At 38.5% G+C, this 72,089-nt stretch overlaps 1 long non-coding RNA gene across 1 annotated transcript; it reads left to right on the top strand.

The window, feature by feature from the left end:
• The first annotated feature begins 17,634 nt into the window (after positions 1-17,634).
• Positions 17,635-57,925, top strand: LOC135790382 (uncharacterized). The gene is made up of 3 exons (XR_010547741.1): positions 17,635-17,962; positions 41,446-41,550; positions 54,714-57,925. It is a non-coding gene; the product is annotated as an uncharacterized lncRNA (long non-coding RNA).
• Positions 57,926-72,089: the final 14,164 nt, after the last annotated feature.

Genomic DNA, 72,089 nt, shown 5'->3' with positions numbered 1-72,089 from the left:
GCGTTTCATGACTACATGCCTCAAATGACGCTCGTGAATGCTAAATGCCCGCGAGAGATGAATTAAAATTTAATTTTTCTGGCGGCCATTTTACTCTTCAAAATAAGCAGCAAGTATGTACTGAAAAGCATTAATAGAAACGGGCAGACAGGAGGAAATAGAGCAGACATGAATTGAAGCAAAACGTCCAAATTACCAGCAATTTTTCTTTGATTCCTTTGGTGTTAATTAAAAAAGTTACTCGTTGAGGATTTTTCTTGCATTCGAATAGCGAATCACGCTGTATGTTGGGTTATTTCTTCCTAATTGGGCTCTCCTGTGGTCCGCCTGGAGTCCAACGACAATTTGGCACCATCTGACCCAAATCGAGCCTTCAAGGACACGCGGCGCACGAATTATCCACTGCTTCCGCTTTTTACCTCACGACTCTCTAACCTACAAGGTGTTTTCTATCCAGTCCACTGGAGTTCGGCGAGTTCAAAAAGATTTTGCTCCCAAATACTTTCACACTTTATTTTTTACAAGTTGATGGTTTGCAGTTTTTTCCCAATAACGGAAAAACATTTTCCAATAAGTGGGGTGTGACAGTTACCGACTAATGATCGCCTGCCGAGAGCCAACGGAAAAGTTTTTCCACCAGAGAACTGCTTCAACTTACTCGCTCGAGATTCCACTTTTTCGTGGGGCTGGCAATATCGACCATAAAAACTATCGCCGTGACAAATTGCCTAAACTCATCTGTCTGTCGCTGCACTCGAAATTAGACTCGCGCAACAAATTGCCATCGTTGCAAGCGCGCGCGAGCTTGTAAAATCCAAGCGAGTACTAATTTTAAACATCGCCTCAACAGCGGCTCAGCTTTCCGCCGAAAACATGTTCTGACGACAAAACGAACGAGCGTAGCTTGTTCTACGACGCCGACGACGACGTTTAAAAGGATGTATCTGTCAAAGATTGTGTCGCAGAATTTTTCAAGAAATGCCGATGTCAATTTTTTACCAAAAGCCCACACAATCATAACCACACCAATACAACTACCGCTGAATGCATTCATTAAGTTCTGTATGGTGTGTGAATATATTAGAGAATTACCGAGTAAAAGTAACATGATGCCTTATGCTAATTGGCGCTACTGGCGTGACCGAATCGAGTGAATGTGTTTTAGATTAAATTTCATTTCCATGATGCGGAGAGCAACGAGACGCTCTTGGAGTGTCACGGAATTGACGATAAGACGCTCCAGAATGAGGAAAACGGAAAAGGAGAAAGACGATCGCATGGCGTAAATTGCGCCAGCACATTATAAATCTGTGCGTACTTAGCGCAAAGCGAGCGCAACTCGAGATCAAAGCCTCGAATAATGAAAAAAAGAGTGCGCTTCCAAGCTGCGAAATTGGCAAAAAGTCAAACGCAGAGGGAGAACGATTCCACGACAGGAGCGTTCGCAAAAGTCGGGTCACAAAGTTTTTATTATTACGCCGACGACGGAGTCAAGCTCGAAAAGTTAGCAAAATGCAAAAATGAATGAAGAAATAAAAGGTTAAGCAAAGGAGTTTAACGGTGGCATTCAGAAGTGCAATTTTGATGAGGTTTTAATAAGTCCCCGAGGCATTCAGAATCTGTATACAGTGTGTTTATGAAATTTGCAAAAAAACTTCAAACTGTGTGTGACATAAAAAGCATTTGAAAGAAATTTTAAGACCGTGAAATCATCAAGTCCAAAGTGTTCTGTGATTATGGTGACAACACAGTGAGGGTGAATGAGCAACATTGAAAGAGTTTTCTTTTAATCTCTTTCCTCCTTTGTAGAGGCAGCCGGGTCGCAAAGTGTCGTTAAATAATCTAATCTTTATCAAAAGGCTTTTCTAACAACTTTTAACGCGACAAGTAATTTCCTCTCGCCGAGGCGGTGAACACACAGATTCACACTTTTCTTCCGCGTCGCGTATCTCCAAGCGTCAGGATACATCGCGTTGAAGCGCTGCGAGCTCTGGGAGCTTGGATAGTTAATTAAACAGCCGTTTTGTTTCAGTAATGATCCACTGTGTGCGCGCACTCAAAGGCGGTTATTAACTTCGCGCGGCGTTATATTAATAGCCGCTCGTCACTCTTCGCGCTTCTTCATTTCTTATCCTTTATTCTCCTAGCTTTACTGTTTTTTTGCAGTTTTCCGGCCAAATCTCATCTATTGCGCTGAAATAACCGCTCTTCCAGCAAGTTTTATTTTAATTTAGTAGATTTTCGTACAAATTGAGGTGCTACGCGACAAATCACATTTCGTTTCAACTCTTGGCACTCTCCTGGTAAAGTTGCGTGCATAATTTTTCCAACAAACGGCTTCAACACGTCTGTAGAAAAATGCCACACACGGCGGCGCGCCACGCCATTCTCAGCAGTCGACTTCGGTAAACGTTTAACAAACGCAGCGCGCTGTAGCCGTCCACATGTGCGTCATTAGCGGATGATTAATCGGTTCAGAAAGACTTTTGCAACACAACATCTCAGAATAACCCGCACCAGATTATCACAATCCAACCATACAAATGGTTTGTATTGACACCTTGGATATTACCAATGAGGTTAAGCTCTAGAACGTCCTAGGACAATACTAAATCAGCTTCACTCTTCAGGAACTTTCCGCAGCAAAAAAAAATCAGGATAAAAGAACAGTGTTGTTTTTGTTTTTTGCTCTAATACTCTTGACTTTCCTGTTTCTTCGTTTAGGTTCGGCGCAATGTGAAAGCTCAGGATAAACGCGATTCTCCGACGCGTAGCCTTCCGAAAGTCAGTCGAGCAGTGGACTCAAGAGTATCGTGAACAACATATTGAAACAAATGTGTTTGTAGTAAAGTTCGATATTAATCCGAGCGGAGCCGGGTCCGACGCGGCGCACACACCCCTTCGCAGCCGCCCCACGCGACGTCCTTAATATATTGCTTTGCGATCCAATTTCCTTCAACCCCATAACACCAGACTCAAACTCTAAGCCTAAAGAAGAAGGAAAAAAACAATAAGCTTCACGCAGGCACGAATATACCATGTGTTTAGACATTTTAAAAACAATACACGTCACACTCTGGAATGGTACCTCAAAATTAACACACAAACCAAATTGTCCCAATTAATACTCGCACCGTACACGTCGAATTATTCCGCTCCACAGGGCGGCAGTCGAATAAATCGCACGCGAATCTAAAAAGCCCAACCGCAACTGTCCATTATTCGGGCATCAACGTCGACGTGTGCGTAATGCCGCAAACATTGTCATCAAAGCGAGACGGTGGTGGCGCGAGCGCACAATTACCATGGTCCCTGTACAAAATTGGCCGAATTGGTCATTTTGTGTGCGGAAGAGCAAAATTTCGATTTCGTTCGCGCGCATTCGTGTCGCATAAATTGATTAAAACCTCTACAAACAATTCGAACAAATTCAAATTGGCATATAATGCCATAGCGCAGTCGAATGCGCATTCATCTAATTTCGACGTTGATATAGTGACCAGTGAGTTAGTACACCTGAAAGTAATTACAAAATTTTTGTGGCTGAAAAACCATTTCCGTAATAGTATTCATCAAAAATAGTCATAAAATTTAAAATAAAGCAGGTAGTAGGTATATAATAACTGTCAATAAGTACACATAAAATTTTCAGTCTTCATAAAACGGATAAATACGCAAGAGTGCTTCGAATAACCATTGCGGTTGATATAATTTTGTAAATTTTTTGCGATTTTGGCTCGAACTGCTCACTAATGTGGGTAATACGCACATCGCACCACAGCCGTTGGGCTCCTGACTATCCGTGCCAAAATATTAATGACTGTTATAAATGGTCGTAAAAGCGCTTCTGCTCATAAAAACCTTCCCGTTCGCAGGTTTCTGCACAATTTCGCGTTTCTTTTTTGTTCTCGCACGTGCACATTCGCAATGCAACAGTTTGGGCATCTTAGTCATCCATATTGTTTCAACCTTGCAGACATTTAGCGAAGACGCATAAATTTTTATATTTACAACGCCGCCGAACACAAAACACCACAAATAACCACCTTTCAGCTCTTGTACACGGTGCAAAATATTTAGTTACAGCCATAGCAAATATACCTGCATGATTTACATTAGCAACACCGTACTAAATACTTTTACCAAGTGGGTATTGCTTTTTACGAAAACTTGTAGCGATATTTCTTATTCTGTAACATACATGCAATCAGCAGCCGGTTACATCTCTGATCTTGGCCGTGGTTTAACTTTCGGCACAGAATTAACTATCTTTGAATATTGTTTCGGACGTGCTGTGTTGTTGCCTGGTCAGAGTCCGCAGACCCTCTTCATTCTGGTTTTTGGTAGTTGCCTCGTCGGATGCAACATAAACTGATGTCGGGGTGCGAGGACAAGTCGACGTTGTTTTTTCGCCATCCTTGGCAACCGGACTGTAAATAATCGAAGTAACACTGCCCAGTCGTATTACATTACAGCCGACTCTGACTCTACATCATACAAGCTGTCCAACCGTCATGTCCATCACTACAAGTGTAGAAAGTTTAAATTGTTTCAACAATTTTAATTGATTGAAACATTTGGGATTTTAGAATTTCGACAATGCGTGAATAGCAACAAGTGGAATCTGTTGAACTATACGTGTCATTGAATTGCAAATTTGCTCGTGGTTTTGGTGGAAGTTAAAGTACGTATGCAAGAAACGCAATTCCGCAAATTGTTTCGGCTTGTTTCGTGTCCGACTAACGTAGTTATCGATTAGTTTTACCACTAGTACAAAATTTCACGAATACACTCTCCAAACAAATGTTAAGCGTAAAATCTTTAACTTTAAGACGTTTTTTTTTTAATTAAATATGAGTGTTGGGTTCAAAGTGGTAAAACCTTTGTATGATGTTTGTTAATGCAGTGTAAACTTTTCGCCATTCCATCAGTCACATCGAATTCATTTGGTAGAATGACTCCGCTAGCGAATTTAATATGAATCTTCATGTATTGCTGAAGCAATACAATGTAAGCGAAGTAAGTAGATAGGATTATAATGTGCATTGACGACGCCACCAGATGACAGCAACACACAGCATGAGCCTCGAAGACACAGAACGCAACCGGAGTAACGAAAATAATAAACACCACTACTTAACTGCCTACTACAAGGCGTATAAATAATACGAACGGGTAACGAGTAACAACTAAAAGTGGTAACAATGTTAACAAATCGAACGATTTTATGACGCCTTTAGTTGATTCTGAAGTTTTAATAAAATCTCTCCGCATGTGACCGCATTGAAGGACTTGTCTTACATGTGAAAATAGTAATTTAACTGACTTTGCGTCACTTATATTTAATAACTGGAGAAACACATTGTATGCACAGTTGTCATCCGAGATGAAACACGTTGAGGTGCGGGTAGATGGTGGCTGGTGTTGTTGGCGTTGCTGCTTCGACGCGTTTTACACAATATCGAATTTCGTCTCTTCGTTGGGACTTGCGACTTTGTCTTCGGGCATCATGGGAGCTTGGGAGCCTTGCACACCACGCAAACCCGAAAACATCTGCTAATTTAGTCACGTTGTGCGGCAGGAAATTATTCAAGCTGTGCCATAATTCAAGGCTGAACACTCGCCACTCTTTCGTCGTTGGCCGCGCACACACGCTGTATAAATTTCCCCACATTTTCGTTTTCGGCTTTGGTGGAGCAAGAGAAGACGAAGACGGCGTTGAAGCGCTCTGCATGCGCTCTTATTACTTGCGCCAGCTCAGACCGCGAGCGAGTGGTTGGCGCGCCACATATTTTGAATTACAACCGGCGTTGTAATAACTCCAGCGCGTAATAAAATTATTAAACGCGTACTGTGCGTGCGATTGCTTTCGGCGTTATCTCGCGCGCGCGAAGCACCGCAGTTTCCATGATTCCGAGCGCGTCGGGAACAAGCAGTGTGAGTGGCGAACGTAATTGTGATTTTAATTTTATTTTGTAATTTTGAAATTACAATTACGACCACAATTACGATTTAGTTACGTTCGGGCGCAACAATCATCGCACTTATTGTATTTTTAACGCCGCGAACGTATTACACATAAAATTGTGCTTGTTATTACCACCAGCAGGGCCCGGACGAGCATAAAACGGAAAACGTTATTTTTCAATCAAATTCCTGTTAAATAATTTCCATCAGAATAATTGCATCGCACCATTTGGTTCATTTTAAATTTAAATTACACTTGTGGCTCTCACAAATAAAATTAAAGTGTTTTGCATTAGTTTTATTACGCCGAGTCTATTTTTATGTGTTTAATATTGTGTCGTGGTTAATAACTCAATACATGAGCAGGTCTAATTTGTATTGGGATGTTTTGTGTGACTTGTGTGTTTCCGGTGTTAAAAAATAACGCAAACACAAACAAAGCGCCTCAAAACGTCAACGGCAATTTGTTTAGGTCGAAACGAGCACCAAAGGGACAGACCGAAAAGAGCCATTTGCCGACCCGCGGAAATTATCATGTACGGGTGGAATGCACCGAGGGTTGGCGGCGGATGCTTCCAAACGAAAACAAAAGCGGCGCGGCGAAGTAGAAATAAAAATTGAATTAAAACGTATCACAAGTGAATATTCGTTCCCGCGCTTGAAGTCCTTTTGCTCCTAATACGTTCGAGTAATCTGTGCTAATTGCGAGTTTAATTTTCCATTTCAACGAAAATATTATAGAATTGTATGTGAACGCAATCGCGTTCTGAAACTGAAAATTAAAAACTTAGCGTTGAATTCCGCGAACGATATTGCTTTCGACGTTCCCATTTCTTATTCTCGGTGCTGGCGAAAAACGGAAGCCAACGGATGCCGGGAATGAACTTTGCGCACATTTTATCTGCGTCAAACATCCGGCGGTTATTGCCGCGTGCAGTTGCCGTAATTACATATTTAGCTTGCTACTAATTGAGTCTTTTTGCAAGGGCTTTTTACAGCGTTGCTAGACTTTCGAGTGTTTTATGTTTGACGTTGATGACTAGACCAAGCGTTTAGTTTTATTGCAACATTTTTGATGCAATTCACAATACCCATAAATAAACAAATAATAAAATTCCAGGTAATCTAATCAAAGTTCTTTGTTGCAGGTATGCACATGTGCACCATTTGTTACGTAACTATGTAAGTAGTTAAACTATAGTTAAACTATAGTTAAATTCAATTTGTCAATAAGAAATTGCTGCTAAAATCATCCATTTGGAACGGTGAAGTTGTACAGCTATCTAACGGTTAGAAAATAAACTTTAACGTGCAAATATTTTTGCTTTAATTTAATCGAACCGCATTTAATACGTTACAGTTTACCGATTCAATTTCAATAAAAAAACTAAATTAAATTGCCAGCGCTTAGCAAAACATCGAATTAAAATTTATTTTAAATATCCAATTCCAATGTAAGGATACGTTATACATAGTACCTACCTATATTATATTGCGATCTATGTACCTAGGTTGTAAGACACCGGAAGTGGAAATTTGCAGGACTAAATGCAGCCGCGCAATTTCACGTAAACGCACCCAGGAGTCGCATAAAATAAACCATAAATTCACTTACGGACTAAGTCCTGTGTCCTGCACGTCCCGCCGGAAGTCCACACGGTCGCCCAACATTCTGCGAAAACGTAGTACTTTTGATGGCGGTACAAGTACTTTGAACAGTTCGTTTCGTGTTCAGAGCGCTTACTTTGTTTCCATCGCCCGTCTTCAAACGGAAATCCAGACGATGCAGTCACGATGAATTTTCTTTAAAATCGTCTGCGAGCGTTAGCAAACATTTTATTTTCTTGACAGCCATGTAGACATTTTTATTTACCAGGGGCGACTGCTGTGAGCTGTTGTTTCTTTGCAGTTGTGGCGAATTTTGGAAGCTTTGCAAGTAAATCTTTGAAGCGCGGAGATCCAAGAAACGAGAAGACTTTTATTGAATTAATTATCCATTAGGGCGGTGCACATTCGGGGGACAATAGGAACGAGCAATAAAACACACTCATTTGGATACGGCCTAAAAAGTAGGATGCGAATTGAAGGAAGAAATTGCTAATAAAATTTTCAGAGAATTAAACGAGAAAACATAGGAAATAAACGAAAAAAGGCAATAAACACACAAACACAGATTTAGATTGAAATTAAGCGTTAAATGAATATTTAACACGATGAGACAACAATTGTATACAGAAACGACGACAACAACAACAATTTAATTTGAATAAATTCAGTTAAATAAAATGTTTTGAAATGTTTTCTTTTCTGTAGTCAAACGAGCGTTAAATTGCACTGATTCAATATTTAAGTCTTTTTTCGATTGGTGCATTGAATGTTTACCTCTCGAACTATTCAGAAAATATATTTCTCAACCGAATGCAAGTCATTCATGTTGTCAGGTTCACATCATTTTCATTTAAAGGAAATCAAATTATTACACTTTCTAACAAACTTGTACTTGGCGTAAATATTTCTATTCATTAATTATTAACGTGAGCAGAAGCTTTGTATCTGTTAAAAATGTTTTGAAAAACATGCGTTTTCTTGTTTCTGGCGACTAGTGATTTGCAAATAATGTTCGAAACACTCCACACAAGTGTACACCTGAACTAGCTACATTCACGTGCATTCAGCCTGCATACATTATTAGTTTTAATGAAGAAGTTTTTGCCTCATTGCGCGATTGCAGCGGTGCGTGCGATGCGCGATGTTTCTTTCGTTCTTGAGCTTGCGAGCGCACGCCATTACTGTTGTCTAGCGTCATTACGAGCGGCTATTACGAAACGCGGAATGACGGAATTAAGTAGTTTAATGAGATGCATGTAATATGTGTAGTATGTGCGCGATACAGTTAGATTGCCACATACATGCTGCTCGGAGCAGCGTCACAACCAAATCTTCCAACTGACCAGATACACAAACATGGTCCAATATCTAATGAAGAAAGCTCAATAGTAATAGTAAACGGTTGAAATTTTTTTTAATAATTGAATGGAACACAATGTATCTAAGTGATAGATTTTTATTGATGACGCTGTCTCTTTGGACCGGTCATAATTCAAGAAATTCACGTGTGCATTCTAGTGGCAGACCAATAATCTGCAGAATGTCGAAGCGATCAAGGCAATCTCATGAATGTCTCAACCGTCAAGTATGAAGTGCATTGGATTCTGATGGCTGAGTCCATTCCATTCCAGCTAAATTTTCTCTAAATCTGACCTCCACGATGACATTTCATGTTAAATTGGGCGCAATTCATCTTCGGATTCTTTTTTTCCTGCTAATATCAAAATAATTAGCTAGGTTATGTGTTTCTGTGCTAATTGTAACCATCATTTACAGCGGTACGTTTAATTAACGCACGTTAGAAAGTTTCCAACCGTCTCCAGGTGAGATGGACGTGCCATGGGCTGGTGCTCATGCTGCCTATGCGGTTCTCCACTCAAAATGGTAATTTAGCATAACGCATCCCATAGCGAGCGCAATAACTCGCGAATCTCGGAAATCTTACGATCGCACGAAAGTATGATATAATTGCGGAAGTGCGTTTACGTTGGGTACACACGTCGTTGACTTATCGCGCACCGCAAAGCATGGCGAATTAAGCCCAAAGTCGACAGTGTTAAAGGTATGCGTCCACCGGCCAGCATCGAAGGAATACTAAGCAACCACAACGTGCATAATATCGAACTGTATTCATGGATAGAAGCAAGATGATACAGGTACAAGGAAGAAATGCGAATGTACTCGATGGGCAATGAAAACTGGCGATTAATAAACGTCCAAGACTCATGTCGGCGCGAGCCTAAAGACTCTAATGTAGCGACACTTAATAATCTTGTGTGTGTCTGCCAAGAGAGTCACCATCTTGAGAAATTGCTTATGCGGATGACAAAATGACGAAAAAAAAAAGCATCGCAAAAACTCAAAAAAGCATTTAGTCGTTTTATTCAAGTTTAAACATTCCGCCATTAAAACCGTACTGCTCACCAATGTGATTTACAATGCGTGTTCACAACTGAAAGAGGAATTCCTAGAAATCAAGCTTGGATAAAGTTTGGTTTGTGCGATTTTAACCGACGGTCTTTACGCGTCTCAACACCGACCATCTTCTCGTTTGGTCGCGGAGCTGCACCGCAAAAGGCCAGGACATTAAAAACCGCCGCTCATAGGTTCGTACTTTATGCGATCGCAAAACAGACCTGTTGACAATAAAATTAATGTACATTTGCATCTCCAGCGCGGCCCGCCAACTTATTATTATTTATTGCGCGCCAACTGGACGCGCGGACTTCTCAGGCAAAGTCGGGCCGGGCCGGCGACTAAACGACGACAAATTGAAAATTTTCGCCTGCTCGCATAAAACACACGCTCGTCATAAATTTCCTAATAAAGCGGACTTTATTATATCGTCGCCGTTAAAGACCAAAAAGGGCTTGTCTCGCCGACGCTGATAGGAAATATTTCAAGATGAGATCTTCATAAGGAAAATTATAAACACAATAAGGTTTTATAACAATTTAAACTTAATATTGTTAATTTTCATTGTATGCTTTTAATAATTGCATTAATTAATTGTATCATAAATAATTGTCGACTTTGGGTCGCTGTTGCATGCTCACACTGGAATTAATAAAGTAATTGAGCATTCCGTACCAACCTGAGTTTCTTCGCTTGTGTTCAGTTCGTATACGTTTAATATAAATGAAGAAATTACATTTCAGTCATATTTCAGTCGCATTCGGACGGATGCGCCTTCCAATACTCGCTGTGTATAGCTAATGAATATATGGAACGAAATACCAACCCAAACCTGATATTTATAATCGATTGCAATTAACGCTAACAATTAACGCTCCATTTAATTAAATCGCGTCGTGTGGCTTAATTAAAATTAAAAACACGACAAAAGATAAACAAAAACTTGAAAAAAACTCGTCATTTTTTTTTAAATCACAGAAGATACACAAGATAGTTGTAAGTTCAACTTAATAAATAAAGGTTTTATAGAAGACGATTATGATTCGGGCGAGTGTATGTAGAGTTGGTAGTCATCAGTGGAAAAAAGATGAAAAGTATGAAAAAGTCGTGATCTCGAATGAAGTCACTAATTATTTTTTAATGGTCCACACGCATCCTCCGCGCTCGGCACGATCCGGTCGTAGAAACCGGAGTTTGAGGCGGTTTCTGCCTTCTTTTATTTGTTTGCACACACACCAAAGGAAACGCACGCATGACCAGCGACCGCCAGCGCTTCGAAAAAAAGGAAGCTTGATCACGTATCTTTTTTACTTCTTCACTTAAGACGGGTAAGGTAAACTCGAAGTCATGATTTCATACTTTTATTTCACGCTCAAAATCTACTAGTTGAGATCTGAAACTAGATTCAGTGACTGAGGTAGTTATCAATAAAACAACATTAATTTATAATGAAATATAAAATGTAAAAAATGTTTTTCTGGATTTTTGGATCAAAATATGTTAAATTTAAATACTTTACTAGTCCTCAAAGTAAATGCTTGGAATAACTCTTAATATAAATATTGATTAAATCAAATATTAATCGTTTGTTCAGATTCTCTGTATCCACATAAGTAAAATTAATGTAAATTAATATACGCAACGTACACAATCCGGGCGGTTGGAGTAATATTCATTGCAATGTGTAGTTACTTCGAATACAAGCTCGTGTGTGTAATTTGTAAAGCTCACAGATTTGCACTCGTCGAGGATGAATGAATATGTATAAACGGCACGTTCTGCCGCTCTCCGACGCGTTGCTCGTGAAAATGGAAATTAAACCTCTCCTAGCTTGAAATACTCGATATCCGCGTAGATGATACACATGTTCGCAAGCATACAGCAACACGTGTGACATTATTTTAAAACCAATACTAATATGCGCTACAAGGCTCCAGAACTATGACATGGGCATGGTCTACATGAGAATAGTTAACAGGTTAACATTTAACATGCCCCTGGTTGCTATCACAAGTTGAGTGGTGCGCTGAGTGGAGTTGAATGCCGAATGCGAGGAACACACTCTCTGATGTATTGTAATTGTAATTGCGAACAAGTTAAAATAAACTCAATTAAAGCGCGCAAATCGAAAACGCTGCGTTCTCTTGCTCAACTCAATAAACAGTGTAGTGCGGCAAATGAAAATATGAAAATAAATTCGTTGCAAAATGAAACAAAACAAACGTGTACGAAAATTAAACACAGCGCGCCATGTGTGGAACGCACGCCAAAAACGACCAGTCAGACGCCGAAGACCATGTGAGCAGTCTTGGTCGAGGAAGAAATGAAGATGAGAGATAAAAAGAAAGAGGAATGCGTTCGCAATGAATAATGTGTTGTTTTAATGAAATGTTATAGGTTTATATTTTATTGCTTATTCATTCGAGGCGGATGGCTCGTCACAGGTTGTTTCAGTCATGCCAAAACTACGCTTGCGTCCTGTGCCAAGAAGGGTCTTAATTTAAAATACAACACATTGTATCGCCGGCTGCAGAAAGCAGAATTCAGTTTATATTGAGGTCCGAGACTTGGACGCCTCGGACGCAGCAGAGGCAGAAAGCAAATAGTCATATATTAAGAGCAGCTGGCTGGCACACACACGGGATCCCGGCAGGAATTCGCAAGGACGACTGGTCGCCCCGGCGAGCATGCGCCCCGTAGAAGAATGAACGCCGACGACTGCATAAACACACAATTCGTCTGTCCGCAGTTGTAGTATTTACTCAGTCGCGAGTAATACGAGATACGACACGATCCAGACCTTGGAATGGGAACAATGTGAAGGAGTTATTATCTGCTGATATAAAACAACAATAAAACTAAATTTAGAACAAAATTATCTTCTTACACTTCTAATAATACCAAAAACTTAAAATTGAGACATTATATGATGATGATCATAGCAAATCACCTTTTTTTCTTCATAAAATTATCGTATGTTAATGATACGGAATTATATCGTCTCAAAACATGCACCAAGGAAAGGATCTTCAGGCAATCACAAATGTTTATCATCTGTTTACTTCATGATGACTTATTTTCATGACTTTACTGAAAATATACTTGTTATTGAACTTGAGCTTTACTTAACTTGGTTAATTCATTAACTTGCGATGACTTAATCCACTATTTTCCAATTTTAGTCTTTTTTACTACTCAACTGGTGAAATTTATTTTACCGACACTTTTTTCTCGATGGTGTGAGTGGTAACTAAACCGTTAAAACACACGCACCAGATTTTTTACGATTGCGTTAATTTTTACAGTCGGCGGCACGAGATGTGAGCTAAACCTTTAGACGCTTTTAAAGCCAACACATCCCAAGAGACGAGAGCACAAGGACGAGATCATCATCGTTTTATTCAGGCGTTCGTGCGCCGCTTTGGCAATCACACTCGCGAGAGACGAAATGAAGACATAAACAACCATAAGGCTTTAAAAGCTCGACATCTCTTTGAATCAACGCTACTTTCTTTTAAATTTTTGTCTTTAATAAAATTTACAGAATCCAAGGATTTTAAAGATCAGAATAAAATATATTACACATTTTTCTGTTTATATATAATGAATAAATACTCTGACAGGAAATTTTTAATAATTATTTTTTGGAATAATTTTTTGTCATTTCAACATTTACAGCTTATAATCGCGCAGCTGATGTTGTTAAGTCAAAATTCAATGGCGCGATCAAGTCAATCCAGTAGGATTAACTCGACGATACAAGATGATTAGCGGATAAATAAGACTCATAATACGCAGGAAATTAAACTAGTTCTTAATCGTCGCTATCGTTTCTGCTTCACTTTGGATGGCGACGCGTCACCAGCGTCGACTAATTCCAACCGCACCTTTATTGAGCATCTTATTAATATCTGTTATTTTGTCTTTTTTTTATCTTCACGTAATCACGTCCTAGGCTTATGTATCGCTAGACACAATCTGCTTATAAATAGGTTCTCATTAATTAGTAGATTTATCTTTCATATCATCGCTTTTTAATATTAATAACAAAAATAACATTTTAATTTTTTAATTTAATTAAATTTAGTTGAGAAAAGTTTAGATAATACAACCATATTAATTAACATTTGTTTCAATTCAAATTTACCCATTCAAAGGTAACAGAAAACCAAATAAAAAAGCATGATCAAACGAATCAGTTACGCAATCCGATCATCTATTGGTTTCATGTCGAATTCTTGGATTTTCTAGATGCGCGCATTAATTTTTCCTTGCATTGATTTTCTTGGAAATGAGAAAATAATTCCAGTGTTTCTTGCTGCGCGGCGGCGAGGCGCATAGTTTTTACAAATACGATTGGGAATTAATAAATATCTTGGGAGGAAGTGATCTTTTGTTCGCCGCAAACGACGGTAATGACAATTGATTCGATTCGATCGCGCGCGTCGCCGAATAATTTCGATTATTTATTTAAGGAATTACTCGGAAGCGCAACACCTTGCACAAACCGATGCTGCGCTACTTTTCTAAGAAAAATGATACTGAATCATTGATCAGCCTGGCGTAATGAAGTATTCTGGAAGATGCAATTCAGTAGGTAGGAATTCAATTATGAGAAAAACGTAAAAGAATTGAAAAATATTTGATTAATAATTATATCATGCACATAATTTATGTTTTACCTTCATGAGTTTCATATACTCATAATGTTTCCTTCTTATAATTATCATTTACACAAGCACTTAATGACACCTTTCAAGACACCTAGACTGTTATTATCCGCAGATAATTCCGTTTTACATGCACAACTTGCATTACGATACCAAAATGACATAATTTTAGCGACGCAAAAGTTTTTCTCATATTCAGACTCGAAATAATAAACAATACCATTAATAATACGATTATAATCACTAAATAATGCAACAAATTCGCCGCGACTACATGCTGCTAATTAGCAAATTCCAGCTTTTCAGTTTTGTCGCGCATGCATTATGCACACGGCTACACATAAATTACTTATAAATTATTCGATAAAATAACGCATGCGACTGGAAAGCAAAGTCGCGCGACCGGCACAATGCACGTAGAAATTAACATTAAACATTAGCACTACCACCAACACGCGAGTGCCATCATGTGTCGAGTTGCGACGAGCAAGCGTTGAAGTATATGCGCAAAAATCAGACGGCATTTGCGAATGCGCGCGACGAAGCGGCAAAAACCACATGAAATAAGGTCGCCAACGGGCGTATTGTGCACACACGATGGCGGGTTGTGATGATGGCGACGGCGAAGAGTGTCAACTCGCATTAGTGTTCAACGTACAGCCATAAAGCTGCGAAGAGCTTGACATGCGAGCTGAATATGAAGTGAGAGTATTAAAGGTCGCACATGATGCCGACATTAAACATGTAAAACAAAGAGTTGAACCTGTGGAGAAACTTGTAACTCCTAAAATGTAAAACACAATTAAATACTTTAACGAACGAAAAGGGAATTATTTAATGCTGAATTAACGCTGCAATTAATGTTTTTTAATTACTTGTTGAGTGCTAAAACACTATTTTTCTGTGTTTTATTGCGCTTTGTGCTAAATTCGTTTGTATGTCAGAAGATCATTGACAATTTAAATAAATTCTTTGTGCATTCAAGCAGCATATTGCTCTTTTTCTGTTGTTTCAAGAGGGTTGTTGTCTTCTCAGTGGCTGAAAGCAGGGAATGCGACGTTTTCCAATTCCGAGATCAACTGTCTAACTGTCTTCCTGGTATTACAAGGAGATGTCTCCAGGGAAAACTAGAACACATTTGAGAACAAAGAAAAATATACTTTTCTAAATGGTTTAGGAACTAATCAACTTTTAGCGTTTATATTTTTTTCTGTTTTTATTGTGATAATGCGAAACGTAATAATCACTTTAAAAAATGAGTACCATCAACCTGATTCTGGAATAGCTGCTGCTGGCTTGTTCACATTGAGGAACAAGTTAACGTTTTCGAAACCAGTGAGCATGACATGACAGTTCTTTTTGCGCGCTCGAACCATTTATCTCAATCAAGCGCCGGAGCCGGCGCGCTCACGTATCGCCACCATTCCGATAGCGATGCCACTGCCATGTTCCCTCGTGCCTAGCTCCACGGATGAGAAGATGGGACGCTTTCGACGGGCCGAAGCTGCCGGCCGGCAGGACGCATCCGTGATACCAGCAGGTGACCGACTAATGATCCCACCAAAAATCCTATGATCTATTACCATCCATTCTACGGGCACGACTCAATTCCATTCTCAACTCAATTCCAAGCCACGACCTCACATAAAACACTCGTAAAATTGAAATTAATACATTTACATCGTGATAAAACGGATAGAGTCATCTAAGATGGGCAATGTTAGAAGGATCAACGACGGGTCATTAGAAATAAAAATTTATCACAATTTTTCTCCACCAATTAAGAGATCTGCTTGACGGTTGGGTTACTCAGTGACACTCTTGGTGAAAGATACCAATCAGTCGCGTTGAATATCGGCAATTAATAAGCGCCCGATCAAAATGCAAATGATTGACAAGACATTAACACGAAAACTCGGCGCGTCGCCGACGCTTAATAGCTTCGTTTCGAATTAATGGTAACGTTGACTTTGACTTAGCCTTCACCTCGGTGGATCCGATAGAAAAGTATTATTACTATTATTAAAAGCTGTGAATTTGAATATAAATGTGATTCACAGTGTCGGCGTTTCGTCATAATCGTCGAAATAATGATCGACACCGCTCACGCTTGGATTAATAACAACAAATTAATATTTAAATTGGGATGCTTCCTATATGTAAATTGTTCCGACCTCTCATTCCGCGTCTAAATTGATCCCACTATATTGCTCAATTTATAATTTAATGAAATTGTGCGTCTTTGTTGCTTACCTACTTTCAGGGGCCGAAGATGCGCTTTGTATTCTCAAGTTAATTTCGTTCCTTCCATTTTTTATTAATGCTAGCAATCGCAACCGCGCCGGCCTGGATAAGTGTATAATTTACGATACAATAAACCGTTTGCTTATATGACATCGTAAAACGGTAGACGCACGAGCAGAAGTGGACGTCGGCCATTTTGTTACACTTGATACTGAAACAATATCGAATTCAGACGGAAAGAAATTGCTTGTTTTATCAAAGCAGTAAACATTCAACACTGGCGCTCATCGTAAAACGCCAACAGAAGATGGAGTTAAATACTCGAAATAAAACGTATTAAAATCGGGACTGTAAAATTTTAAATCGTAAATAATTAATATTCTCAAACAGTTCTCATTTATGGATTTTGTTCATTTAGCAAGATATTACGAGGCGAGGAAGCTTCGTTTAAATTAAGTTATAAAGATATAATGAAGACAGCCTGTTAATGCTATTTAATATGCTAGAAATAATTAAAATACCGCACGAAAATGTCACCACTTTTATCTCATACGTATACTTCACGGACTTAGGTGACCGGTTCTCAATCTCCAAGTTTGGAAACGTTTTAATGGCAGTTATTAAATTTTAGAAAAATATAATTAATTAATGTGTCTCATATGAAATTCCAAGCGACTCATTTAATAGGTTGATTTTCTGATTAACTATAATTTTTGAATTTCAGTAAATGATTGAGCTGAGAAGCAGAGGTACGGAATGCGAGAAAATGGTAAATAAAAGTTGGTTGTGTGTCAATGTTCAAAGAAGTGTGCACTTAACAACTTTATTTGTCTCCACGATGTACTCGAACTGTCCCCATGTCCCAATTTGGTTAGTAATGAAACTCGACGTCGGAAACCGAAGTCAATGTGGACAAACGACTGTTAAACTCTTTCAAATAAAGCCACAAAAAGGATGGTTTGACGACGCGGTTGAGAAGTCCCTCCGAAGCGTGGTGAATGTTTTAATTGGTAATTGGTAATCGACAAGGTCCGCACATAGCAGTGCGACAAAAAAGGGTAAGTTTCCTAGAAGCGCTCGGTTCTCAAACAATACGTCCAATTTGTGGCGCGTCGGAAGCGTGTCCACAGGGTCGAAGTTTAACGACTTCATAATCGCCCCGGTTTTTATTTACTCGGCCGCGTCGACCGTCACTGCGACAATTTGTAATGCAATTGAGACCTCGGTAAAGAGCGCGTCCATGCGCTTCTCCAAATTGGGTGGAATCGGGTGGGAATTTCATGTTTTTCCAGCGGAGTTTTAAACCGACCCAAGTGCACACAGTTTGAGTCAATGTGGGTATTCAACGGGATCCAAGTTAAGTTGGACATCGACATTTGAGCAGCGCTATGTGCAGACGACTTAATTTAGACGTGCGGGGAGACATTCACGAGTGGTGGCGATGTCGAGCAATGCGACGCACGGCCGAGCTTAATTTAAAACGTATATATCAAATTAAGTTTCAAACCGCCGGCGAATTGTCGAGCGTCTCGTTCCAGGGAATTCAACAAAAGACAGTAATTTTTATGTCTCAATTACACAACACAAAGTGAGACATCGCGTATTATCGGAATTAACAAGCACAAACAGCAACAGTTTTCACACCAAAAATTTTCCATTATTTTTGACAAGAAATTCCGACACTTTAATGAAGTTGTAATTCTAGTCATTAAATACGCATCAATCTAAGATTGAAAAATATTTACATTTAAAGACTTTTTACGGATTTAAGATGCAATCCCATAAACTCATCTTCGTGTAAAATACCTGCAGATAGCAGCCCAGTACCAAAATAGGTGTTTAAAGATTAAAGATATCTGACAGCATTGAACTCAGTCTATCGATAGGCCGTTATAGGTAGACGTTATTTAAAGTTTCAATCCGTCTCGTCTCACATCCAATGTGAGTAACTTAAAGTTCAATATCGAAAGTCGCCTCGTAGAGCGCGAGAAGTGAGGTAATGTTATGTATCTCTTCAAACAACATCATATTATGCATGCATACATTGAGAAAATCAATCTGCGCCTTTATTGCTTCATTATAGGTAATAAAAATCGAGCGTGTGTTGAATAAACTATCCGGCGCGTCAATGTCCACCACCAAGTGTCGATTAAAGCGAAGAACAAAACCGAAACTGAGCCAAGTTGCTACAGAAACACGTAAATGTTTTTAATGATGTATTAAATGGTAAAATTGCACGTCTTTTACATATTTAAGTGTCAAGTCTGCGGGACGTTTATAATGGCGACGGGAAATTGGTGATTATTGCGTTTTACGCTAGATTTTTTTCTTGTGTGGGCCAGTTTTTGATCACACTCGGTGTGCTGTTGAATCGAACGAGATATTAATGTAAATTGAAGGAAAACAAACGGCGACAAGTCGAACGCGGTGCGTTGTCTGTCCACTTAACACTTATTTGTTTGCCTGTCCGAAGAGCAGTGGGTTCGTTTCTGACCACGACGAGTGGTTTTGTATTCATCGAACAAATTACCATATAAATATCTACATAATGAACTCTTTTTTGAGATCTATCAAGTTGGAGCCCATCGATCGAACACTTGACGACGTGCTCGAATAAAACTTAAACGATCGTTAAATGATGAACTTGAGTTCATTCAGTGACTTAAGTCAACATCAACTAACTTAAGGCAAAAGGGTAGGAACAAACATTTTATTTTATTAAAAATAAGGTTAGAATTTTTAAACAAAATCGTTGAAATTCCATAAAAATGTTTAGTAAAAATAATTAAATTTAAAAATGTTACTTATTTCAAGAAAGACATAAATAAATTACAATTTGTTGATAAAAATTTGAAAAAAAAAGTGTTTAGAGATGTGATTAAACAAAATAAAAATATGTACTTTGTGTGTTTCCAAAATCCATTGTTGATATTCTGGATAACATTCAGTAGTAAATACCACATGGTCCTAAGATGAAAATCTTGTCAACTAAGTGGTTGTGGGAACACGGTGGGAATGTTAACACATGTGCTCCTTCGACATGTTTGCCTACCCAAAGGTTTGTCGATTCCCTTTCGTTCCATTCTGGTTCCCACTTAAATCCCTTGAAGAATTAATCTAAAATTGTCACTATCCAAAAATACTTGCAGATTTTCTTTTTTATATTCATCTGAATTCATGCTCACTTTAATATTTAAGTACATTGTAATTTATGATGCAAGTTTTGATATGATAAAATACTTTTTCAATTAATCATCGCTTCCGTTAGTTCTCAGTTCCAGAGTCACGATTTTAGACACGAGCAGCCTGTGTTTGATAGGCTTTGATCCTTGTAGTTTGATGTTACTGTTATTCTCTTTACAGTCTTTATGCTTCGATTTTCTGATGCATTCTTCGATTCTTCGACACAGCAACAATACGTGAGAAATAATCAAGGCAGCGTCAAAGTAATCGACCGAGAGCTTTTTTTCCTGCAGCGTGCCTTTTCACATGAACCTTACATAAAATCAGCGTGAATAATTCGGACTATTCGGAGGTTTTGTCCTCGCGTTGCGTTTTTATCATGCGATTGAGTACCGATTTTAAGACGTCTTATAAATTCCGTTCATCTATAGGGAGATCGATGCATTGACTAATGGAGAATGCAAGACCACTTTTTTGTAATTTTTTCCTTGTTATGTTGAAATCCTGCTTGGATGGAAAACTTGACGTGGTGTAATATGAAGTTTTAAAAATTACATGCCTTGTACGCTGGTAGCATCAGCTAATCTTAGTTTATTAATGGACGAAATATTTCGAAATTTTGTCTAAGGCTATTAAGTTATTCACGGTCGAGCTAAATTATGTATCGACCAACAACTAAATTAACGCAGACGCGGAATTTGGTGTTTTACATATTCCTATTACACTTGGAACTGATTGCAAACGTTGAAACATATAAAATAAGTCCCGTTTGTGTTTTAAATGAGAAACATTAGAAGCGATTAAAAACGCTTTTGTCGCTACTTAGCATTCAATCATTTGTGAAATTGATTTGTTGAAGTCTTAAATTTTTTAACAAGTCGTCGCCTACCATAAGAAGCAATCAAATTAATTGACAACTTCCAAAGAAGAAACTTGAAAAAAAAAAGAATGTTTTTTGCATGTTAAGTTTTAATTAAAACCAATTGTCGGAGTAATTTATTTAAAGTTTTGTGCATAGTAGATGTCAGATTTATGAAGATATCCTAGAAATCTTTAATTAGTAATTTAAAATTAGTTCGTGTTCGAATTTCTACTCGTTTCCTTGCGCTAGTTAGACGAAGTAAGACTTCCTATCAGTTTTGCCAATTTCCTGCTCTTCAACAGTTTTCCACTCTTTATGAGTCGACTTGGAAGTGATGTTACTCCGAGTTGGTTGGTATAAGACTATTAAAATCGCTTTACACCAGTTCCTGGACTAGTCTTGGCTTCCTTTCAGCAGGTATGAGGTGGCAGTGGAGCATCACTTGATTTAAATTGAAACTTTTGGACTTGCCCAGCCAAGAACTAGGAGTATGTTGAAATAGTGGCGTGAACGTTTTGTTTTGGTGGCGGGATAATGCCGGAATGAATGGCCGCGGAAATGCTAAGAGGGAAAAACGAAGAAAACTCGCACAGTTACTCGTGTCTGGCGTCGGCAGCCACTGAGCAGTGACTGAAGGTAAAAAGTTTAATACTGCTTTGTTCCCGGAATAAAATGCTTGGAAGAGGGTAGGTAAGACTTACAGGGACGAATCGGGACTTTCAAGCAGACTCTCGAGTGTAAACCATGAAATGTAGAAGAGTTTTCAGCAAGTTTTTCGGGATACACTGGGTGATCTTGATTTTTTTTAAATTTAATTAGAAGGTTAATTGAAAATTCACAAAAATAATTAATCAATAAATCTAAGAAGTCAATCATATTTTAAAACATAAAATTACTAAAATTTTATTTACTATCAAAATTGAAACTGAAACACTCTGGATTCAAAAAACTTTTTATTCCAACTTTAAAAGTTAAATAGTTTAAATGAACTTTAATGTGCTGAGATGGAATCTTTCCTATTAAGCGTCCAGAAATTTTCATCATGCAAAATGAGTTACAAAACCACAAGTGGGAAGTGGAATTAAATTTTCATTTGGTTTGCCACACGAATTGTAAGATAAAATCATGTCTGGAGCTTCTAAAAATGGTAAACGTTGGTGATTCAACTTAAGACGCTGAAGTAGTGGACAAAAGATGCTTTGACAGGTAAATCTGTATTCGCATAAATCTCTATCTCAAATATGTATCTTAGTTTTTAAAGTGTTCCATCTGTCTGTGACGCTTTTTAAGCTTCTGTTTAATGTTTTTTTTTTCTTCAGGTTAAAATTTAAGAATTGAATTGACAGATGAACAGATGAACAAATAAGGTGAAATATGAACGTGTTGGGGGTCACATTTGTTTGATGAGACTCTAGAACCAGATACGTGTTCGCATCTTGATGAGCACACAATTGCTGCTAAATTTCTGACAAATTTCTTTATTGCTGCGTTCTCAGCGCATCGCTGGTGCATATCAGTTTTCAATGACTGCCAAACAATGCCTTGAAGTATGCCTGGGTAAACACCGGATTGTGCCTGAACAAATAAAACATTTCGACATAATTTTGTGAGTTTATTCGTGGTGGCGTCTGCAAATTTGTTCTCCACTCATCGAACGCCTTTTGGCCGAGATTTTCGCACACCGAACAGGTAACAGGTAGTCAATGCACACAGTACAATCATGTCAAAATATTGTCGAATGTTTGGTTTTATAACAATTCAAAAACGCAATAATTCAACGCCCCGGTAGGGCCATTCAGAGGCACAAAACGTAAAGAAAACACGATTTGTGGCGCGAAGAAAAGAAAATCTTATATACAAATAATAACATAACATTTAAAATGGCATAGATGTGAAAAATGCAATCGGAGCTAAGCAGGAGGAACAGTTCGGGGTATTTGAGGTTGGTATTAACGTAGAACGCGATGTGGTCATTGTGGTCGTTTGGGATACGTCGTCATGTTTGATTTCTATAGGCGCCGCTGCTCGAAATATAAATACTCGTAACCATTTCGAGCTCGTAGTCGAAGTACAAACAAACTTCCCGCTTTGATATAAATATCAGCATGAAATCTATTAAGTATCCATAGTTGGAAAACCGCGGTAGCAAACAGCGAATGCAAATAGTTGTTTATCGAGGTAAATAATCGAATGTTTACCTTCATATATATTCTAGTAGTTTATTATTAAAGAGATAGGTTTAAACTAAATAATATCTACACATTCAATTTTATTTAAACAAAACAATTTTATTGATTTTTTTTTATTATTTATTAACCTAGAAACCAAAAATTGTGTAGGATTACTTTATCCTTCAATTTGATATCCTACATTTACCATGAATTCAAATATGGCAATTTAGGTTTGGTATTTGTAGCTATGCCTACAACGACACAAATTCAATAAATATAATGATAAAATATTGAGGTCAATGTGTATTAAATAAAGCACATTATGTTATGCAGTTACATGAACTTATTTCACTTAACAAAATAAATAAGACAGTAAAATTATCGTCCATTCAATTATATTCCGATAAATTATCAAGTTTTCTATAGGGCACGGAATGAAAAATTTACAAACTGTTAAATAAATTAAATTTTCAAAATATTTGTCTCAATTTAAATCAAATCAAATCGAATTATAATATTTAGAATGGTCGACCAAACTACCAGCATGAAGTTGCATGAATTTCGAAAGCAATTTATTTTTTAAATCACATTTTATATTATTCCGTAAGCAATTTCAATAATTTCTATGACACCGCAACAAAAACTCTTTTTCTCTTTTTTTCTTTTTCTCTCTTCGATAGCTTCGTTGTGTCTGCAGCAAGTGTTCTTGTTTCGGATTTCTTGGACAGTTTGGTCTAATAGTCCCAACACGCTGGTGAGTGTGGCGTGTTTGATTGAGGAAGCACGTGAGCTAATTTTATTGTCGTCACACTGAAGCAGCGTTGAACCGCGCGTCGATTATTATTTATAATAACACATCACGGTACGAGGCACCGTTACAGCTCGCATTGTTATGTACTGCGTCTTTACATACCAACTCATGTAGTAGGCAGTAATATTGAACTAAAAACGAACTTAAAAAAAACAATACATTTTACACTTCTATGCATAGTTATAGACAAGTGGTGTTGGTCGTGGAGTGTGTAGTTTGCTCGTAATGTAAATTTAGTTTTTGTGCGCAGTGAGTTTGCAGGAGGAGATGATTATAATAGAAATTGTTGTTATTATGGACTTGTGCAACAAATCCCGAATGCTGCTACCCAGCTGGTACTAGTTCAACAAACGGTGAATAAATCGCAGAACTAATGCAACTTATGTACCTATTTAAGTATGAAAATAATATATTAATTATTTTAACAATTCTGTTAGCTATGCTAGAGCTTATATTTCCTTAAAAATGTTCAACATAATCATTGATGACTGTAAAATGTTGTAGTGGCGCAAATGGCGTCCAGTTTCGTTTTATTTTATTTTCGCGTGAGCACGCATTACGAATCCTTTCTGGTGTGTCCACATCCGTGCCGGGCGCTAACTTTTATTACGTTTTTACACACTGGACCAGGATATATTTTACGTAATTAAGGCTGTCAGACCCGCAAAATTACTTTTATCTTTTATCTCGGCGCGCGTGTTTGCTCCAGACACCCTACACCCACACCTAATGTTTCCTTTCCTTTTCATTTCGTTCTATTCTACGCGCCAGCATCATTTCATCTTTCTATCTTTATTCGTTTCGGTGCTATATGAGGCATCCTCGTTAGACTGGTGAGGACATTAAAACTGGACCTGGAAAAGTTTGATTATCAAAACTTTTCGGACATCCGGAATCTGGAGGGGAATGTCATTTCTGAAGCTGTTGCCAGTAACTATGAAATTAAACGAGAGTAACATTAAATAAAAACACAACATTGATTTATTTTTACAAAATCAATTTTAGTCCATGACATTTCAGGAAGTTCTTTGGGTTATTCCAGATTCCACACTTGGTCGAGGAGATGTTAGATACTTCTGTTTTAGAATAAAGTCCTTCTTGACCTTGATAATCGTATACTGATAATATTGAATTCTGCGTATTTAAATCGTGCATGCAAACGAAACCAAATAAATTCACATTGCACTCTTGCCGGATTCTGCTTCTGGTTCACTTGCATAGAGAAAAATGGAAATCTGCACACAGTATGCGTTCTGAACGTGCTACTTCCTTGCTTTCCAGCGTGAAGCAGACCTCCATTGTTATACGTGCTCGTAACTAAAAACAAGTTATTAGCTATTATTAAAAGTTACCTTGTCTGGCAGCCTGGGCCAGTATCTAACAGTTTCTTCAGCATTGCAAACTTTAGACGGTGGAAAATGTAAAATGTTAAACAGTTAAATGTTTCGCGAATGTGCAATGTGCTATTGATACATTCAATGCTGTGCATAATATAATTCTGTACGTTACTATCGCCGTGGACTGCGACGAAACCGACGCTAATGGAACACATTGCAAACAGTTACATGTTAAACAGAAGAAAGCTCGACTATCGTCGGGCTGTGAAGTGATGCTTTTTGCGCACTGTGAAAATGTTCACTGGCTCTCGGCCCGCTTTTTATGCGTTTTTCACTCCGTGCCGGCATAATTGTGCTCGCAGATAAATTTCGCATCAAGTGGCGTTACGCGCTCCATGCACCGACCAACAATGCCGAAGAAGAATGTATTGTTGTGCGCCGCGCACCGCTTGAGTGCAACAAGACGACGCGAAATAAACTAGAAGTAAATAAGTAGTTGCAATTGTGGGTAATGGCAGTATCTGTTGATCTCTTCATTTATGCCTCGTTATTTTATTCGCGCCGGCGATCGCGCCGAGGAAATTAAACGCTCGCACAGCGATAAACACAGTGCTCGAAAATGATGAACTATCGCGAACACGGAATGGGAACAATCGGAGAAAATGCATAATGAAGATGCACCACTCGCATATTTTACTCAGCACTTAGTGCTCACTTTGAAGTCATTCATTATCAACGGCGTTACTTTGGTGCAATTTTATGCCATGCTTTTGTTGCATACATAGGTACTTACTTTTGTCGTGACGAGAATTTTTTGCTCGCCGAGAACTCTTAATTGGGATTCATTAATTTGTCTTAATTTAGGCGTCACTATGTGTAACGATACGCTTCAAACCCGTTCGTGTAACATAATCCCGACTGTATTAAATATACTCCGTTGCATGCACAAGCCTCGCACTAAAGATTTGATCTAATGACGAAAAAAGACATAAAAATAAATAAAAATTTGATACCGCCGTTAAACTCAACACTTTATTATTTTCGTGTACGCATTGCCAAACACACCAAGGCATACTCGTATAATGATGGAATTTGTTTCACAGCTTATTTTTTAGTTGGTATAAATTGATGTAAATTTATTAAAAATTCTGCACATTTTTTACATACACATTTTGGATTAGTTTTCAGTTTGGGTTATAAAGTTATTTGGAATGTTTACCATTATATAAACATTCAGGTCATTTTATTGATGTCTTAATTAACTTTGAGGTATTCGCAGTTTCTAATTGTTTTTGATTTTATTATAGCGCAGGTAATAGATTCCGTGAAAGCACATTCTATGTCTCGTCGCGGTTCCATTCTCCTGTGGTGACTTTGACTTTTCGCTCACAATATTTCTCCCCCATGCTGGCGCAATAGAAATCCCAGCGGTTCCTGCCGCGTGGATGCGTCGATCCGTCGACCCGCATCCCAACTCTTCACCACTACTGGTCCTCATCCTGGGAGTCACGCCGACGCACACAAAAGACGGATAAATATCACCGCTATAACGACGGGCCCGGATCGTTAATCAAACCTACCCGGGCTAACTGAAACTAGTAAAATACTGCTGAAACGAGTAAAATATAACTCGCCGGCCAGCCATCGGTAGGTACAGTGGGTCGTACATTTTTGCCGAGAACCCGCGCGTAAGGGTTGCCGCTGGGACCCGACTTTGCGCCATGACACATAATCTATAGTTAGCACTACGCATTATAAATAAGCGACAGTATAATAGACATAATGGCATGGACAGCATGGGCATGAGCAAGGCAGGGCCGCCTTTGTCCGCGTCCATCTCGGATCTGTCCGTAGTGTTGGATGTGTGATGACCGACTAGAGAAAATCATGTAAAAATGGAGAATGCCGGACCCCCTACGCCGTCCAACCTCTAAACATACCAACCTCAACTTCACACACTACATTTGTACAGTTGGACAGTTTTAGATTCAAAGACGTCATAGGAAAGGTATCATATCGACCTGGGTGGACCCCCTGAGAAGATTTCATGATTTTATTCCGCGCTCAAAAACTAAAAATTAAAATTTTACTGCCCGAAAGGAATTTATTGTTTAAATTTCATATTCTATTATTTAACGCGTCCATCGAAAGCGATAAATTTTCCAGAACGGTTATGTTTACATTGGGCCAACGCACGGGATTCTGTAAAAACGTCCAAAATCGAGAATTTAATGTTCTAATATTCGAAACGCTTTGGTTGTTTACATTGCCCTACGAAAAACCTTATTTCGGAACCTGCATGAATTAAAAGGGCGCCTAAAAATGGGTTAACAGGCAAACATAGACAAGATGTTGCATTAATTTTCAAATATATTAGAATGGAACTACACTATGTACATTTGAATTCAACTCTCAGTATGCAGGGCAAAAATTAATGGGCGAGTTAATTTCGAAATCGTTCTCGTGCATACGTTGCGCGCGGTAGGAAATATGTCGAATATTTTATACTTAATTACCTTAAATGGGGTTAAACTCGACTTGGGTGGTTAATTAACGCTCCGAATTAGGTAATTAAACTATCCAATCCAATGATTTTGTTTTGCACAACTTTGAAAACTGCTATTTATACTCCTACTTATTACCTAATTCATTGTTTTTTTTTCTTTTCTATAAATCAGATGCAAATTATAAGTTGTGCTTCTTTTATCGTCTAGCATTTGATGAACCGTCCAGATCTTGACACACGTCTCGACTTTGACATAAATGTATAAATAATTTATATTTAATAATACGCATCACTTTTTTGTACCTAGTTTTTTTTTCTACAGCACTGTTCAATTTTGGTTATTTTTTGTGATCTCTTGCTTTGATCCGTCGTCTCATTTAAAATATCATTAGATCTTTTTTTCCACGCCTGCCAAAATATCAAAGTGACAAGAAAAACTTAATTATTCGACGAAATTCATTATGATTTCTTTCTTCTGTGTTTTTCTGCAAACATAAGATTAATTTGATACCCTTGAACAAAAATCAAAGAAAATCTCAGTGCATACTCATACAAATCACAAGTACTCTGCGTTACTTGTTTTGTCTTTGCGTGTTATTTTGCTTTTTTGTGTTGTCGCGTCGTTTTGTCTTGTTTCATCGTTCAGGTTGTCAAAGTGTGGGGTTTTGTTAAGTTTATATTCCTTGTGTCTGCTCCTTTGGCAGTGCTTTGAAACTTTATACTTTATGTCGGGTTTTCGATTCGACGCGGCTGTCGCGACACTGCCAGGCCGCGCGTGAAAAAGCGTCGAAAATAAACGCCGCGTGTAACATGAAGAAAGTGGAAATATATTATTTTACAATAATTTGTGTACGCCGTAAACGCACGTATGTTTCATGTGCTTGTTCGATGCATACAACATCTTGAAGACTTTCGACTTAGCTTCTTCTTTTTTAAGACTATCAATGTTTTATATATGATATTACTCTAATTGGAGTTGTTTTTGTGCAATATGAGAAATTCTGAAAGTTATAATCTGCGTTCCTACTTTTTATTTCGTCTAATGATCAACGAAACACCTTTTTAGCAAAATAATTCGTTTATTTTTGAAGTGAAGACTGACTCTTTGAAGTCATACCTCCTTGAATTCCACAGCTGAATGTCGTATTCTTGTTGGTAATCTACGCCAGTGTTTTGTTTGTGGTATTAATAACATACCGTGTGTGGACTTTTCGTGTGGACAATTTGATCCGTCACTCATGTGGAACCCAAGACGTTCCTTGCGCGATCCTCTTCGTCGCCTCACCCCACGAGGCGTAATTTACTGCCATCCGCACACATTCATATAAATTTTATAATGCACAATAAATATATTTATTATGGGCCTGTGCGCGCGCCATAAACGCGTACACTCGCGGGCTCTGCGGTCGCCACGGCAATAAATGTCACCGACTTCAAGAACAAGTGTTTAAAGTGTCCGATTACCAAACGGCGACGCACCGCGCCTCATCTTATTTGACGCTTCAGTCATCCAAGTCATCTATGCATCCCGGGCCAGAGTCTTATGTGACACGGGATCCAAGGAACAAGTTAGATGTGAACGCACCGCACAAGAAACTTGCTAGTTCGAAGTTTTGGTGCCAAGAGCGGACAGGTTAAATATTTGAACGAGTCAAGAAACGTCAGGTAAAGGCAAGCATGGGACTTTTAGGCGGGGACCGACCCTCTTGCCATGCCGACGTCACCAACAAAAATTAAAGCTCGTAATAATGTAGAATCGAACAAGTGTCGATGTCAGGTGAATTTTAAATGTACGAGATCCACGTTGATGTTTTGCCGAAAGAAACTACCGACATGCTGCTTTTGGGAAGCGCTCCAAAAATATAAAAAAGAATTATGTGGAAATTATTCATGCCGCCATGTTCCGCATATGCCGCTGCCCAGCGTGCGGCCCTCGCATGAATTTATTAATGCATGCGAATTTGTTTATTGCTCCCAATCGGTCGTAATCGTAATGGTCGGCAACGAGCTGCTTATTGTGTAATTTATGCCAGGGCGCAGATATCAAAACGGCCTCAACCACACACCGTGTACGAAATACTACTACCCAAAGATGCTGGAGTCATTGTAACACATATTTTTGAATATATTACATTGGAATAAAAGAAAGAACAAGCAAATTGGAAGCTAAGATGAGTATAAAAGGTAGCCCACCAATCAACGACACGTAAATCATCTTTAACGACTATTGCCTTGATGCTACAAGTGCTACAAGTTGTTCATGTTCGTCGGAATACAAGAATCGTTTGTTAAACCGAATAATTTTTGAATGTTCTTCAGTCATGCAAACTTGGAGCAATTTAAAACTCACATTTTGAAATCTTCATTAATAAAGATAAAGCTAATAAATCTGATACAAATATCTTCCTACCTTTGGAAGGTTTTGTTTATCTCTAAATGATGATTGTGATTATTCTCGGCAAGTAATTTGTTAAATTGTCAAAATCATCTGGAGCTTTTGAATGGCAGCGCGCGTCTCCAAACCTTAGATATTTCGCTCGGCTGAGCATGCCTTTATCTGTCGCTCATTTCTCTTCACTTTCATTACTTTTGTTCGGTGCGTTTCCAAAGCGACGCGGGCTAGAATCGAATGCAAGATGAATGTGGCCAGGTTAGATAATGTCATTAGTCAAAGATGGAGAGGTCTTCCATCCACGCACATGCACATCAGTGGCTCGGCGGCGTCAAATTAAGTAATTATGTTTAGATTACGATCACTAATTAACGAATAGGCAGCGGCGGTGCTAGAGATTATGTGCTATACATGGTACGGTGCAAACGAAAACGAAAACCAAATAAAAGCTCATCACAAGGTCATGAAGTCTTTGATCTTGTTGTCTTCACCAGCGTGGTGTGTACGTAATTAATGGAAAATATTTTGATTTAATCAACATGTACCTCATGCAGGTTGAAACTGGAAACGAAAATTGTCAGTCGTGCCTAGCAAGTCGCTGGTTCTTTGAAGATACCCAGAAATATTTCTGGAATCTTTTGAAAACCGTGACCGAATTTTATACGCACTAATTTCAGATGGGTTTGTTAAGTTTTTCTGTTCATCTAGGGTGGCACTAGTGGCCTATTGAACGCGATTTTTACTGGTTGTGATTTTTGGAAATTTTAATCGCATAAACGCTTCGGAGTTTTCGTCGTGCGCAACAAAGGGGCTCCTTGTGCGATGGGTTTTAACGGCACATTTGTGGAGGTCGGCGTGGTGTTAATGCATGTCGCACGACCAGGCGGTGGGTCTCCGAAATGCGTAGCGAAAGTATTCGTAGGCATGTCAAATTGCACATTCGGCGGGTTTTGAATGAATGAACCAGGCGAACGCATACCAAAGATGTGAACACATTGCTCATAGCCGATTGAAGTTTTTAAAAAGGTCAGGAAAAATGAGCAAAAAGAGAGGAAAGTTAAATGTCGATGAAAAATCTTTTGTTGGCTGACTGGACGCTCGCTCAGGTGGTCTTTGTACACTCGCAATAACAAATATCCTTCGCATTGTCGTTCAATTGTTGCACATTACCTGCAGATAAATTTTGCTGTCACTCTAAACGCTTTGGGGGGTAATTTACTATTCGCACATTTTTAACGTTAAATTATCAACAGTATCAGCAGAAGTGTGTCAGAACTAATCAAGCACTAATCGGAAATTAAAGCGTAAAAACCCTTACCGAGAATTTTAAAATTAAGGCACTAGAACACATTTTAGTGAACACGTTCATAAAATTTTACTCAAACCCAAAAATTCCACATGTAAACAGAATAAAATTAAACACTTTCAGTAATTTTCGAAAATACCACGCAGGTATGGGTTAAAGTACCTAAAATAATAGACATGAGCTCCACATTTAATTTGTAGACGCGCTAGGGTCATTCGAGCGAGTCGTGGGGTAACATTAGCAGAGCCACTCGGGCAGCTGTGTATTAACAATATTAAAAGTTCAATTTCGGGCCGAGCGCCAACATCCCATGGACATTAGATTAGCACTAGAGTAGTAATCATCTGTTATTATAGGTAATTTTTGTATCCTCATATCGTCTTTCCAAAACGTCGAACGAGTCAAAACAGGGTTGAGCACATTTAGTTTACTCAAACAAAGTGTACCAAATTTTATGTTTCGGCAACTAATTTTAAATCTCTACCTACACGTTTGGAATATTATTTGAAACACTTTTATTTTGTTGGAGAGCTTTGGACGTTGCAAAGAAATTTAAGGCGAATTGAGTGAATTTGAAAACTTGAAATTAAATTGTCTTTAGGCTCAACATCACCAATAAGCGGCACGACTTTATTCTCTATTTTTTTGCTTCATTATGTTGATTGAAGAATGTGCAGGTCCAGCGTGGGATGATGGTTTCTGAAATGTGTGAACTAAATTTCGGCATACTACTAAAAACAGACTGTGATAACGCTGATTAAATAAGCGGACGCTTTATGGTGATGATTATGATACCCACAATTAAATGGAATTCTTCGTTTTTACCTCCTTCTCCATTCTTTTGTGCATTATTCTCTCTTATTCTATTCTGTGTGGGGTTTTATTCTTCTTCATATCAAGGAAAGCTGTAATACCTACATACAAATTTCTTTATATTTTGAGCATTTGAACATTTATTTCATCCCAAAATGCAGGAAAAGCATTCGGTCCATAGTTTATGATCCGTTGATTACATGTCGTCAAATGCTTGACGATTCCCTCAAAATTACACGATCCTGGCTATAATACGTAACAATCAAAACGTGAAAATAACAATTAAATGAAACCGCCAGAAAACGATATCATACGTCGCCTTGCGCAGATATCTCTGGAACGTCTTCGACTTTCACATTCAGTTTATGACACAATTATAAAATTCCTTGGAAAGTCGAGGAAATTCGCGCCGACAAGCATATAAGTAGTGTATTCACGTCAACACATAAACGAGTAACGCTCCGCTCAAAATGTGCAGAATAATCTCATTAAACTCACCGCATCATGTTTTATTGCTTTGCTTTATATCTGAAAATATGAAAAATCTGTGTTGAGCTTATAAATATTTATGATAACGTTGGAATGCATTTGGCGTGTGCTGTCGTGCGATAAAAAACACATCAACAAAATGCGGCATCGCTGATAACAAACTCGCAAAGTTGGTAATACTACCAATCGTTCAGTATGCAGATAGAAGTTGCGGAAAAACGCGAACAAATCAATATGTAAGCAAGATACGTCTATCGACAACGCAAATAAGTTTTACTGTTGCATTTTGTTTGCACGATAAACAGTTAGAGTTATAGGTACATTGAGGCGCAACATTAGACACGATGCTTGAGTCTTGGAGTAATCTTGTTTACGGTTTTTCACAGTTTTTCGGCTTATTTTTTCCTCTTCCATTTCGCGGCGATTCGATTTATTTTCAATGAATATCTAAAAAGTATGCGGAATAACACAAAAGTTTCCTCTTTGTGAATGGTTACTTGGAAATGTAGACATATGGAAATGTAAAATATGAACGTCGACGCATGAATCTATTCACGTCATTGCGACACGCATCTACACATGTATGCTCGATTTGATTTCGGATTTGTCCTCGGCGAGCGCATCAAATCGCGAACGTTTTTTCGTGAATACTGCCGCGATTCGACATAGGCAGATGCGTGCTACTCGCACATGCAAAATCATGACCGCGCGCACCTAAGGAAGGTCGTGCAGCAAGACTAATCGAGATTTTGCGGAACGCGTCTAAGAATGGCGGGTCTAACGAACAGATGGAGCCGAAGATCCACCGATCCTGGGAGACCGAGAGGAGACGAAGTGAAAAGTAAAAGCCGAGATTCGAAACGCATCGAGGTTTCAATACGGTACGGTCGGCACGACCGGCATGCTTCTTTTTAAAATCGTTGAGTATGGAGAATTTCGGCATGTGGAGACGTATGGAGATTGTTTGGACGGTTTGCCACACGGGCGGCATTGGCAGCCAAAAAGCAAGCTGAAAGGAAAACATTAAGGCGTTAAAAGTCTTGTTTTTGCTTTAGGTGGTCGTTTTCTTTTGGAAGTGCCGCACTGGAGGCCACGTGGTGAACCCACAGGTTGCAAAATTTAAATTTTGTAAATTAAAAATAAAAAAAACATATCACCTATTATGTAAAAAGCTTTTGTGGAGATAAAAAATATTCCAAATTAAATTATCATCATTGTGTAGTATTCAGCTACATAATTTATTTCATTAACAAAATTAAATTTGCGGATTATTATGATATCTTAATCCAGATATATTTTTCAGTTTTATTCTACAATAAAACGGTTTATAATTAAACTAAAAGCGTTTTTTTTACACTTCGCACTGAGCAACTCGTTACTCAATGCTCGCTCGTCACTTTTTTCCGGAAAACCATTAACTAATTGTCGTTAACAGGACACTTTTTAAACAATACGTCACTGTCGCTGAGCGGCGTGGCAACGAGCAGTATTTTCGTGTTCGTATTTTTTCTTATCACTTTCCGCACGACTACAAGTATACCGTGAAATACACGGTAGTTTCTATAGTGTCCCCGCAAAAAAGCTCCTACTCGTGCTCAAAGCAGAAACAGCCAACACAAACCCTAGTCCACAGGAAAAATTACATTTAGGTCAATGGGGTGTGAGACTGCGTGAGTGTCAAGGGGGTAAAATGTCGACTTGATACTGTAGACACTGCATTTTTAAGCGTTCTGCTGTTGTTGCAGCATAAACCTGCAAGTTTACTCTAAAAGCATAAAAGTTAAGTGGGAGTTTTTTTTAATAGTAGCTTAGGAATAAAATGAGAATAAAATTTTAATGTGGTTAAAATTTATTTATGTCCCAATTCAATTTAAGAATTTTTAGGCACTCTACAACCAGATTTAAAAATAGTAACAAAGCGTAAAACACTAGAGAAACACAATGCACACCACAGAGGACTAAGATTCCTAAATTTTATGACTTAATCACGACAGGGGGATTCGAATTATATTACTTACTTCGAAGTCATAGAGTGTAAATACTTCTAGTGTTGTAAAACAGTCAAATCGTTTGAAACAGTGAGACATAAAAGACACATGTGGTGTAAAGTCGTGTTGTGTGACTAACTATAGTGGCAGTTTCTTCATTTCAAACTGTAGTTCATACTAAATTTGAACCTGACAAAACTACCTTGGTGAATCACTTCATGGTATTGCTAGACATGAAAAAAAGAAGAATTACGACGTGCAATTAATGAATGACAGCGCGTTTCGGCTCGATAAAATGCACCTTTATAAAGTTGTAAACCAATTAGGAATTTACAATTTGGAATGAGGATAAAAATTATAGAATCATAAAAGTTAACAACACATTAACAGATGGGAAATATCAGCCCAATATACAAAAATGAAGCACATATTAAATTCGGAATTTTCTTAGTTTTGAGTTCGGGACTGACACCTTGTGAGAATTCAGTATGACACAATTTTTAAACCTTAAATAAACAGAATACTAAATAATTATTTGCATAACTGCGAATGTGCATACATGCGTCATTATATACTTAGATTATCTAATGGTAAATATTCATAATCAACATTTGGATAGACATTTGATATATATTTGACGATATTACTATAAATTTTAAGTTGTATTTTGATGTAGTTCAAAAGTTTACTGCTTCTTTGTCAAACTCAAGCTGAAAAGAAGTATACAAGCAAATACGAAATAGTTTTCTGCTCTATTACGAGCATTCTATGGAAATTTCGCTCGCCGGCATTGGGTTGGCGCGTATTTGCTTTCCCGATTAGGATCGACGCCGCGCACACCCGAAGAGTACCTACTCGTCGCATAAATCCACCATGCATGAAAAGGGAATATTTAGGTCGCACGATATCGTGCACACAAAAAAAACTCCTACACAAACACATCATCAGCCCTTTTCGTCGCTCCGGCGAGGTTGACGCGCGACTCGTGCGTACAAATACATTACGGCCGCATCGTCGACATTAGCACCACCTACACAAACACCACCATCGCTTCTAACGCTTCCAAAAGCTTCCAAATTGTGGGGATTCTAAAATTTGCTTTGCTATAGAAGCCCACGCAGCGCATTTCCATGCTGAGCGTTGTTAGGTGAAAATGTGTGCGACTCATTTTTTCACTCCACATTTCCAACCAGCTCGACCAGAGCATGTCCCTGGAATGCGGTGCAAGGAAAATCGCGTTATTTGGAATTTCGGGTCCATTCCAAAGGGTAAGGCTCTGGCAATGTGCTGGTGGAGTGGTCGGCAGCCCGGCAAAAACCGATTTTTTCGGCTGCGCCTTGGTGTATAATCCGTTACCGCTAATGCGTAATAAATCTATTCCGATATCCATAAATATTGTCCGGGGCAATGGCGATGGCGCGTGATGCAATAATCCTGTTAGGCGTTGGCCACCACTTTTAGCAAAAAATATTAAAAGGGTGCACTGATTCTAAAAAAGTTTGAATTATAACTTTATACAGCATGAATCAAAATATTTGCAACTTTTCTACGCTCGGAAAGTTATTTTGTTTATATTGTGATGTAGATTTAGCATTCTAAACTGTTTTAAAACACTTTCTAAAGTTTGTCATCATCATACTACGATGTGCTGAATGTGGACCTGTGGGCTGTTGAGTGTGCAATGCAACGATTTTAATATTTGAATAAATTTTCTGCAAGGTGAGCGAACAAACTGACTGCTTCCACCCGCAGAGCTGCCGGCACAACGCAATTGAAATTTTCGAGGCTACGCAAAAATTCAGTTTAAAATTGACGCCAAAAACCGACACATTATACTAGATGCTTGCTTTTTCTCTTGTGTTTATGTTTGGCATAAACTGTTTTGCATGTAATTTTCAAAACATTCTCAATTTTGCAATGATGAACAAGACTAAAAATAAATTCATCATGACAGTATAAGAGTTGCAAAAAACATAGAAAAACACTTGGAATTTTGAGTGCACTCACTATTTTTCTAAGCAAATGACAAACACTTGTGTGTTCACTCGAAAAAATCCCAAAAATTTGAAAGCAAATATTGTGAGTTCCAACAGCGAGCTCCCTAATTCCCAATCATAATAATGTGCTTTTTTCGTATTCCCACCGCCAACTTCCAACATTCACCATTATTTTGTATGCTCCTGTTTTTTTGCCCTTTTTGGGATGTGCGGCAGTGTCGCATCAGAAAGCAGCATAAGGGTGCGAAAGACATAATGACACAAGGGTGCAGGGGACGTCCTGCCACCACGTCACATCTACTTCTGCTCATTTCCACTCATTTCATTATTACGACACGCTTTCGGCTGCATATGTCCCCGCGTCACATCGCCTCGAATCATTTCGAGCGGAAGGTGACACACAGACACAGCTGTCATAAACCGTAACAACCACCTGACAACTGTACCATCAACTCCGCAATGCAGAGGCGAACCCACTCGCACGTACAGTCAAGTGTAATGCAATAACTACGTCGATTTAAATAATAAACGCAGTTACTATAATAAAATGTTGCATCTGCTCGGTATTTTTGGCGTGCCTATTCAAATAGATGGCAATGGCGCATTAACGATGTTCAGTTAGGGGCGATTCGAGAGTGTGGCGAATGAATCAAACACCTCGGATGCTACTGACGACTGCTTATCGAATATTATTTATGAACTACGCATACATATGAACCTTTTAGTTTTTAGTGGTTGTGGCTCGTTGGTCGTTCAATTTTCCCGGGTTTATCGAGCATGGAACATCGAATCAACCATGGCATTCATCGAGCATATAATATATATATGCAAAAACTAACATTTGAATTAAGATGTGGACCATGCCCGGAATTAGTTATGCCTTGTTATCTCAGAACATTGACCACCCTCATTCACTCAGTAATCTCAGTATACCTACATTTGAAAATTGTACTTTGTATGCGGAAATATTAAATGTCTCGAGTAAATCAACTATTAATTTAATTTAATTTCTTTGTGAGCATGAAACATTGCTACATATTTGATGTTTTGCTGTTCCGAAGGCATTTGGTAATTTGTCGCTTGATACATCCATCTAATCTAATCCAAGATGTTTCGTCCGTCTAATTTTATGCTAGCTCTCGAGTCGCGTTCACTTCAAAACGCACAGGTAGTCATAAACTGAACGCTAATTACATTTTAATCAATCCTTTCGCTATTATTATTCATATGCGCGTCGGATACAAGATGCCAGACATCTACGCGTCCTGCGGACGACGTTGGAACATACGGCTTGAGAGCAGACATAAGTATTTAAGTGCCGAAGAATGTGAATGCATGGTTCTTAGAGATGCTTTGCTTCGCGACGCAATAATGGATGAAATTAAAATTAAATTAAATAATTTTATGTGTGCGAGCTACGCACATAGGTCCTAGACTTGCTCTAACGTCATTAAGGTTTGCAGACTACAAAATTTAATACTTATATAAGGTGTTTTAAATTATTTAATTGTTTAATTTTTATTATTATTGCGTGAAATTACTAAAAATTTCATTATTTTGCCTAAAACATACAAATTCACTTTCCATTTCAATATTATTCCGCAGTATTTAATTTAATTTACATCTGCCGTATCATTTCCCTATCTTCCTGCGCATACTTCAACCTACATGTGTATAATTATAAGCTCATCAAGTGTGAAAAAAATAAAGTAAAAAACTTCCCGCATATGTTTCGGTACCATCGCCACTCATAAATTACCACTAATATGTAATTCATATTATTTATTTATCCGTGTGTTCTTTGGCGTTTGATATCGCGCATCTACCAGCCGCATTAATATTTAAATGTAATCCACCCCTTTTTTAAAGCAGGGTTTGCTCTCTTAAATCTTTAAACGCTCGCATTGTGCGTGCTCATTGTGTTTTCGTTTCACATTTCACAAACATGCGGTTGTGTAAATACAAGCATTGTATAGGTAGACGATGCCGAACGGCGGTGTAATATGCACTTTAAGCACCCCGTGTGTTGACTAACCAAATGCACACCCTAACGTTGTAATTGTTGGCTGTTTTTACCCCTTTTTTGAAGTTTGCATAAGATTTATTGGTTTGTATTCAATCATAGACTAAATAATAGCTTAGAATTCAGTAAAAAACAAGCATCAATAGCAATAATTTTCCATTTTTAGCAAGTTTAAACAAAAATGAAAAACCCTTAGAAATTGATAATGACTGCTCAATGTATTACATTTTTATAAACTTTTATGTGGTGCTTTAGAGTAGTTTTAACACACCACAAACTTTATAATCCGTGAGAAAGACGATTGTTATCCGTGATTTATACTCTCCCTATATGCACGTGCATGTGCATTATATGCGCGATGTGCATATCGCATCATTCCTATCGCAATAGAAAACATTTGGGGTAGTCGCAACAATCCCTCGACGCTCAGCGCTCGGGCGCTTGATTGAAGATTATTGTTCCGAGCTGGCAATGATTTTTTAAACTTTGCATTACTCGCATTACACCCCTTTTTTAAGTGCCAGGCGCTCTTGAACAACGGATCTAATAAATAGAATCAACCCTTTTCGTACCTTGCCGCCACGCAGGGTGCTTATTAGAGGAGGGCCGACGCCATATGTGCCGCGCCGCTTTCAACATCAACATGTTTCAGTTTTATGCCCGGAGTGTATCAACATGAACTTTATATTTGATCTTTGCCGCTGGCGACTGAATGAGGCAGGTTTTTGAAAGTTTAAGGGAGTTTTAAGGGTAGATGCAATCAGACATTGGGATCAAATGCAATCAAAAGTGTAATATATGTTAAACGATATGGGAATATTCAATTCTAATAATGATTCTGAATGTTTGCGTTTTTTGTTTGTTATCAATGAATCAGTGTTGAAAGGCAAAAAGTTTCACTTTCTAGATTCGAAAATCTGATACATTTTGGGGTACGTTTTCTACTTATTCTTTTATCACAAACAACTCAAGCATGAAACTAGACGCGTATCATATTTTGGGATCAAGTTTTTAATTATTTCGCCGTTCAAATAGAAAATGTTTAACTCTTCTACCGGATATTGCAAAACTATTGCAATAGGTAAAAGCGTTTATCGTTGACACAGGAAATGCGAACGGATGGCTCGATGACGATGCATATATTGCGATTTCAGTTCATGATTGTCGCGCCGGAAACGAGATTGTTATTTGTTATTTGCCATCAGTGCGCATACGAAATGGCGGAACGGCAGACACGATGACAAACAGGCAAATGGGTGGAGAGGAAGGGTGTGAGCAATTTTGGCACGACGCACCTTTGGCATATTTCATGACGCGGTCGATTGACAAATATAATAGTTTAGTTCATTGGTAGTCTATTTTTATCAATTTTAGAAATCCTGTAAACTAAAATAAACTTAAAACGATTGACTACAATACTTCGTAATTATATATAGCTTAAATGTAATGACAATAAAAATTTAGGGCAAAATCTTTTGTTTAATTATTGAGTATTGTGTATTTTATAATAGATTTTTGCTGAAAAGATGTCGAAGAAAAACGTGGTTGGTACTTTGAAACTGTCGCATCGGCGATGAAAATGTGCAAATTTGAACGTCATTTGGAAACATTAATAACGTTCAAACACTTTAAACCAAGGCACCGCATCCAATTAACGCGAGTATTGTACTTGCGCTGGTGTCGTCAAACCTTCCACTTCCTGCGAAGTAACGATATTTATACAGGGCCTTCACATTAATCACAAATTTTTAATTTTATTAAGAAAATTTATTTTTTACAACTTTTAAATGTAAAGTTTTGTTTTTATTATAATAATGTGTGTGTATGTAGGTACCTAATTCTTACTTATATAGAGGTGCATAAGTAATAAAAATTTGGACACACATTCGTGATACATTTGGTATAATTATTTAGTATATCTGGATATAATCAACGTGGTTGTGTCGTTGCGTTGTTCCCCGGTTGACTATTATCCCTCGCAGTATATGGAAGGGCCCAGCTTACGTAAACGCATGCAATGCTTCCAACAACCACCTCGCAATTGCCAAGTTGTAAGAGTAAATGCGTGTACGCATTTAAAGGGGTTACTACCTTTTGTCCCTATTGCGTTCTTGTTGTCACCGTTGCACTTCCATAAACCTACTACTTTTAACAGCGGTCGCAACCCTCATCCCTTCCACTACGCCGAATTTAAAACGAAACAAAAACTCAAAAAGCTAACTGTGTCAAAAACACTTTGATAAATTATGCCCCGACTGACTTCATTACAGTATGACTTATGGTAAACACGAATTAAACTAAGAGTATGTATAATAGATGATTCTGCACTTAATTGGATATTCATTCGAAAATTATTAGTCCTATTGAAAGTTGCCAACTTGCTTCTAATGAACAGTGAGCTGTAATCACTGAGCCAAAACTTGGTCAGAACACACCAGACACCAACGCGGAATAAGAGGAGTATTAATTAAGCCCTGATATCACGGTCTACTATATTCATGTGTAATAGAACTCAAACTAAAACTACACCCCACATATTAAACATAGATAGGTTTCCTGAATAAAACAAAGACAAATAATTATCATATATTTGGAATTATAATATAAGGTTTATCAACTTAATTGTGCTGACATATTTATAATTGTTATTTATTTTGTTTCAGGTGGGTTTATTTTCGCAAAAGTATGGAATGTCTCCTTCGACCAGTCTCAGGGATAACACATTGTATATGACATGTACATTTATGGCACAGCTAGTTAACCAAATGGTCAGTATGTTTATTAGGGTCTTTTGTTTGAAATTTGCAACTGAAATAAACTTTTAACTAAGCCAACAAACAGTTAACGAACAATAAATATTTCCAAGTGCTGTTTATTATAAATTTTAGAATGTGGTATTTTAAAATTCCAATTAGCTTTAACCTTTTACGTATAATTAAATGCTGAACAAATGTTAAAATTTTAATTATAATTAATAAATAACGCACCATTCAAATTAGCATGAAATGAAAGACAGCGGACATGTTTTTATGTTATCTCGAAATGAGTTTAATCATTTTTAAATAATTGTGTCCTTTAATATGCATTCATAGTTGTAAAGTTTTCATTAAGCATTTTTAAAGCCATGACAAATCAAAACTGTGTCCAAATCCAAGGTAACTTTTTGTTTTATATCGGAGATGTGTGGTTGCTCGCGTTTTTTATGCCGACATGCAATTACACACATAAACGCAAGACGCAAGCCCCTTTATGGCAAGCGATTATTTAAAGCAATAATACATTCGCGCAAAAAATATAACATAGTAATAAGATGGGCGCATTCGAAGAGGGCAGATAACACAAGGCTCCACGCATTTGCAAACTGCGAGTGCAAATGCAACCGGATAAAAAACTAGTGTCGGCGTTAATGTAAATGGCATACATAATTCATATTTGATTTATTGCGAGGCCCGATGCTGGCCAGCGCCCGCAATACTTATTGCTAATTATGTTTGTGTCAGTGCAAAAATTCGCTGGGATGATTTACAAGTTCGAATATCGAAAAACCATCTAATATGATAAAGATACAGGATAATAAAATTCTGCACACAAAAATATTAATAGCATAGTCATAACAACTATTATGCTTTTTCATTTTTGATGATGAGGAGACGGAGGTTTAGCTTTCTTTGCATTTGCTAATGCTTCCTTTTGAATCCTGGAATTAGTGTGGCTAGTCATCGTAGTGGAATAATTTGTTAATCGCAACTTGGCTCGTTGTCGCAGATTGTTGCTCGTTTGCTTGTCGCCACTCCAGCCACTTCGTGCGGCGCTTGGTGCTCTCGTTACTTGTGAGCGCACTTGCATACTTGATGTTACATTTTCATTGCGGTTTGTGTTGATCTCTTGTAGCACCCGACCAGGAACAGGTTAGTTATAAATAGTTGCTGGTAACTTATAAACGCGACATATTTATTCGTGGTGAGTTTAAAATATTAAACGTTAACATTGTGCATATATTAGAGAAACTTACACTTTATGATATTAGTTTACATAACTTGCAGAATAATTTAATATTGTTCTAAAATTTATTTGATTTATTGTTATTTGGTTTTTATGTAACATGCCTACATATTTCGAAAAATTGTTTTTTGCGATTGTAATTGTGTTTTTGATTGGGCTGGAGGCTTGGGTTCAGCTAATGAAGTAATTTATATAACCGAATTCAATTATTCGTCGTGAGCGATTTGTTATTTTTTATTGCGTTCAAATTGCTGCCGGCAAAACTACTCGAACCGCCCCACAGCCCTAAGCTTGCTGTTATTGCCGGTTCCAAATTTACATTCAATGCAATCGCATGATATCGACACATATCAGCCATAAATAAAAAGTTTGATTAACAAAAACAAAAATCCACTTTATCTCGACTAAACTTAACCATAACAATAAAAATAACACTACTAATATTTTAGTCCGTAATTGAAATTTATAAATGTATAGTTACCCACATATTTTTCGAGGTGTTGAGATGTTAGAGTTAGATAGATGAGTGCAATGTCCAAACGTCCGGTTGATAATGAGCCAATGCATTTATAATAAACTATATCATAATAAATTGGATGTCACGCAGCCTGTCGCTGCCGTTTCGGGGGCAGTGCCAGCGTCATCCACTCTTCTACACATTCACTCCCTATGCTGGGCAATACAAGCCCATCCGTTCATTTTGCCACGCACCTGCTTCGATAAAATATTCCGATACAAATTGTTCCGATAAGTCGTCGCATCCCGCTCTACGTGTTACACGTTACAGATAATCTCGCCACCAGAAGCAGCACTCGTGTATTATCTCACGTCTGGTCTACTCAGAAGCAAAGATACACCAGGTTGTACCCCACTTGTAATGGTAGTGTAATGGTATTGGATTCATGTGGATCGATGCACGCTCCACTAAATAAATAGCAATAAATAAAGTTGGATTCTTTTTTGATGAAATCGAAACCACGCAACGAAACAAAATACTGATAACAGTATAAATTCTTTGAAGGTATACATCGTGTGATTTTGATTCAAAAATATTTTGAAAATTTTAATTCAAGTTCATTTAAGTTATGACCATAAAGATGATGCGTTCATTGAAAAAGGTCTGCACGGGCCCAAGTCAGTCGTGTATTATTTCGCAATATATGATGGGCGCAGTCAATTTCAGTACTCTGTAATTAGTCGAGATCCGGTCCGCATTGCGCCGAAGTGGCGTGTGGAGATCGCCATAAAGAGGCGCGCTGCCTACATTATGGAAGCCCTCGCACACGCACTCGGTGCGCATTGCTGCACGCTTATTAATTCTAATACAAAAATATCCGTAATATCAGTCTTAATACTTCATATACTTCATTCAGTCGCCAGCCAGCAACCGAGATTCCACACTTTGGTACAGAACTTCTCAAAACCTTCCAAACCGCATCAAACATAGGTTTTAACTTGAAATATTCCTTGAATATCTTGAGAATATTGTGGCTAGCGCGTAGATTGATTCTGCACCAAATAAAAGTTGTGTTTTAGTAGTAATTTTAATATCCAGCAAGCCAGATGCTGTTGCTACCGCTGTAATTGAAAATTACTCGAAAAATTAGTTCATATCTCAATTCTCGATCGCCGTCTCTACCTACCTTGCGTTACGACTGTGACTATCTGCTACTTTGCATTCACTGCTGGAGGAGTATGAAATACTGCAGCAAATAGAGCTAAAAGTTGACGTAATACATGCACCAACCCATGAAGTATAGGTGCCATCAGGTATGTCAGCCATCAAGCCATTACAAGAAACATGCTTCATGTTGCGGTTGTGCGTTGCAGGCAAAAATTGACGAATAAAAAATAACAACACGCGCCTGCTCTGCCCTAATGAGTATTAATCACTAGTTATACTTGTAAGACTAGGCATATAGATAGCTATACTTTATTCTGTCTGATATGATTTTACTGGATGTTCTACCGTTAGTAGGTATAAACGTAGATGCAAAAGATTATAAAAATATTAAAAATTTTATTTAAATTTTACTGCCCAGTATAGTGTAGGTACTTGTAGTTTTTACGCACAGTTATTATTAATTAAACGCATTTTTTATCGGTTATCTTGCGACGGCTGTAATTATGCACAGCACAAGACACCCTTTTGTATATTTTATATTGATTAATGTGCGATAGCTTTGCAGCCGAGGCGTATTTTGGTCCCATACCATCAGCAACCCATCTTGCTCACCAACCCGTATCCTTGATGGGTTATGACTCAGCGCCACACTTCCTTCAATAAGTCTTCATTTCGTGTCAACTCTTCTAATTCTAAATTTTAATATGTTTACAGCAATAGTCCCCCCTGTATTCCTCGTAGACGTCTTAATTTGTTTCAAAGTTACTGAAAATTTCGAAGAATTAGTCTTCCATCCTGTTATATTTTGTTGATTGCGTCGCGCTAATTTCCTAATTGGAAAATGAATTTTGAAGAATTAGTTCGACGGCGGCAGTAGGCGCTTAGGCCCCAGTGAATGAAGGCATGGCGACGACAATGAGTGATGGCAGTCGAGGCGCGAAGACAACGCAAAATGAAAGAACCTTTGACTGACAATCGCACAATAGCGTACGCAACAATAGCGCACAATGGAAAGGTTTATGTCATAATTTAACATTATCGGAAGGAAGTGTGTGTGTGTATTGCGCGCGGCGGTTTGGTATTTTCTGTGATATTACCGATATTACGGACATTAACATCATAATAGTAATAATATTAGGTATGTTGGTAATTTTGAACGTTTTTAAATTTATAGGTTAAATAAGGTGGGTTTGGTATTCCAACGGAATGACGAACAGATGCATTATACGTCTGCAAACTCATTAACACGAAATTACCTAGAGATTTAGTGCTCAAAGTGTTCGCATACTTAATTAATTGTTTGCTCGGTATGCTCATTGCATTAGGCTGATGTTGGTCTTCGGCCTTGCCTTGGCTTTCGTCTTCATTTACATGTTCCTTGCCAAAATTTGCTCTTGCCAGCATGGGCGTTGGCTTTTGTTGTATTTGTACAAAGGATTATTGTGAATTAATCTGCCGATAATAGTTAGTTTAAAGTAGGAGTTCCTGCGAATTCCGGAATGAGCTGAGGTGGGAACCTTTGAAAGTAGGAAGATATTAAGCTGTATATACGACTGTTACATCCACCAAGAAATGTGAAATTAGGGAAACTATTCGACTATGGTCTTACGTAGGGGGGCAAAACAAAGATTCGAATTGTTCTAAAGATGCAAGGATGCAAATTGGAGGCGGATGGGAAGGAAATCCATGGAGTGTAGCAGACGGTCAGGAAATGGATCATTAGCGGTCGCATCTGAATAAATGAAACAACCCCTCTATGCCCTAGGTCCTAAAACTAAATGCTATAAACTTTTGGAGTAATTAGAAGGTATTGTGAGTTAATTTTGTTTGAATTTTTGATGTTTTGGGAATTCTTTACAGGAAAATTAATTTTTGGCAACAGTTTACATTGTCTAAGGTTTAACGAGTGCCAATAATAGCAAAACTTAAAGGAAGTCCGCCTGAAGTCGAAAGTCTTTGCCCCCGGCAACCCCAGGGAAGCAATCCCGACCCTAGCGCAGCTCTTCGAAAGTCCTACAAGTTTATAGACCAGTCCAAGTCGCTTGGTGTGACTGTTGGTCCGCTGGGGCAATTTCCGCAAAACTCATTAATTAACCCGTAGCGCACGCCGCCGCTGCCGGATGATAGCATGTAATTGAAATCGGGTTCTAAATTTTTAACGAAGGCACGGACAGAAAGAGCGATGGACTGATAGGGTCTCGCTCTGCATGCTAACGCATGGAATTCGAGGAATGGAGAAATCATAATCCGACGCCAAGGTGCGCTGCGTTTGCACCGTCCGTTCCGACGCGGATTAAATTTCCAATTTGCATACTTTTATGCTCTTATACTCTTAATCAACATGCGCTGCACCCGGACTCGTTATATTATGACATCACAAATGTATATCTAAAGCCCAGTTAGTCTAAAGTCCGTGCGCAGTGAAAAGCAAGCTACCTGTGTATTATCCTTTTGAATCGAAAAGTGGGAAAAATAGAAAAATTAAGATCGGATTAAAGATAGGAATTTAATGAGCAAACTTCACGGAAAAACCGAATCAAATCACGGTTTAACGGAATTAAATATAATCGGGTGGATTTATTACATAAGTATTACCGCACAGATGAATACAAAATGAGGCGAAAATTTTCCACCTTAACAAAATTGTATGGCATTTAGTCTGCGATTTACAAATTTCACTGGCTTAACTGGGTTTTGCGGTTATTTGGTATTCCCTGAAAAATCTTATTCCATTATAGCGATTTACAAAGATTTGATATTAGAAAATGTGCAAAATTCACTAGCAGGCGTGCGGCATTGAACTTTTGTAATGAGAAAATGCAATTTGCGTCGCGGATCTGATTAGACGTCGAGCGCTCGCCTCGTTACGTTTCCACGTCGAGCTACGCTGGTACCACTTCTCATAATTCCGCGTTATGAAGCAATTACTTGCTAATTTTCGTATAAATCCGAAAGTATATTGCTTGGCTGATGCCGCGCTTCGCGTAGGCGCGAAAACAAACATTGCGACGAGACTGGAACGGAATGAAAATGAATGAAAATCGAATTTCTCCATTCCTCGTTTCACGGCCGATGCGGAAAACTCAAGTTGGCTTGAGGATTCAATTCACATTTACAAAATGGTATTCCAGTAAACTAGAACAGGATTTTAGAATTTCTGACTTTTCAAATTGACTACGATGCAAATTGAGTCTACAATTCGCAATAATTGACTAATTATCTTATCCTACTATAGGTAAAATTGATTTTTAGAAATAACAATGTATTTAGTATGTATTTTTGTACCACATTGTTATCCAACGTCATCTCTGTAATTAATATCGTTGAATAGAAAGGTGCTTATTATGCAACTGCTCTTTGCAACAACGACTACAATGTCGATTTCTCTAATTGCAGAAAATTTTATAAATCAATAATGATTTCGTGACAAGCCATCGCATGAAAATAAAAACCGGTGGAATAAACACGCTTTATGCAAAATTCAGACGTGTGCAAATAATTGTCACAATTCTCGACGATAGGGGCTTCCTTTTAACCGTTTCACGAGAAAAGGGTGATGATTGGAAATAAAATAAACCATGCAATTTTTTCCATTACACTAGAAATTCATTGCTGTAGGTCTCAATTATTTTCTGCGCAACTTCATTTATTCTTAGATTACTTCTGGATATCTGATAGTTTTCAAGGGCTTTGCCCTCTGCACGTGTTCCTTCTCATTACCTTACGCTGGAAGCAACCAGCGACTCAATTTGCCAATGATTATTAGACTTTAAATAGGTATATTGTAATTATATACATCAATCAGTAGCACTTTGAGGCGCACGCAGAGAAGCGCAGCGCGAGGTGAAGACTGATGTTGGGATTGTGAGGGGAAACTGTAATTGCTCCCTTCTTGACAACCGCACGTCTACAATTACTCTTAGTTTGCTAATAAGGCAAATTGCCATCGCCTCTTCCAACTCATCATCAACTACCGAGAATATTCAAATTGATCAAAGTGGTGCCTCGTATATAATATTAAATACTTTATCATGCAGGTGTTGGATATAAAATATAAATGGTGAAAAATAATTCAATAGCCTAATGGCTAATACACAAATACATACCTATCATAAAAACTAGTTTTGAACAATAAATCTTAAAAGATAAAAAAAGCTAAGTACTATTGTTTATTTAGAACTGAACACTCTGTTTAAATTGAAGCTTTCAGTAAAGTGCACTTTCGCATAAATTTACTTGTTGCCCGCTGCTCCAGTTCCTTGCATCATTACATTCTCCAGTCCTTGTAATCATGCCTTCCCGAGACGCAAAGATAGTGTTGCTGCACTATTGCATCCGTTGCATTCAAGTCATAACCATCAGCAAAACCAATAAATGTTTAACCAGAAACATGAAACTGAAGAGTTGCGAGGCTAGCCTACAAACATGTCTAGCAAAAAGTGTGCCTCATTACGTTGTTACTCGTTACGTGGCAGCCGCGATCACGCTTGAAGATGCATGTAAACCGCGTAAACTTCCACCTTTTGCGTGTACCACATAAAGTTAACAACCGGCATTAACAATCAACTAGACGCTCACGATTGAATCTGACCTAAAACCTTTATCAGAATCAATCAATATCAATAACAAGCAAGCAATAAATATTTCTTCCTTGATCGGAAACCTGATATTGAATTTCATGTTTTTTTTGCAAAGATAAAGTTTTATTAAATACTAAATTAACTTTACGACCATAAGATATGCGTAGAACCAATAATAAATTTTAATATTTAGCCCAATATTGTTTTTCGTTTTATTATATCACGACTGGGTCGTTAAGCCTTCACGGCGTATTATTTCTTCAATTTAATAGACAACTTGTTGCTTGTTTACCATCATTACCATTATCGTCGTTCGGGAGCGCCCGAACCAACGCTCGACGTCCTCTTATAGCTTATTAATTAATTTGCCGTTTTTCATCGCATTTATATCATCGTTGAAATAATCTTATCTACGCTCGCAGCCTGCCTACCGTGCACCACGATTGTTTGTCTTTCGATCATCCTCTTCACTTCTATCTCATTTCTTCTTTTATTCTTCTGTGCTTATCCTGCGATAGCAGTAGTATGAGAAGTTTTTTTTTTAAAAAGAAAAGCGATTTATTAACCAATTAAAAATTATTTTAAATCTCCAAGTTGTGCTTTTATGAGATTTGTGCAATTCTGCGTCTTGTTGCAGGTACGATTCGGTGTTGCTTCATTTGGTCTTGACTGTGCAATGCCGTGGCGATGTTTGTCGTTGTTGCTTTTTCACTTTCTGCATCCTGGCGGATCGTTATTGTCATTCTAATTTAATAACGTTTTTACAAATGCGCACATTCAGTGAATTGTATAGAAATCGTGAGCTTTCGCAGTATTCTCGTTCAAGTTTTTGCCTTCACATTGACATTTTCCTCTTTTTTCGCCGGGGCATTGCGTCTAATTTATATCGAAGGTGCCTTTTCAGCATTCGGTCGTTGAGCACGAGCGCAGACCGTAGCTTTTCGCCGTGCGTGCGAGAAGATTTTCCCTCGGGCGCGGCGCTTGCTGCGATTTGTTTGTTGTTTTGCGCCAGCGTGCCGAGCGTGATTGCACATGCGAGCGAAAACGTATTTAAGCGCAATGTTAAGAGGCATCTCTGGCGCATAGTCTCATCCGACTGAATGTTAAAACCGCGCCAATTTTACCGTTTCATTTCCGCGCTAGACTGGATTTTCCAATCATTTTCTTTGACTTTATCCACAATCCAAAATACATACACGCGTAGCACTTGAATTTCTCGCCGCATATTTTTAAATTGAAGAATCTAATATCGGATGCTTTTGTGTTTGCAATTACGTTTCTGATTGGAATTGCAATCGTATGCAATTCGATTCAAGCGTGGAGAAAATGAGTCCTCTAATTCACTTGTTAATTTAATTTTCTCTAATCTCAAACACCAATCCGACCATTTGACTGATTTGCAGTTTGTATTACAACACTGCTTCTACGTCCATATATTTTGTTATTAATATGTTGGGCCTGTGGATGGAAAAAAATAAACAATGCAACGATTGTTACGAAGACTGAAGACTAATAGCCAATTACCTGTGCGGCATACGAATACTCGCGCATATGCAATCCGCAACGCAAAGAAATATTACAGGATGTCATAATTGTTATATTAGTGCATTTTGTAACTTGTAAACTGAAAGTTACTACCATTATTTCGACTCGCGGAGCGAGCAGGTCGCCGTCTTAATTGCCTGGTTTCACATAATTTTTTCGGCCTTCCTTTCCACACTTTTTCGACACACCGATGGGTTTGTCTTGGTTGTTTATAATTTCAATATTAATACGTGTGCGTATTTCGTCTTCACAAAAGTGGGCGCATGTTTGTACATTGCAATCAACATGAAATTAATGAGTCGACTCTGCAGTCGGTGGAGTTAATTCGACATTAATTTCGGTTTTTCGTAAAACGCAGAGTGTTGTCTTAATGTATTATTTATGGAAAGACCGATGTAAAATGCTCGCGCATTAATTTTAATTATGTTAAATTCTTTGTTTGACTTGGCGCCTTGCTCAGTGGGCAATATTAAATTGATTAACAAAGCAATAAAAAAACAAGATTCACAAAAGAAATACAAAAAAAAACGTTGTTGTGCTGACGCATTTTAATAATTCGCAAAACAAACATTTTAAACTTTTTAGTAAATATACACGTCGCGTTGATTTCAAGGTTGTCTTCACCGGCCGTGGTGGCACGCAACACGCTCAAAGTTATTTTTTTGAAGTGCTCGGCTGAAGATAAGCGAGTATTTACTCACTTTTGTGTGCATGCTAAGTGCACGCCTTGCAATCCGGCTTTTTTGCCATTTAATGCACTAAAAGACTTTGCACTCGATGATACTTTTTACTGGCTCTGACTGAACTGGTCTAAGAATCTGTTGACCTAATATAAAAACATTGTTCTTTTCCACCGTCCTACCAAACCATATACCAAAAGTAGAAAACCTAATGATTATTTGCTCGTTGTGCGAATATTTTTATTTGCCTTAACAGTTTGCATAGTTCATTTTCAATTACGATCATCGTTTATAATACACCGTATAATTAATAGCTACCATTATTGAGCTTTTATAATACGTCCGTGTTGCGATGTTATGCTGCAGACCGTTAGGCCGTAGCCATTCTCTTTGCGCGCCGTGTGCGCATAATGGCGAGCCGCGATTCGTCTCTCGGAGGCATAACGCCATCTCCGACTAGCACTAAAATCTAAAATTAATTAAAACACACGTGCGTGCGCTCGGCGTCGTCGCACCGCAACGTAATTGATAAGCAATTAAACAACCCAACAAAAAATTACGCGCCGAGAAAAATATCATCGGATACCGTTAATTAACTCGCTATAGAAAGACGAGACAAGTTGAATCCTACAACGCATATAAAGGCATGTCCAAGAAGTCTACTAAGTCACATACAAAGTAGCAGATTTCCATCATTCCATCCAAACTGATCGCAAACTGATGATCACGATCGCATGGTATCTACCGGTGATCTTTCTTCATGCAAGTATTTATCATACCCGGTGGTGTCCGCGTGATGTGAGCCGGTGTCTCTCGTCAACGTCTTGTTGCGACTTGACCGTTTTTTATGTTGCCAACATGCCCGCCGGTGGTTATTAATAAAAGGCACAACAAAATCGCAAAAAGTGCCGAAACGCACCAGCCGGAATTTATTATATTGAGTTCCGCCGCGCTGGCAAGCAAGTTTAATGTTTTCAAAAGTTCCGTAACGAAACGACCCGCCCGAGTTGGTCATGGTCAGTGAGAATCTGCCAGAGAAAATGCAAATTTTATACGCGAGATGCAGTTATAATGTCTTGCCGGAATAATATTCAGCTTGATTAAATGCCTAAATTGTGATTAAGACGCCAATGAGACGGCGCGAACTTGATGGACTCGATTCGAAACTGTCCTCGTTACGACGGCATTTCATACATCATTTTTATATCATGGCATTTGCATATAAACATTAAAAATGTGTTTTATTCGGTAATTTTTTTAAAAAACTAAAATCTTTATGATGAAATTATAAGTTTTAAGGCGATATTGAAGGGGTTGTTTGCGATATGCAAAGGTCGTGTTGATTTTGGTGATAACTGGCTTTCGCGTGTAACAATTTAAGCTCTTGGAGGGCAGACATGTAAGTGCGAGGCGCACGTCCGACCACAAGATTTGCCAGAGGTGGAAAGCACAGTCTCCGACAACAAGTGTAGTATTTGCGTGTTCGGGCATTCTCTAGCCTTCAATGCACCGACACGTGAGTGCACGGTTAAATCCAGCCTCGGGGGCAGACGATCCACGCTCTCGCCCGCAATTACCGGCGCGGAGACACAACTATTGAGCTGGGGCAGCGCATGAAGCGCCGCCGGCGTCGACCATCCTCGCATCCATTCCTCCATTCGACTGGTAAGCGCCGCGTGGAATCCGAAAACCTCGAGGATAAAATTAGTGCTTTGAAATATTAGAACCAGACCAGCACTTGTTTACCAGTACACGGGCTGTGGGTAATTAATGATTGTTAGAAATAAGTTGAAAAAAGTACAAAATCATTACAATCAAATACCAAAAACAATAGAATTGTAAAAAATGTGAACTTAAATTAAAGTAACTTGGATATTCACCAACATTTTGTGTGAGGTCTGAGTGTATGAATCCATGACAATAAGTTATCATCAATTTTCGTCCTCCTGACAGTTCTATATATTCTGATACATTTGTACACAATTCAGCCGATAATGTTGATATCCCCGATGAATATCATTAATTCACTTCATTTGCATATACTTCATCAGCGCATTCAAATTTATTTACGTATACATTAATTTCGTCAAGGCTGCACAAAAGATATCGATATCAACAGGCCCACAAATTTATTTTTATGCTTGTATAAAGCTTAATAAAATTCGTACCTGTTTACAGACAAAAATCGCAAACAAAGAGTATTCTGCAAACCATTTTATTTATAATACTTGGTAATTTAATTATTTGTTTAGTTTTTCTGCATGTTTAATGAACAAAGAAGGAATTGTGCCGTTGTTTGATAATGGTTCGTACGTAGCGTGGAATTGAAATTTTATTGAGGATGTCTAATCGATAAGATTATAAATTAACATTAGTTTTACGTGCGATCATTAATTATCCGGCGATTGTGCGCTCGGCGTATTACTTCCTTCCTTTGCCCGCCTGTCCCAAACGCAAGTGGGTCTATTTCCTTCGCCGGAATTGATATAGTCGTGAGACTCGTGATAGCCACGAGTTAATTTCATTCCGGCCTTTCTGTCTGTCACTAATTCACTGAGTTAATAATAAATTACTCAGGAATAACAATTGAAAATAAACGAAAAGTTCGTTTTTTAAAAACATGGAATTTCTTTTTTCGGTTTAATGGTTTTGCAACTTTAGCACTTGCTAAATATTGACTTGTCTGTCTGTCGCTGGTTTAAGTAGGCGTCTGGTCGATGTGGCGTCTTTATCAGATAGGAGGCTAACAGGATCCGTATAATTAAAGTTCCGCATTATGTATAAATATTTTTAATGCGTTCATAATTATAAGCTTTCGGGCGCTGCGGCAGAGGCGCGAAGACTCAAGACAATGAGTGGATGCACTTGCTGCTCATGTAGAGAAACGAAAAAGGACATGAGTCCATTTGCGGCGGCAAAAAACCACAACGACTTATTTCTGTGCATGTTGTGCGCGCATACAATCGTAAAAACTGTAAAATATATGAGAAGCATAAAAACTTTTGAGGAATTAAAAATGAAAAGTTTTTATTTATCTGATTATCAATCTTTTAGAAGTAGCAAAATCTAAAACAATTCATATATGGTTAAGTATAAAATTATACAGGTTATAATAAGATTTTTGATGTTAGTTTTATGTCTTGTAAAACTTTTGCCCCATTCTGTATGTTGTTTTTAGATAGTTTCGTGATAGCTCATCCAAGGTATAGGTATTTATTCGGAAAGATACGGTCTGCACTTTAGACGGTTTTCTGGTTAAGGGCAGTTATTAAGCTAATGAAAAGTGACTGGCCACAAAACGCAATGACAGTAATTGCGCGTCTTTGGCTTCTCGAATGAGATCGGTTCGGAAATCGCGCAAGGAGCACGCGTTTATTGCCCAGTCCGGCGCACTTGGCTAAAGTCACCAACCAAACACTACCTGGAAGCCATCTCTAAAAAACTAATGCGTATTTAAGTGCTCTTGGACTCTTTTCTAATCATCTTGTTTTTTGTTACAGATGCATTGATTCAGCGCGGCGAGCAAACAACAACAATCAACAACCATCCAAAAAAAGACTTCACAAACCATCATACGAGTGGATTTAGTTGAGTTGAGTTGAGCAGAGAGCAAATGACTTAAGTCATATGTGTGAAAATTAAATAAGAAAGACAAATCGAAGAAACATATGGAATGACAAAAAGTAAATTGTCCCTAATCATGATTAATTTGAATCGAGCCGATTGAAATTTATTGTGAACATAATTTGAAGGTGTGCGACACGGCGTGAAGGCGAAGTTGAAATGATGGGGTAATTTCATAAAGTGCTTGCGAGAGCTTATTGGCCAGATTGTATCGCGCGGTAATTTAGTTCGTTTGCAACCCTTAAATTCCAAGTGGAAAAAAGTCAACTCATCGACCAGTTGGCGCGTTTACTTTGCGCCCTTGATGACGGCCGCGCGGACTTAATGCACTTTCCGAAGGTGGCATAACGACATAACTACTTAACTGAAAGTGGCACCTAGAAAGTGACCGAAGAAAGTAAAACGTAAAAAAGTTTGATCGGTTACCAGGTGTCAATGTCGTGACCCAAGCAATTTCCAACACACGTGAAACAACTCAGTATTTACTTATCTGGCGATATTTGTTTTAGATTCTTCATGATTTTAATTTATTACTGTTTTCGGGCTGATTTAATTATTTGCGGTGGATGATTTTGGGCAATTGATGTGAAACAATTCGCGTGTGGTTTGAAATTTGCCATGAAATATTTGATCCCGCCGAATTAATTACCAACTAAAATCATCAAAGCCTCGACCATCACCGCGGAGAAAATTGCCGTTTAATTATTTGATGGAAATTAATCAGCGTTTTGCGCGACGTGCACGCACGTAAAATTAATTGAAACCTATCGGCGCGCCGCGAGTCGCGGTGGCTTATTAATAAATTCGACGGCAATTTATAAGCGCTTCACGGTCATTTAAATACATTTAAATCGAATGATTAGTCGCCGATATTATTAATTTCAAATATTCGGACGTCGGACGCTGCCGCACCGCGCTGCGCATTATCGCTCGTAAATCATCCTGTATACACTTTAAAACAACGCGAATGATATACGAGCATGGTGTGCACACTCGCAAAACATCGTTTACCAGAAGCAGGGCGACAACGATCATGCCAAGAAAGTAAAACAAAAAAAGTAACCGCATGAGAGAAACAGTACGAATTCTAATTATTAGCCGCAATCGATAACCGCAAAGCAATTAATTTCACCAAATCGAAACGACGTCGAATGGGGAACGCAATTAAACGTTAAATAAATTTAAATGAAATCAAAAGATCATTTATAATTCTACATTCCGTTCGATATCATGCCGTACACACTGATACAAGTGCAGATTTTCGTTCTCGTCGGATTATTTCGGAAAGTTTTATTTGAAGAAAGACGCGAGGTATGAAAGCGACGTTGCGGCGAATGTGCGGGAAGGCGGGAGGAAAAAGATTAATGTGATATTTAATAAAACGTTAAGACGTTCAGAACGACGGCCGTTTTTTGCATCGCGCCGAAAAAGTTTTGATTAATTTCACCTTTGCGAATGGACGTGCAGCGCGGAGGGTGATACTTTTCAACGCGTTGCAGCATGTGCGCGGCAAACAGAAGCTGAAACAGAAGGAAATATGAAAATGTTAGAATCAACGTCAAAACATAACAAATCTGTTTTATTAAAATAAAGTAAACTCACTCGGATATTAAAAGAAATTTTTATCAAAAATTGTTGGCAACTTGTAAAAATTTAAAACACTTAATTTTTAAAATTCAAACATAAAAATCGAAAAATTACAGTTTTCTCCTATCGTGTGTAACATACTTTACACTTTCATTAAGTGGGTACACACTATGTACATTGTATAAACTACATTTATAACTAATTGACGTTTATTTGAGTTTTATGATATTAAACTGTAAATTTTATGCACGTTACTATGATGTTTTCAGTAAAAACATTCCTTAATGGCAATTAGTTGCGATTTACATCCAAGTTTACCTATGAAATTCCTCATTAATTTCAACTGCCTGCACGATGCATCGAGTCAGCTCACTCGGGCGGCCACAATATGCAATTATGGCTTGTTTGACTAATTAATTAAATCACAATTTGTAATTATTTATCATAGTAAGAGTATTGCTAATTGAAACCAGCGCCATGCCGCTCACCTAACAGTATCAACTAATTAAAGCATCACAAAGACATTTACCTGGTCACTTCTATTCCATATTAAGTTAATGTAAATATTTAAAAAGAAAATACAGCGAGTTTAATTACTTCATGTAAAATAAAGCTAAATTTATCAAAACATTGTAAAGGATATAAACAATAAACAATAGAAATGCATTCATAAAGAGACGTAAATAAATGTAATTTTGTATTTGTATAATAAATATTATATATTAATAATACGAATTCGTACTAAACGAAGAGGTTTTATGTAATTTAAAACCCAGCACATTAAAACACTGAACATTAAAAACGAATAGAAAATAAATCTACAAATGGACTACAGATATAAATTTAACCCAAAGAAAGCGCTTAAAATGTTATTTTTCTAAATGTATGTATTGTTTACTGTGAATAAAAATATAAGCCCGATTTCTGAAGTCATAACCTAATTCTACATACGAAATAATTCACAATAAATCATGTGTACATCTACATCCTAATTACGAGCATATTAGCTTTATTCGATTGTGATTGATTTGAGTTATATAATTAGGTATAACAATAACTAGCAAAGAGTTCTGAATTCAATTGTGAAATATGATGAGAAAATGACGCACTGGATAATAAATGTTGCGCGATTATTGTAAACATGTAAATATATAGCTAAATGGTGCTGTGGTGTATATTTAATGAATAAATTCCATTTTCATTCAAAATCTCATTTAAAATGTACATATTACAAGTGAAGTTTAACTTTATTATAATAATTTGTGCAAAATCGTATACGCGCACAAAATATTTTATTCTAATTTGTTTGACTAATGTGTCTATATTCACGCCAATTTTTGTTGATTTCGTGTGTGTTTTTAATTAATTATCAAGTGTATATCGTTGCAAGCTTTATTCATTGCTTACATTTTAATCATGTTAATTCTAATGTTTATTAATTATATTAAGTGATTTTATTATTGAATATTGTATTTTGTGTAAATCAAATGAATTAATAAACCTTTTTACTTACTCTATAAATAATTGTTGATTATTGATGTTTTTAAGCCTTTTTCAGGAAGTTTTAGCTTTTGTGATATTATTAGTTTCCTAGTATTGCATCTTTATATCGTATTCAAATGGTATCCGGTGTGGAACGTTTGAAATTACGTGCGCTGTGCCGAGGGCTCGGCTCGTTTCTTATTCGATAAAGCAAGGCAAACCTGCAGCCGCTGCACACATGCATATAAATTGAGCTAATTAGGAAAAGGTGGTTGCACCGTCGCGTTGCCAGGACCTACAAACGGTTTTCATACCGAATGCTTGCATGCACCACCTTTATAAACCAGGATTTTATTGCTCAGAACCAAATGACCTCTATTATAACATACAATAGTAAAAGTTATAAATAATCATGAAAATTATATTACCTAATAATTATTTTTGGTTTTAAAAGCGTCTCTCTGAATAATTGTGATTTGTTGAACGTGTCTAGCACCGAGCATATAACAGTTAAGTAGATTACTTCACTCTGGACTATCCGGTGCTAATCCCGCTCATGCAAACTGGTATTTACTGGTGATTTGAAGCTTCCTGGTTATGCACGGCATTCCATTCCGTATCGGTGACGCGATATCCTGGCGCTGATCCTGGACGTTCCATCGAACGTTGACAGACAGATAAACAACGCAACTACCACGCAAACAATCGTCCACCGTGCATGACTGTAGGATTGAAAACAACAACAACTCATTGATACGGGTTGTACCGGCTGGTGGCGAAGCGCATGGAGACAAATTACGTTTTTACGCCGTTAATGAAATTTCGTTTTAATTCCGGCTAAATAATGGCACAGTTACGGGCGATACGTTGATGTGTGTCCGCCAGCAATGCGCCATCGGTGGGTGTGGGCGATGGGCGGTTTACGAACAAAGTGAAACATTCGACAATAAATCAGTAATCAATTCGCTTTCCGCGTTTCGGCTCGCCTCGTTTTTGCCATTTTAGTCAACACCGGGGAATTTATCAGTTTGTTAACTTTGTGAAGCGTTTTAGCCTAAATGCTTAAAACGACTCGGTGCTATATTAGAATTGAAATTGGAATCCATTCTGAAAAGTAAACAAAAAATCGTGGGTGTTTTTTATGCGGTTGCAACATTTTTAGTGAAAAACATGTTGATAATTTTATCAAAACCACCACGACTGAGCGTCGCTATCGACGCCCAATATTATTACATCATCAAAGCGCGCATTTTGAGCTCGTTTGATACACCATATTGGCCTTTCTACACGGAGCTTCACTCACAACAGAAGCTCTGGTAAAAGACACAATCATCGCTGCACACACAGGCAACTTTCGTGCTCCTTTGGCGAGCTTCACATGTCCTGGTAGAGAAACCACGCTTGTGTGTCACGCTTTTACTGTGGGTGAAATGTTCATCATGCATCGGTTGCTTTTATACAATTTACAAGCGATTTTTTTTTCGTGTGTGTGCCGCTCTTGCCTGACGCTCCGTTATCGTTTTTTGTTGTGGCGTTAAAAAAATATTATAACCAGTAAATAAAAAATAGATTGGGTTACATGGTTATATAATATCGGCGCAGGCTCCTCGCTTTTTACGCGCGGAATCGTCGATAATAAATCACGTCGTGTGGAAATATCGTTCGGAAATTGCAACAAAAAGCGAGCCGAAAACGCTCGGCATCGTCCTACACAATAAATAAAATATTTGCCTTAAATTTGTTGCAAAAATATATAGAGAATTGGTCGCATTGTAACCGTGAATAAAGCAAATCGGCGGCGCCCGATAAATTTATTATAAATTGCAACCGGACGCACGCGTGGTTATGCTGATTTTTGTCGCCGAATAAATCATAAAGCTTTTTTGCGTTATCAATTATTTTGTGGATTATTCTATAGTATTTTACCTATATTTATTTACAATTTTCTGTAGACTTTTAATATTTAATCAATAAAACAATAGCATAGGAATATCTCGTTACCAAGTCTAAATCCTCAATTCTATTCTTCGAAATATTCAAGCATCAAATATATTTATTCAAGTTCTACTCGGATTATTGGTGGAATGGTCAAGCTCTGAGTCGCTTCTTTATGTTTACATCCCAATGTGTCCCAACATCCGCGCTTGGACCTCGCCTCGTATGGAGATGTTTAGATGCAATCTGTTCGGCATTATTAGACACGGTCAGCCGAACAAATGACACCGGTCGCCGATTAAAATCAGTCATTTCGAATTTTCATGTATTTGCCTATATGCGCAGTATATACGTGCATAATAAGCTGTGGTGCGCACATGAGATATAGGTACTTATGTCGCGCCGCGGCCGATTTCAGCCGAAGAGATTTTACCACCCGTCGTTCTTTGATTTAATGCTCGAACCTTAAGAATGCGTTAAACAATCCATCAGATCAAGCGGCGGCTGTATAATAAAACCATCATCTGAGTAGGCATGGAGATGAACCATTGGTCAAACCTCGTGGAACATCACCAGAGTTAAAAAATATTATAAAAACAGCAAGTTTTCTGAAAGTTTTGAAAGTTAAATAGTTATTAATTATAATTTAACATCATATTTTTACTCTGCTGCTAGTTAGTCTCATCAGGCTAGGGTTGTTTTTCTTCTTTTTCCTTTTTGGTATCTCAATTTCCTTTTGAATCTGTTGCATCAACTCGTTAATTGCACCGATTAAAGTCTCGTTATTTTTGATACACAAATCTCCACGCAAAGTCCAAACAAATTGTAGTTATTTACCTTTAATTAATGTTTAATTTAACTTCGCGAACCAAAGTACTTCATTACACCAAATGCCGATGCCACGAACCCGGTCTGCTGTCTCGTCGCTGAGCATCTCCTGCACCTCTCCTTTCTTTTCCCCACAGTTTTGCATTTTCCCATTCTGTCCACCTTATTCATCTTCAGTCTGTTCACGGTGCCGCCGCTGTTGTTGTTGATGATGATGTTGTGTAAATACCGGGTACGCGCTCTCGTTTAGCAGAGGCGAAAAGGGTAAACTCCGCCGTTTGTCGACATTAACGATGACTTCAGTTGCATCACACTCCAGCGTGGAGATGGGCCATTGAGTTGGCCCCAATGCTACTTGGACTAATCTGCGGTTGACTTCAGCGAGTCGGTTGTAATTAAAAAAATTAAGAGAATAAAAGAAAGGAGCCAAGATGAAGCCGACGTGGCAAGCGCTCACGGGGGTTTTACACTTTGACGACTTGTGCTCTTCATCTCCATCTCCTGCCGGCTGATGAAGATTCCGTGAAGCACTCGCCTTGATTATCGCCGCAGACGTCGTTTGTGCTTTAAATAAATTATCGCGGATGCGTTTTTTATCTTCAAGGCGCTGCCCAAAATGCCCACAGCCAAGATTTCAATTAATTCTAATTGTGCATGAAGCATGGTGTCCAAAGTTTTCGGCGGTATTTTTAGCGTTTCTGGGCAGGAATCTTATCTGTTGAACGCTTGCGCTCTCGCAAATTATTGCGACTTTTAAACGACGCCATTTAAAGTTTTGCGGTTGGCAACCGACCTACATTCGTATCAAACCCGAGTCGAGTCCACACACCAACATGTGTGTGGAGGAAATTTTGTGCACGAATGCGATTGCGAGTGCTATTTAGATATTCGTCGTTGGCGAGTTTCGGTTGGATTGTGCGGGAGTTGAACAGTTTTTGCCGAGTTGAAGTTATTGTGCGGTTAATTACTCGCCGTGTGGGCGCCCATCGTGGGGTTCTCTGAAATATTCCAGCCTGGATGCACGAAGTTGCTTCCAACATGTGGATGGGCCCGCTTTTGTGCGCAATCAGTTGTGACTGATTAGGTACAATTAATGTGGATTTAAGTAAGGGTTTATGGTTTGGCGAGTCGAATGATATCCGCAAAAAAGGAAGCGTACACACTTAGCGTATGATTAATGCGATATTTTATGCCAGCGCGCAATTAATTGGCCACGTACGCTTTCCGAACGAAAGGATGAAAGGAAAATTGTGCTAATTAATCAACCGCGTAATAAGATACACTCATAAAAACTAAATTTTCTTCATTCAACCGGCTAACCAACAATGAATTAAACGAGACAAGATAAACGTTTACAGAAAGACACAAAAACTTGTATTTGCACTTGTAGCTGAAGAGAGGTATAATTTAAACAACAATTTGTGTGGGAGTTGAACGATTGATTCGATCCAATATGGAGTTACAAGCACTCGAGTTAAACGCAGTGAAATAAAATCATTTACCGGTTGCTATTTTTATCTGCCCAGAAAACCGTTCCAACTAATTGTCTTTGAAGTGGACTTGTTGAGTTGCTGAGTTGAAGATAACTTAAATCTCAATGCTGGCCTCACCTGAGTGAGTTCGATTTTTGCGGAAGCACCCAGTTGACTTACTGCGACTTGTTAACAGCCTCTATGCGCGCTCTCGCGCGCCGTAATTGTTCCACTTAATTAATCGCCTTTGCCGAACGACATCATGCAGATTCTCATTGGAAATGATTCACGTTTGCATGTAACCAGCGTTCAACATTCAATCGTTCGACGTCGAGCGTTGCATTCAAGACTCATTTAGTAGATGTAATAATTTCCTGCATGCTATCGTCTAGTGCTCCAGATTCGAATTCCGCCTGGTCCAGAGTGCAGGAGCAGTTAGTTGACGCTTCAGTTCTAGCTGGGTAATGTAAAGATCGATCGCATTTTTTTCGCGTCCGCAAAACGACTCATTCCCATTCCGCGCGCCGTTCGTTCCGCTGGCCGACACACAATCATCGATGTTATAGATAATGTATAAAGACGTAACTTACTAGCATCTAGTTGAGAATGCAGCTTGCTCGCGCGGTCAAACGCGTAGAGTGTGGTAAACGAGGTCGTCCTTAGACAATGTGATCCAGCTTGCACACATTCCCGCCCAGCATCGGTCAAACGAGCGCTCGCAATGAACGAGATTCCGTTATTATGCAATTATACACTGTATAAGAAGTTCGAGTTCTGCGGAATCGACGCATTAAAGCGTGCAGTCGGTGTATACCGCTGTACTGTTCAATTGCTCTGTTCGCAAGTGGACGTTTTATGGATTTTACCGATATCAACATTTTTCAGCAACCAGTAATCTGAGAATATCTAACTAGGCCTGTGGAATACAAAGGAATGAGGTGGAAAATAAGGAAACAGAAAGTACCGTTAGTTTGTTGAAACAATATGAATTTTTATCAGTTTTGATTTTTAAGAAATATAATTTTTTGATTATAAGAACAAAACTTAATCAAAATAAGTTTAGGTTAGCGTAATTTGTCAATAGTCTAGCGATATCTAGTAATTTATATAGTTTCCAAGATTCTATGCTTAATTTGCGTCCAACTGTGCACGTAAATAGTTCGATATCTTAGTTTCGTCCTCCCGTTTCGTGCATTTGTCTCACAAGACAATGTTATCTGCACCTTGGCCCGACTCACCGGATAGTTCCATAATATAATGCTCCTCGACGCCGGAATACAAATTGCTCTCCACGACTTGGAAGCGGAATGTAATTCATTCCTCTGCTAAGTCGAAAACTTAGTTTACAACTTCCAAGTGCACCCACCACTAAACAAATCCGTCACCTTAACCTATATTTAAATATCATTTTTTTCGTTTAAATATCAAAATTGACAAAACTGATAAAAGATTTAATTGATTGAATTTTAATTTTATCTTCATTGAAAATTCATTGGTTGGTACGGGCGCATTGTTTGAACATTAATTATTCATTAATAAATTATAATTAGCGCCATAAATTTGGCAATAATGTCGCAATTACTGTAATCCCAATGACCAATCAAATCGATTGAATTTTATTACAGCGCGTACGCCGGCATTTCCTGCGTGAATTTCAATGATACTTTAAGCAATCGTTTAATATGCAATGCGATATAAAATGATTTCATACAGTGCCAGCCGGTTACGGCCCTAATCCGCCAACTTCAACAATCACACAAAAGCCTATGCAGTTAATGCAGTTCTAAGTTTATTATGCGTTTCGTTATTCTCATGAATGTTAAGCAAGAATCAAGGAAAGCTTATTGGACATGGTACCAATCAAAACTGCACGCCACTGTATACGATAGGTTATGTGACTGAATATCGTATTAACAAGAATAGCTTCCGATGTGTTTTATATGCGTCGCGCTCATGCTGCGCGTTTAATGTTAATGCATAAACAATTCGAGTGCGATCGGCGTGCAATGAGCAATGCGCTATGAGCGCGGATTGAGGCTGGAAGTTATTCGCGGGCACATTATGTCCGTTTTGTGCTTTCGCCTGCTGTTGTCGACCGTCAATAACGATGCGCCGACTGCTGATTGATAGCGCAATATCCTCCCGGCAGACGCGTCCTTTATAATCGCATAATGCGCATGCTAATCAAATAAACCGAACAATTGAAACAATGCGTCGCATTAATGACCAATAAAAACCCTATATATCTTAAGTATACTCGCGGCATGGTGAAGACTAATAACGAGCGGAGAGATCAAAGTCAAACAAGACAAAGCAACTATTTTATTAGCATGTTATACATCGTCACGAACAAACAAATAGAAATCTGATTGAGGTGATTAAGTCTTTGGATTGCTACATGAATAATTGCTACTGTCAACGGTTCAAAATAGGTGTGCATTTCATCTAAAAACAATTAGGAATTACATAATTTTTGTTGAACTGCAAAAGATATGAGTGCACTCATCTGAATAATCGCTGATAAGTGGTATTCTGCCCGCTTCCCATGTACAATTAAAAATAACCGCGCCGCGTGCGTTTCCTAGCTAATTTTCGCTCGACGTAATTTTCCTCTTTGACGCCCACATATAATTCCTCTCCGCCAAGCAGGCATAGCAGTCGTTTACGCAGTATGCCGAACGTTTACAACTTGCCTCGATTGCCTTAAAACCGTCGCCCGCCTCGGAATGCTCACATAGTCATGATAGCAATGAGTCAAGAGGCAAAACCACTGCATGTTTTCGCAGACAAATGAGACGATTACTCGTCCCGGGCGTCGCAGAGAAAATGATTAACATGCCCGACGTTGAGCGTGTTATGATAACTCTCGGTGTTGGAGCTTCTAACTTTTCTCGCCTGGCGTTCTCGTATTCTGAACGAGTGCATGTAAGTTCTTTACCGTTAACTTCGTCTCGAGATCCGAGATCCTCAGCTTGCTGTTTTTTTTTGTTCTTTCACGCTGAGGCTGCGCCTGAGTTTAAGAAACTGAGAATTACCACGCTTTTCACAACTGCACGCAAGCGGGCGCGACAAAGAGCGTCGTTTTAATTATGTTATAATTATAAAGACGCTTAACAGCGCAAATTCATACAGCGTCGAGGCTTGCATGTGCACTGTGCACGCGTTCCATGCCTCTGAACGTGGAATTTTCTTCCGCAGCGAAATGATTCTAATTTATTCAAAGCACATAATAATGGCAAGCATTCGAAGCGCGCAAGTATAATTTCGCTCGTCCACTTTCAAAGGTGCACGTAAATTCTTTTCAAGAATATTTCTTTGACTAGAAACCTTAATTATGAGCGCATTCATTAATACCAACTCAGACAAAATTCTTTAATTTTTAAACATTATACAACTTTATTTTTTTAGTGTTTTATGTCACCATTAAGAGATAAACTTTCTTATCGGTAGACTTTTATCTTCAATCAGCAAACAAATTTTCTTCACTGCTAAATCCAGAACTTAGGAGAGTCTGGATTCTGATCTGACACTAATTCTAGGTTGACCTCACGTACCGACATGCAACCTTCACCCTTTTTTCTGCACTTCGTTTTGCACGTCTGGAATCTCTCCGCTTACGCTAACACATTGATCTGATTTAGCTGATTTCGACCCTGATCCAGCCGATAAGCGCCGCTCCGACAATCCTCCGAATCGTCGGCGACGCTTACTTCTTCTACTCCGCGACGCGACTCCTCTGCCTACGAAGCTTACCGAAAGCTGATCTGGATAACAATGGCACATTGTGTCGCTACAATGGCTTCAACCTTTTACACGCATTGTTATAAAATTCACCTTAGTATATACTCCACATTCTACAAGACTACAAGTCTACATGAATTTACTTACACTCGTAAATGTAACAGATATTCACATATTTCAAAATCTAGTTTGGTGTTTGCTCATTGTTTTGGTTGTGTAGTGGACTGGCTGGACCATGTCCAAAATGATCATATCTGACAAGTTATGGTAGTGCAGTTACACTTTCCAAACTCGGCATGTCGGGATGAATGGCCAAATAAGCGCACAATCCATAATAAATGCTACATTGGGACCAGTCGAGGACATGTGCGACTACTGCCAAAAGTGGACAGTAGTTGGACGTTCGGATGCAGCGAGATATCAACCCTCCCCTATTAAATCGAACTTGACGGGGCGATAGCATGCATTTCTGGGGACAACATGTGCGTGGTTATCATCTACCAGCTGTAATATTCAGCACCAGAACCAAAAATTTCTGATTGTCACATTAGTGAAATAGCCATTAATTTAATTGGAATAGAGTCCATATACGCAAACAAAGTAATTATCGCATGATCTTAGATTTCCTAAACTGATGATGGGATGGAAATGGTTCCCTCTGGGAAACTTTCCAAGGTGTCCAAGTTGGGATTAGTAACAAAAGATAAAATCTCTGCTCATTGTGTAGGTGCCGTATGGGCATATTGGTCAGAAAGGGTTTCTAAACAGAAAGAAAGTGTTGTGATGGTGTGTTGGGCATACGCCCTCGGGGTCATTCAATTCTCTGGCATGTTCTTTCCCAGCCGAGGGATCAGTAAAAGGGTTTGCAAAATCTCGAACACGCAGTGACAACAATACGATGCAGTACACAATGCTTCCAAGTCGACACAAAAACCTCGATACTCATACTTTACTAAGCTATTGCACTGAACTAGTTAAAAGTTGCAAGTGATTCTAAAAAATCACTGAGCATGCAAAACTCGTGGGAAAGTAAATTTAGAAGAGTTTAAGCAGGTATCAATTTTATGCATATTGCACGAAAAGAATTAAAATTGCAGCTACAAGTTGCTAGTGCTTCCAGGTGAAGCCTTTAGAGGTATCATATGACATGAGAAAAAAATAAACTGAAGCGGTATAGTTATGTACATGTGAATATCAGCTGTTGCAACTTGTTTGCGCTTTACTAAAATTTTAAGCAAATTTTCAGTCATCGAACCACAGACTGGTATTTTCACTACTGTCCATATATATTTTATTATTCCACCGCGCGACTGTTTGTTCATCATTTGTCGCTGTTGTGGCAGCGCTGTAAAAATTTCGTTTTTAGAGTAAACACTAAGCACCAAGCCGCGGACTTCGTTTCACTTCACTACAAATAACAGAGTGTCGAACACGCTGGCCGGCGACTATGCTCCTGCTTTACATGTACGCGACTGGTCCTGGCTAGTGGTTTCAGTCTAAATATTGATTTTTCCATGTTATGCCCGTGCATAAAAAGCAAACACCTACCCACACACAGCGTAGACAAGCGCGTGCAAACAAAAACACTTCCAAAAAAGTAGCGAGTGGTGTAAGTGTAAAAAATACGCGCTGGCTGGAAAAAAACGCGTTGAATTTATTGGCGGCGATTTATATTACGCGTCCCGACAATTAATCACCGATTCAAATGTGCGTAAACCATGAGGTTTGCGAGGGCGACTCCTTGAGCTTAAGACGCAGCGCACAGCTTGCTCAAACAAAAGCTGTAAGAAAACAGCACGCAAAAACTAAAAAGAGGTGTGAGTGCACAAGGAGCACAAAAAAATTGCGGATATATTCATGCAATTTGTATAATAACATTTGCTTCGCATTCGTTTGACCTGCCGGCTGCCAGCATCGTCGATGATGAGGCGCTGTTTGCATATTTATAGCACTGTAAGTATGACTAAACTAAACTTGAGGTACGAGTAAATACGTGTAACTGATTGTCTTGAAATATACCAAGTATTGCAGAAACTCATGCAGTTATATTGGTTATTAGAGTTTTTAACATTTTGAGGGTACTGAGTGGCTTCGATGAATTTGTATGTGCAGTTAATAAATCGACGTCCGCTGAGGACGACGCGGACGTAAAGAAGTCATTGTGCACGATGTAAATGCAGGCCATTATTATTCGACAAACAAATCTTTTATCATCATTTATAACACAATGAAGAGACGCGATGCGCTGTGCATACGAGTGCATTAATGCGGCTGACAGCGACTTTTGAAGTCAGTAACCTGAACAAAGCATGATTTTTTTGCCGTTGTGTGTCGAATGCAAATGATTGCATATTTTACTTGCAATCGCAGGTCTTAAGTATGTTTCAAGTACCAACATTTTCAATCGGCATCAACTAACGATAACGAATATATTACGTTTGGATTTGCATTTTTCTAATTTGTCGCATTTATGGCGCTATCAATAAAAATATTTATGCTCTAAATAAGCGGTTTGAGCGTAAATTTTACCGGCGGGCAGGCGTAAAAATAAAATCGCGAATACGAAAAAACGAACCAATTGCATATTTTTACGAGCGCAGTGATAAAAAAATATTTGATATTCTCGGAGCGTAAAAACGCGATATTTCGCTCTCGTCGCATGCACGAGGTATAAAATTTTTACACTGCATCGGGAACATCGATTATTTTTTGCTGGGTGCTGTAAAACTAAATCGAATGCACGTTCATCACGTTCAATTGGCCACCAACAAAAACAAAACAATTATTATGTACCCCGGATAAAATGCAAACATGCACTTCATATTTACCGCTCAAGGGCTGTAAAATGTTTCCTAATTTAAATTCAATATATGTATCTGAATCTTGTCGCGTTTATTCCGCGTAATTCCTCTTTTCTCAGCTGTACTCGCGAGATTCAAGGAATAACAGTAACGTTGGGAACATTTCTTGCATTTCTTGCGTCTCCTTTGCAGATTCTATTACTTCTAACCTGAGCGCGCAGCAATGACAATGGAATTCGACTAATTCTGCTTATCGCGCCAGCTTGCGAACAACTTCGTGGAAAGAAAGTACGAATTGCTACTAATACAGCGCTGTGAAACTTAAAGTGTTCCGGCGTGTGCGTGGCAAACAATTTTATTTCATTCCGAAAATAAATAAGAAATAACTTTGTTAAAGAAGACGCAATTGGTTCGAGTTTGAAAACAGTTTTATGCAAATGTTCGCCAAGTTTTTTTTTTGGTTCGGGTGTAGACTTAAACTCGGATTACAAACTCCGCGTTGTATTCTCCACCATTCAACAAATCTTTTACTAGGAAGAGAAACTTAAGTGGTTTTAATTTGTACCGAAGTTATATTTGCAATGCAAAAGGATTAACAGGACAATGGCTGGAAATCGACGTTTTGTGTTGAATTTCCGATTAAAATCAGCGCTTTGCTAATCGGACTTAAAACTTATCGATGCTCATCATGCACGAACGCAAGCCGAAAGTCGGAATCCGTCTGAAAGCGTTTTCACGTACGTTCCGGGCGAACGGGTTCGACAAATCCGATATTCGAGCACCAACGTTACGAAAATTAAGCATTTTTCGCTTCTTATTCCACGCGCGTTGTATGTTCATGCATTAAGTATGCACCGCGCCGCTCGTGGCGGCACGAATCATCGAAGGAGTGGTTGGAGTGGATGCAATTGTTGTTTATATTGTGTGATTGTTGTGCGCGGTGACGAAAATCGTGGCGTGTATTAAACATTTATTCCTTGAGCGATTTCGAGGCGACGCCGTCGCGCGCACCGGCGTTTACCTGGCCATGCGATATTTATTTATCGTGCCGGGCGTGCAGGACGCCGCGGCATTTCGTATTTAAATTTATTCCGCCGCCGAATAAATCAAGACGATTTCGTGTGCACGCCGTTTATGCACCCGCGTACGGGGAGCTAAACTTTAGCGTTGATATTTTTCAATCTTGAGCTTGCAACTTGCACACGTTGATAGATATTGAATCAAATTTAAATATCGTTATGTGCCAGATCGTAAGGACCAATTTATACAGCACGAATCGCATTATTAAAATTTATATTTTTGGATTTTAAATGAACATAAAATAATTGTTATTGAATCGAATTGCGTTAAAGTTTATTTAATCAAAAAATAACTGGAGAGCCCAAAACAAGAAAACACAATTTGTAAAGTTAGCCGCCGTGTTTCCGCGAAGGATCTGCCGGTGATCGGATCGTTAAGGGCGAACGTGCCACAGCCGCAGTTCTTATTCCGAACACGTGTAACCGGCACCGGCCGTATCAACTGCACCACGACCGCTGCCATCGCCGCGTGATCCTTCGATCCTAGTTGGGGTGATGGTGGAGGCGGTGGGCAAAAGGAAGAAGCAAAGGAAAGCGCGTGCAAGTCGTAACGCTGCGTCGTGTCGACACCGGCAACATCCACGGGAACGTTTCTACTTTCATTCACGTCCCAGATCATATACTACCTGTAACAAAATTCATAAATTAACAAATAATTTTAAACTACATTTTATATTATTTATTGTTTTAAATGCTGTATAAACTATTAAATTATTTAAAAATATATATATTTTTTGGAGATTTTACAAACAGTTAGTAGATTTTTCCAAGTTGAGTTCGCTTTTTTTCTTTCTCTAGATCCTGGTAACACTAAAAGGCTAAACTAAATAACAGTAATCACTTTTTGATATTTCCTCAACTTCTTTTGTTCCCCGTTTTTGTTCCTACACTTTCTATTGCCCGAAAGAAGGTACACAAACAGATGCGCTGGCTGTCGCTCCCAGACGACCAGACAAACAAATGCTTTTTTCTACTTTTGTTACATTCGCTGCCACCCCCGACTGCTGTAATTCTGTTTGAAACTGTACGTCGTTTGAATTCGTAATTAGAAAAACATCAAATAGATCCAAACATCTAAACAATAAAACTAGAATTTGTCGGATTTATGTATTGTCATCGGGTATTTAATTGTTCATAAATAGATAATTCAATAACTATTATTCGATTCTCGCTCGGTTAATTAACGTAATCACTAGATTAATTTCTGCTTGTGCATCTTCACATCTCATGATCGAAATCGGAGCGTCGGTTACGTCTTCAATGGGTTTTCTATGAGGTTTGCGGCTGATAGCATTCGAAACCTACGCAAACCAGACCGGGTTAAATCCCTCTGGCTAGGTTTGCATCCGAGCATTGACAAGATTGCATTCATTGTTCCGGTCGGGCGTAATTCCTCCCATCGAAACCAACAATGTCTCATTGCCGGGATGAAATTTAGAAATTGGAAGCTTCACCTCTAGACAATCATCAGGGAATCTCGAACGCGGTTTATTACCGATGAAACCTCGCCACCTGGGTGCAAGTATGCTGAGAATATCTCTCGAAATACTATCGGCAATGATTGAAATATTAATAATGAACATGTCTCGCACACACTGAAATGAGACCAGATTCGAATTCCTCAGAGGCTTCTGTCTGCATTGCGCATAGCTCATCTCGTTAGACGATTTGATTATGAAATATTGTGGAGATTTTTTTATGATTTGGTGGTTTGCTGCTGTCTGGCGCTGAGGCTGGACCGTCTGGAGATCGAAAACACTTAAGGCTTGAATTTATTGCCACACTTTACACGCTCATGCTTACGATTATGATTATTGCGCAGCCGTCTCTTCAGCCGCAGTATCTGGCGCGGCGGGCTCAAATCATAAAAAAATGTAATTTTAATAAGAGCACACTGATCTTGCGCTTGCTTTCGATGAATATGTATGCGTTGCTGCTCGTCTGGGCGATGAAATTAATATTACGCTTGGCACTTGTACTGAGCGGCCAAAAACACTTGAGAATTATTTTTAAAATCTATATTTTCCTGCTTTCCAGAGCAGAAGATGCTCGTAAAAATGTTGTTGGTAATGTTCGCGAAAAAGTTCAGCTGGCAACACATATAATTTTAGTATGATGGATTCAAGACCATCTTGTGCAAGGTTTTATTTTGGCAATGTGTAATTTCAATTGAGGATTGCTAAGTTTCACACTTGATAAACGCAATCTTTGATTCGCATGCATTAACCTCTTTTTTTGAACTCTCGTAAAACATAAGTATTCAATTGCCCAAGTGCGAGCACTTGTCGGATGGCTTGTGTTCCGATATCAGTTTCAACATACATTGG

The sequence above is a fragment of the Atheta coriaria genome, unplaced genomic scaffold (genome assembly GCF_025399875.1).
Source record: "Atheta coriaria isolate IRGN ID8LTWV9N9 unplaced genomic scaffold, Caltech_Dcor_3.1 hic_scaffold_4_pilon, whole genome shotgun sequence".
Classification (NCBI taxonomy): Eukaryota; Metazoa; Arthropoda; class Insecta; order Coleoptera; family Staphylinidae; genus Dalotia; species Dalotia coriaria.
This window is presented reverse-complemented; position numbering and strand designations above follow the sequence as displayed.